Source organism: Emydura macquarii, unplaced genomic scaffold, assembly GCF_026122565.2.
Source record: "Emydura macquarii macquarii isolate MOO-44397 ecotype Brisbane River unplaced genomic scaffold, CSIRO-AGI_Emac_v2 contig_2734, whole genome shotgun sequence".
NCBI classification, from domain to species: Eukaryota; Metazoa; Chordata; order Testudines; family Chelidae; genus Emydura; species Emydura macquarii.
In genome coordinates, this window is record NW_027132871.1 from 4,139,387 (window position 1) to 4,211,475 (window position 72,089).

Below are 72,089 nucleotides of genomic sequence, written 5' to 3' on the forward strand. Positions count from 1 at the left end.
TGAGTAGGATCCCCGCTGACCCACTGGCAGAACCCTCTGCCACTATCAGAATCCTGGGCTGGGACCTGGTGGAGTACGTGGGCCCGGGACCCCCTACCGCCAACCCTACCCTAGGGGTGGCAGCCTATCCACCTTAGGCCAAATGGCCTATGTTTGCCTGCTTCTTAGACTGCTTGTTGCTCTGCACTGCCCAAAGCAACAAAGCCCTTTGATTGCTAATTCCCATATTGAGCATCACACCTATAGGCATAATGTAGTGAGGGGGCATTGCCTCCCTCTGAGACTTACAGGGATGGCCATGGACCACCATGGACCCTTGTTTGAATCCCCCTCTCTGCCTCATTCAGATGAGGGATTTGAATCCAGGTCTTCCACCTTCTAGGAGCAAGCCTCTCTCTTGTTGAATGTTTCACTTTTTAAAAAATACTTAAATATTAATGTGACTAGAGAGACAGTGAGAATAACTCTATAGCACGGTGGTTAGTGCATGCACCTGGGAGACCTAGTTTCTAGTTCCTGCTCCAATGAATATTTAGATATTTCACACAAAGTGGAACAGCTTTTACAGACAGATATTGGGTGTCTCTCCCACATCTGGGGTGAAGGCTCTAACTATGTGGCTACAGGTAATAAAAGTTGGATGGGGGCATCACCATCACCTCTTTTTTTTTTTTTTTTTGGTGCAAGAAACGGCTGACATGATGTAAGCATCTGACTTCAGGAGAGGATTCATGGTTGTGAATCCTGAGTGGAGGTAGTCACTTACGTCCGGCCCAGACTTAGGTGCCTATCGCACTCTGAGGGTCGGGGCTTAGGCCTCACCCTTCTCAACATTTCCTATTGGCTAGTTTAGGCAGCTCCACACTCAGATTGCTGGCTTCTGTGGATCCCATTCTTAGGTGCCTACGTCTCGACATGCACTGCATAGGGAGCCTGGGCACTTCACTCATGGCTGAAGATCCACTGGGTGGCATGGCACTTAAAGTTAGGCATAGCAACTCTGAATCTAAAGGCTGATCTATTCTACAAAGATTGGTGGGCTTAACTACATCACTCAGGGCCGCAAAAAATTTAATTCCCTATGAGATGTAAGTAAGCCAAGCTAAACTGTGATGTAGACATTGCTAGGTCAAAAGAAGAAGTCTCCGATCAACCTCTTGGCCTGGTGGATTTACAACAGCGATGGAAGAATCTCTTCTTTCAGTGTAATAAGTGTCTACACTACAGCACTACAATGCTGTAATTTCTAGTGTAGACATGCTCTAAGTCCGCTTTGTGGATCTAGCTCCATGGCTACTCCACTACTTTTTAGAAGTGCTGGTTATCTCCCTAGCTCTTCATCTAAAACCCATTTTTTCAAAATTGGTAAAATAAATTAAGTTTATAAAGCCTCTTTCTAAGGCATGATTGCACTTCCCAAACTTCATGAAGACTGGAGAAGAGTCTGAGCCCCAAATTCAGGGGTATTTGGATGCAGTTTCCCAAATACTGGGGGGAGGAGGGGAGGTGAAGGAAGTGGGATTTAGTTTTAATATGATCCATTATGGAGATAGGGCCTTATCATGAAATTTGAATCAGGACCAGCTGTAGATGTTTTGCCACTCAAGACAGAAAGTGTTGTAGCTTCTTCCACTAGAGCAGCTGAGTAAAAATAAAAAACAGCCAAGAGATGTGCCTCTTGGAAGTTGGTGGCCAGGGCAACTGCCCATATCATCCACCCTTAAGGCCAGCCATGATTTGGATCCAGATCCAAACTTCCAAACCATCTCAAATCTCTGAGGTGTTTAGATCTGAGTTTTTTGGTGCACCCCATTACAACAAAGGTCTCGCATCCCCCAGCTGCCTTAGCCACCTCTATTTTTCGGGCTGCTAAGCAGAATGGATGTTTACAGGTTTAAACTAGCATAGCTCCACTGTCTTCAGTGCCAGTTTAAGTTAGCTAAGGATGTGGTCCAACATGTGAATTTGACCCTAAGCATTTATAAAATGGTGAGGAAGGAACACCCCGTCAGTAAACAAGGCATCAGATTATTTTGGGAGAAAGATATGAGCTAATGGTTAACACCTACTCATCATGTGGCTTAATATTTTAGAGCAACCAAATCTTCCTTTCTTGTACAGTGCTTTTTATTTTTTCATATCCTGTGGATTATGGGCTAAGAATGTAAAAAGCAACGATAGTTTCTTCTCATTTATATTAATCATGTCAGGATTCCTGAGATACCTTTTCACAAAAGCTACTTGAACATTGAACCACCATTTATTTCTGCAATGAGTGTAGACGACTAGAGTAGCTATCATCCCATCTTCCACTCAAACCATCGCTGCTGCTAATAATATTAATATTACCTCACATTTGGACAGAGCCTTTCATCTGTGTGCCTTGCTCTGGCTCCTGGAATTCTCTTCTCCCCTACACGGTGGAACGTGCACTTCCAATGTGAGTGGGGACCTTCACATCTGTGGAGGGATGGGAGGGATTTTCCACCTGAGGGGTGTAATAACATTTGCCACATGGACGCACATAAGGCTTAATGTTTGTAATGCACTTCGAGATCCTTGGGTAAGAGGAGCTAGAGAAATGCAAAATAAAATTACTTATTATAACATATTTCTAGAAATGGAGGATGGTTGTGTGGTTGAGGACTGGACTGCCGGCATGATCTTGGGAAACCCGCTGAGTTTCTCTTGGGCCCCAGTTCCTCATTTGTCAAATGGGATAATACTTCCTTTCTCCTGCCTTTGTGTGTCTTATCAGTTTGGACTGTAAACTCTTTGGGGGCAGCCTCACATACATACATACATACATACATACTGTGTACATACAACTGTATGAAAGTATGCTTTACTCTGTGTACATACAACTGTTCTTGGTTGGCCTTCTAGTGTTACTGCAATATAAATAATAATCATTCTCTCTTAGTGTATTATGGCACAGATTCTACCATTCTTACTCATGCTGAGTAGTCCTGTACTCTCTAAGTGGACCCATTGTAGGCAAGGACAAGAGAATCTAACCATTGATAAGTATATCAATGCCCATATGTTTATATTCCCTATCATACCATGAGCCAAATTCTGACAGTCTCATTCTTATTGAATACTATCTTACTCCACTAGTAGTCCCATTGAGTTTGGTGGAACTACTCATAGAGTAAGGCACTACTCAGTGTGAGAAGGAGGTCAGAATGTGGCCTTTTGGGGATATACCAGTACCAGCACCACAATTACTAATGCTAGTTATTTCATTGCATGCATTCCTCTTTGCCTTCTGTTCATCATGTATTTTATTAATTGTAAAATTCTGCCAAATAGCAAAACAAGTATGCTTGGTCTTCCTCTCTTTCCTCCGCTGTGACACTCTGTGTGAATGAAAACAATCAAAATGTTGATTTTCCCCCCAAACTCTCCTTTTGCCTGTGGGAAACCACCAAAAGAAGAGAAAATGTACTGGGGTTTGCTGGATGAGCAAAACCGCTTTTCTTCTTCCTGTTCTTTTGTCAGTTTCTCTCCATTGCAAGGACTTAATGACTCCAGCCCCCTGTGAGTGGTGGTAGCTATGTCAGCGGGAGATCTTCTGCCTGTCCACACAGCACTTAGATCGGTGTAACTTACGTCACCCACAGGAGTGGCTTATTCAAACCTCTGAGCAACGTAAGTTATACCGACATAAGTGGTAGTGTGCACAGAGCCTCTGCATCTGGCCCTTCTCACATCTGAAGAGGCTGCATCTCAGTCAGAGCTGCCCTGTGCTTAAATGTATTTAAAACAGAAGCAAAATGTAAAAGCAGATGATCGAAGTGACTGTGGGTGTTGTCCATTCCAGTCTGCCATCGCTTCTGAACTCAGGTCGGGCCGGCAATCACAGGAGACGAGGCACCAGCTTCTCAGTTTGAATGCGGTAACACATCCTTTTAATGCCGGAGTGATTCTATGCAGAAGCCTCTGATGCATGCAAGGCAAATCAAGCATCAAGCAAGTAGCAGCCCAGGAATGCACTACAGGTCGGGGGAGGGGAGACAAAAGGAAGTTCATCTGTGGGAAACGGTGGTTTCTTTTTCTTTGTCTCTTTTTAAAACAGACTCCTGTGAATTTTTACACAGAATTATTTTAGGGCTCAGGCCAGGCAATTTCATGATTCATCAGAAGATGTGTTTTCCCTTCAGCTACCTGTATCCAAGTGACATTATTTGCAATTGCCTCAAGAAACCAGAAACTTAATAGGAGTGCTCTAGGTGAATCAGTGTTATTTCTGTGCAGTGGCTGCCCAAAAAGCTATTACAGCTTTGCTATCTCCTGGTGGCTGGCTGCCAGGATGAAGGATTCCTTTCAGAATTAACTGCATTTCCTCCACTCCCCGCCTTTTAGCAGTCTTGCAGTGGGCTTTAAAAGCTAGCATGTAAGTAACCACATGTCATTTTACATGCACTGCAAAAGGGCATCGTAAGCAGAAAGGCTTTGTGTCTCAGATTTCTCAAGTAGCTGTCAATGTGCGGAAAGGATGAGGGAGAAAATGAGTTCAATGCTTTTAGCCAAATTCTTGCTGCTTGTGCTGATGAAACGAGGGCTCCTTTGACAGGAGCGTGTTGCTGGTAATGTACAGAAGCTTCTGCCTACATGTTTTTCAGTGCTCTAGTAGGTAAAGGGAGGCCATATATCAGGAAAACAGAAGAATAATTCTTTTGATTTGATTTTTTAAAAATATTATTTATTATAGGGTAGACTGTGACTTTGTCACAAGTCCTGAGGTGGGATAGTGAATAGTCACGCTGCCCCAGGAAGAGACAGAGGACCATATTATCACAAGAGCACCACTGTATGGCCCCTGGTTTTCCTCTTGCTTGGGTGAGGAAGAAGGAATCTGCACCAGCCCTGCACCTAGCATAGATTGTGTCCTACTCTGCATACTCCTCTGCTGTTCTGGGAGAACCTTTGAGGTGACTTACACACTCATTTCTATGGGATGAGAAGTAGTGGCCCTATGGAGACAACCCTTTGTCTCTGATAGTGATCTGCCATATGGGTAGCCCATTTGTAAAGGAATGCCTTAATCCCCTCTGCAGGAATGGCCAGTGGGTCACAATCTGGCCCTTCTACATATATTTCTACTTTATCATTTCAGACATTTTATTGAGGTAATATTGAAACACACAGATATTAGCAACATTCTACAGTCTTATGGAAAATAATACAAATAACTTTTACATTACACACATTTTAGAGCATATAAGTAACAGGAATAAGACAAAGGGAAGGAAATAACTAAGAAGGGTGAAGGAAAAGAGAACAAATGAATGAAAAATATTTTCCTTCCTTTCTTTTTGCTGTGCAGCACCTTTTTACTCACCAGAGTGCCACAGGGCACAAAAACGGAAAGCTCTTGGACTCAGGCACAAAATTTTTCATGTTAAGAAAGTAGCTCAAGAATTTGGCAAAACACTGGAGTCATTTTCTCTCACATCCTTCGTTCTCCTCCCAGGACCATGAGAATAAAAATTGGGAAACAACGCTGGCTAATGTAGTACAAATGGAAATAAGAGATGCTTGCTCCACAGTGCTATACATCAGTGGTTCTCAACCAGGGGTACGCATACTCCTGAGAGTACACATAGGTCTTATAGGGGTACATCAACTCATCTAGATATTTGCCTAGTTTTACAACAGGCTATATAAAAAGCACTAACAAAATCAGTACAAACTAAAATTTGATACAGGCAATGACTTGTTTATACTGCTGTATGTATCATATGCTGAAATGTAAATACAATATTTATATTCCAATTGATTTATTTTATATTATATGGTAAAAATGAGAAAGTAAGCAACTTTTCAGTAATAGTATGCTGTGACACTTTTGTATTTTTATGTCTGATTTTGTAAGCAAGTAGTTTTTAGGTGAGGTGAAACTTGGGGGTACGCAAGACAAATCAGCCTCCTGAAAGGGGGGGTGCAGTAATCTGGAAAGGTTGAGAGCCACTGCTATACATTAACTGGGCTAAATTTTCCTTGATGTAACTTTATTGTAGTGTTATACCAAGGACGATTTTATTAATTATTAATTGTCATTTTAATATATCTAATACTTTATTAGATATTATTATATTTAACATTTGCATATTGTATCTTTGATGCACGGTGCTTTACACAGGGGCCTCCCTTGCTCACTTTGAGGAATGCCTTGTTCAAAATGTAGGCCCACTTTCATTTTACTATTTGTGGAGTAAGGTCCTGATCCTGCAAATACCCACAGGATTCATTTTAAGCATGTGAGCAGTCAATGGCACGACTCATATGCTTAAAGTCAAAGATGCGCATAAATGTTTGTAGGATCAAGGTCTAAGGGACTACTCAATGTAAGGAGGTGGCAGAATTTGGCCTAGAACATATAAAGAGTAAGACCTGGGGTAAAATTTCCAAAAGTGCCCAAGTGACTTAGAAACTTAAGTCCTAGTAAGTTCCAATGGGACTTAGGCACCTATGTTTCTTCAGTGCTTTTGAAAATTTTACCCACGATGTCTGCCAGAAAAAGCTTAGTAGAAAAACTAAGTATGCCAAAGTGGGAATATAGGGGGAGACAAATGTTAGTCAAGAAGTAATAGAGTGAGGCTGCCTGGCATACATGCTCAGGTAAGACATATTTGATGTAGCATAAGGGATAACTTCAGTCCTAAAGCCCCAATCCTACAGACACTTAAGAATGTGCTTAACTGTAAGCATGTCAACAGTTCTATAGAATGTCAAGGGGACTACTCCCATGTGTAAAATTAAGCACATGTACAAGTGTTTGCAGAACCAGGGTCTGTGCTTGCTATGTTGCTGTTGAAAACTAAGATAATATCATATAGTTTTTTTGCTTATAGTATCAAAGCCTGTAGCACAATGAACATTGTTATAATATGGCTTCAGTATTATCCAAATAAAAAATCTGACTGGCTGCAGATGGTCTTTTGCAGATGGTATTTGTTGTATTTTTTAAAATGATATTAAAGTAATTGAACTGTTAGCAAAAAGGGAAAGTTAAAATGAACATGGCCTCGTGGAAACTTGTGAGAGTGCAAGTGGCAGCTGTACTGACATTGAGAGATGGCTCAAATATGGCAGTCAAAAAATCACAAATTAAAACAATTAGTCAAAATTAAATATTTTCCATCTGTATTATATCCTTTTGACAGGAACTGTAATGAAACAGAAAATATTGACCTGTAATTTGGAAGTAATTTCCTTTACCCAGAGTCAGAGATACGGCCTTGCAGTAAGTATATTAGTGAAAAATTTGACAAAGCTGATGATTGCTGCAATTGGAAACAGTTGTTATTGGCTGGTTTACACCTAAAGAGACGGTGGATGTGATAACTGATTTGGCTGAATGTGTCACAGTCATATTAATTCACACTAGCCAAGTGTGGTGAAAAGCATCCGGCTCCTGTTAGCCAGGAGCATTGCTAAAGAGACCTTTATCCTCTCATGGGCTGGGAACAGCTGATACAGATGGTTGGGTAGCTTGAACTGAACAGAAGTTATAAGGTATGCATCAGTAATTACTTGAAATACCTCTTGGGTAGTTTATCTCACTTGCACTGATGCTTTGTAACATACATGCTCAGTGTATTACTGCAAATCCTGGTTTGTCCTCTGACTGTTTTTAAAAACCGCACGCATATTTTCATTGAGGGGACGAGATAGCTAAGGGGAATTGTAGGGCCAGGTAGTCCCAAGACTAGAAGCCTGGGGGTGGAATAGGGCCCTTTGCCCTTCCTCTCCTCAGTTACCCACAGTGTTGCTTGATCACAGCTGAGAGTGTCTAGTCCCAAGTATCTGAAGAGCTAAAGGGACTCCACAGTGGAGGAACATAAGGTTTGAGGCTACTTCTAAAAATTCAGGCCTTCCTCTATCTGGACCTCAATTTCTCCATCAGTAAGATGTAGATAATGATAGTTGCCCATGGTTTTTGTAGTCTAGACGTGTGACTAGGTTTTCAGCGAAAGGCACTAGATAATGGCAAAGTATTACTACTGTTTATTTTATGAACTCTGAGGAAGAGTTTCCAGAATACAGAGGAAAAGTGCTGGGGGCAAAATACAAATGTTGTGCTGTTGCAGTAAGAGTAGACTGTTCATACCAAATGTTCAAGTTCCCAGACACCCTGAAAGCCTCTATACATCATAGACATTCACTGTGCTCATAGCAATTTATTTTCATGGGAACCTTTGTCTGATTTCACTCATTCAGTACTGTTAGCACTTCTCATCAAATATTAGAGCAGCAGTTGGAGAGCTTTTATTTGGTTTTTATTGCTAAGAAAACATTTCTCAGGTATCCACCACATTTGTCTTTCCTTATCCATGTTTTTCAGTCAGTGCAATGTCAGGAATATACCACAGGGCAATGTTAATGTTCCCAGCAGCCAATTAAACCACTAGCCACATCAGTATGTAAATCTGCCAAAACAGCCTGACACATTTTATTCTCACCTTAGAAAGAAATAAACAACCCATGAGTTGAGGAGAAAATGGAGAAACTAGGGGTGAGATGCTCACCTCAGCTCTAGCCCCTTTCTGCCATTAAAAGGACCCTAAAAACCCTGGTTCTAACTGGGGGCGGAGGAGGGGCGGACCAGTGGTAGAACTGAGGGTACATGCAGGTAAGTGGAGTGTACCCACTTCTCATTTTGAGAAGATAGAGTTTACCCATTTCTCATTTGTGGAAGGCAGAGTCTAGTTTAGATTAGTTTACCCACTTCTTTTTTTAATACTGCCTCACTGGAGAGGACCTACTTTGCACAGGAACTCGGTAAAAGAGCTGTAAGTCTGCCTTCTGAGGCCCACCATGATTGGGAAGGTGCAAAGGTGACTTAAAGCCACTCTAGCCACCCGCTCCTCATGGGCCTCGAGTTTCTACTCGGCTAGAGCTCCTTAGACCAATTTATACCCTCTTGCAGTATGTAAAGGAATTAAATGTGCATGCCAGGGAGCTGAAGAAAGGTGTAGATTAAAGCAGAAGGCAATCTATTTTAACTTACAGCTGTACACTTTCCTGTTAGCTGCATTTCTTGCCATAATCCTGTCTTCCAGCCCCTTAGCAGGAGAGTTACCTAGGGTTCTGTTCGATTTCTGACAGTTTGAAAAGAAGGATTGAGGTTTTTATTGTGAACTGAGAGTTGCTGTGATGATCAGAAATCAGAGGACAATTGTAAAAAGTGATGTGAGGTTTATGTGTGCGTGCGAGACTAGATTGTGATCTGGAAGGGAGACTGTAAGTGTTGGCCTGACTAGAAGGCGGTGAAAAGCAGTGTCTGAATGTGCATGTCTAGAATGAAAGGCCATCTGTAGAAAAATGGTTCTGTCAATTCATGTGCCTGTGAAAGTGAGGCTCTGCTGATGCTGGTTTGAAAGACACTAGCGCTTAAGAGGATGCATTTGACCTTGAGTCCAGGTCAGGTAATGGTTTGAAAGGTGTATGGCTTTCAAGATTGGCATTGACTTTTGAATATGAAAGAGGGTTTTTAAACCATACAGTGATATTTTAGGAGCATTGAACATGATATTTTCAGCAACCACTTAAAATCCCCACAGATTCTGTTCACAGTGAGCCCTTCCTTTCCTATTAAGATTTTTTTTTAAAAAGGTACTCTGCGTATAATAAAGAGCTGAAATTGGAGAATTCAAGAAGCTTAAGCATGTGAACTTGTTCTGTGTTTGTACAACATCTAGCACACTGGGATTTGGGTCCATGTTTGGAGCTTCTGGGTGCCATGGAATACAAATAACTAATAACAACTGGGGCTCAGGGCTGACGTATACGTGATAAACCAGAAAGTTTGCGCCCCTAAATCATATCTAGCGTTACTTAATCTGTCTGTAGAGGAGTTGCCAGCAACACACAGCAAATGATGTAACTAAATACCTAATGTGTGCCCCCAAACTCTGCAAAAACAGTCTGCTGACAGCAGCAGTCTGCATTAGCAAAACGCCGCCTGGGTGGGCCTAAGGATAAGAGGTTAAGATATGAAATTATTATGCACTGGTGTTTAATTTCTTTCTTTAAAAAAATAATCTATAAACAAGTTGAAAATCAGCATTTTAACAAGTTATTTGCTACCCAAAAGCCTGGATTCTTTACTCATGAAAATACTTTGGATACCCAGGCAAAATAGTCACAAATCATTATTCTCACTGCAATTGTGCTGACATTTTTTGTCAACATCTTTCATTTCCAATTTGCATCAGTCCAGAACTTACACTCACTGCAGTATACATAGTGACATATTGAAAAACGGGGCTATGTTGAAGCATGGAGGCTCTACTCTCCTTCCGAGGGAAGTACAGTGGTCGGGGCTTTATGGAGTAGGTACTTTTCAAGAACTTCCAATATTTATTGAAAAGAAAGTTGTCTCCCATAGATGAAGTTGTATAAGTGGTGGTTTTAGACACATACAAGAATCATAAATAATATAGCTGGAAGATCCTGGTGTACTGCAGTCTTAAAGCCACATGATATGGGGTGATCGTAAAGGAGCAGTTTCATTGTTCAAGTGATTTATTAGTGTCTATTTTTAATTTAAAGAATAATTATTTCTGAAGATGGAGAGGAGGGTCTTTTAAATAAGAGTCTTCTATCAAGTGGAGATTTCAGGGGCCCTTTAAGAGTGTTTGATTTATGAGGAATAAGGAAGCAGAAGGGCAAAGACAAATTTTCCAAAAGTTGTATAAGCTTGAAAAGGCAACTGTTCTATCTCTCGCCCAAATCTCAGAAACCAGGGTCGAGCATAAGGGGGAAAGTAAAGGAATTTATGTAAATGCATGAACATTAGCTGGAGGTTTAGCTAAAATATTTTACTCCCCAACCCCTTAAAATCTGAAAAATAACCTTCTGCAAAGTTGGCTGCACTAGACCCACTTCTGCGTTTTGGTAAACTGATGAATTTGGTTGTGTTTTCGTTCTCCTCGCCTTAATGGAAACTGACCAGCTTTTTGAAAAATAAAATTCTTTGTCAACCTGGTGAGAGGCACTGAAATAAATATGTTATTGTAGGTTTACTTGTAGGACATTGTATATTAACTAGAACTCCCTTAATGTACTCTAGCTCATTTTAACATGAGGAATGGAAAAACTAATATAATGCAATTGGCCCTGAAAAAAGAGTGGATATAAGAAAAACTCCTTTGAACAGCTTACGTTTTCTTTCTTAGAAATGAAGCAAGAACAAATCTTAGGACTCAGTTATCCTTCTGAAGGGTAGACCATCATGGGGACGGAGGGGGGGAGATGGATGTCACCCAGACAAAGGCCAGTACCTGGAAACATTAAGCCTAGGTAAGACATCATGCCTCCATGGGTAGGGGGGAAAGCAGAACTCAGTATAACCAGACATAGTCAACACTTTTCCTAGTGCTCTCTGGATGCGAAGAGGGCAGGACCATGGGCCTGCCTTGCCACCTTCTCTCTGGGGTCATTAGTATTGTTGACAGTGCTGGCTGGCCTCCTGCACCTTGCACTTCACCACCTAACTGTTCAAGAGACGGCATCCTCTTGTATGGACAGAAGGACATCCTTGTACCCTCTCAACACAATTTATTTATTTGTTTGCATTACCATAGTTTCTAGGGACTCTAGTCGTGGACCAGGACCCCACACAACCCTGGACCAAATAGCCAGACTTCCTATCATCTCTCATTCGCTATCGAGCCATCAATGCTCACCTCCAATTGGCCCATGATACCCACCTACACTGCCCACTTGTTAATTTTTCAAATAAGCACCTTAGTGCTTTCTCTCAAGCTTTCCCCAAACACTTGGCTTTGATTGCAATAATAAAACTATAACAGTCATATAACAGTCCCATTACAGGTCACAATGAACCAATACGCTCAGACACTGTTGGGTCTGGGGAATAACTGAGGAGATTATAGCTTTCCCTCTGTTAGATTCTCACATTAACTTGAGCAGATAGTTTTTCCTTCATCAATAAATCCAAGCACAGATTCAGATGAGCTCAGCAAGCATTTCTGCTACATACTGCTAAACCACATGTAACACAGCACCACGTGGCTATCCGCGGATGATGACGGACAATATTTGCCTTAGCTACATAGGTAGATGTTAGTCCCATGGTTCTGCTAAAGCAACAAGGGACCGTGCAGCATTTAAGTAAACAGCTTTGTCTCTTGTTATCGTTAGTACCGCTTGAGCTAGTGCTAAGTGCAGTCTCACAGTCACTGTGGATCTCAACAGCATGCACAACATCTTACCAAGACGGTCTGACTGCAGGAAAAAAAAATTTAGGACAGACATGTCTCCCCCACCCACCACCTCCACAAATCAAATCCACACAGAACTGTCAAGAACAGTATGTCTATTTAGAGAGCACAGCAGCAAGCCAGGCCAATCTCTCCCTGGAAAAAAGACGCGCTGAATGTATATTTCATGCCTAAACTATTGCAGCTCCCTCTGCTACGGTCTCCCCAACTCCCAGCTCTCCAGACTCCGGCAGGTGCAGCAAGTCGCTGCCTGTTTTTATCACAAGTGCAGGGAAGCGTTAACCATGTCACCCATGCTCTCAGAAAATCAGAGAACCATAGAAGATTAGGAGGTGAAAGGGACGTCAGGAGGTCTAGTCCAACCCCCCTGCTCATAGCAGGACCCACCCCAACTAATGTCACTGACTCCTCATTTTTTGTGGGTCCTGCTCAATAAAGCCTTCTGGGTATTTTTTATTTTTTAAATAACAAAATGTATAACTTCTCAGGGTGGAATTCCTACCAACCCTCCCAGTGCTTACAGCTGGGTTTGGTGAGGGAGCGGGTAGTATGTGGAGTTAGTGGGGGATAAAATCCAGCCAGCCTGTCCCACCTCCCACCTTAGGCTTGGTTATATTTCTGCAGCGTTGGAGTCTCACTGGATTAGGAGGGGGTGAACCACCCAAGAAGCCTTGGCTGGAAACATAATGCCTCTGTAAGAATCCCAGAAGAGGGGGTTAAACATGAAAAATATTACTGGGAACCCTGGTGGTTAATAGCAGGGCCTCAAGGTATCTGACCAATGAATAGGTAAGTACTATTTATATGTAGCTAGATTTTGTATTAAGAAGGGGATCATTAAATCCAAACAGGCTCTCTTTGCAGTTGAAAATGGATTCCTTTCTGTAAGGCTGAAGGGCACTGAGTTGAGGCTGACCCTTTGCTCTCACTGGAGATTTACTTCAGTTACAGTAATTGGTGTAAGTCCGATGGTGCAAATCTCTACTTTATACAGACAAGTTATTAGGAACCGCCATTTGCACCAGTCCAGTTTATGCCATATTATAGCAGGGATGAAATGCACTGCTGTAAATTGCCGTTTATAGGAGCTTTGCCTGTCTTAACTTGGGGTTTGCATCACTGCATTTAGAAGAGTGGCTGAGGTCCCCAGTGTAGACAAAGACAGAGTGAAGTGCTGAGTGACAAATCAAGGACTGAGGGGCTCAGTGTGCTTGGGGCAGGATTAACACACACACCCTGGGCGAGGAGATGAAATCCTGGCTTCACTGAAGTGGGAGTGTTGTCATTGCTTTCACTGGAGCCAGGCTTCCACCCAGACTCTTCTGAGGCAGTGAAAATAACAGTTTTGCTGCTTGAGCTCAGAGCTTGGTGCCCGTTAGTGGGCGCTCTACGGCAGAGCTGGACCTGTGAATTATAAATATGCCTCCTGCACCACTTCAAGAGCGCAAACAATAAAACAGACTAGGAAATATTCCCTTGGGCCTGTGCCCACTCACTTCTCTGCCAGTGAGGAACTGACTCACTCAAGAATGCAAGCTCTTCTTCCACACGTCAGCAGCTGGGATAGTAAATAAACAATGTGGTGGGGCCTACATGACTCTCAGCCTCCAGTAGTTCGTTTGTACCCAGGATTATTTTCTAACGCAAGTAGAATAATGAAAAGAGAACAAGGGAAGGCCTTAAAATAAAGCCCCAACCCTTCACTGAGCTTGACCCAGGCAGACCCCTGTGCCCATGTGGAACTCAGGGCAGGACCAGGGCCTACTTGCCAAATGTAACTTCTCATTGTCAAGATAAGTGCAAATCCTAACCTGATGGTGTCTGGAGCTCCGAAACCTACACCCCTTAAAGCTGCTGCTTCTAGAGGGGAAAGACTAAAACTGGCCTCCCCCATCACTGTTGGGGGAAGAAGAGATGGATGGGGCAAGGTGAGAAGCACCAAGGTCACTAAAAGAGAGAACAGAGGAGGAGAGGGATGGGGGACACATGTGAATTACAATGGCAGCTGTAGAAAGCTGCAGCTGGGAATCAGGTGCCATGCAGCGCTTTAGAAGCAGCTCATCCATCTGTCTGCCTACTGACCTCTGTGTTCCCCCTTAATGCCAGTTTTAGTCTTTGGAGCAGTGTGTGTAGGAAGGCAGTAAAGTGGGAGTAGCACTTGGTGGCCTCTTGCTGACCACTTTGGGGTGGGTGAGCGTATTGAAGACAGGGGGATAGCCACTATGGATTGGATGTGGGAGTGAGAAGAGGCTCGTATGGGAAAGGCCACTCCACAAATGTGTAGGGAGGTCCCATGCTTTGGATATGCCCAACCCAATACCACTGTGCTCTGTGTTTCAGCAGTAACAAACAAGAGCAACATATCCAATCATATGCTTTAAAAAGCACAAAATCACTAGGCCTGACCTATATTCCAGCCATTTGTTAGTTTTCATTTTCTGTCCTTAAATCTAAGTTCATTCCATTCTGTTTAGCGGGTTGCAGTTCTTAATTCAGGAGTTTATCTGCTGGTTCTGCTTCCTAAAGCAATATGGATTTTAGGTGTGCCATACTGAAAATTGAGCAGGATTCAGCAGATAGATGTTTCACCTTCTCCCTGTACACAAAATGTGCGAAGTGGGAGGAGATTGTCCCTTGATTACTTGAAGCCAGATTTTGCCAACTTTACTCATGTTGTGTTATATCTTACTCCACAAGAAGGCCTGTTTATTACAGTGGAATTACTTGTGGACAAAGCTTTGACTCAATGGGAATAAGTGAGGCAGAATCTAATCCTCCAGTAGCTATAGAGATAGAGGGGATGAAAAGAAATGGACACCGTGATAATTAAGGGGATGAGGTAATATCTCTTACTGGACCAACTGCTGTTGGTGTGAGAGACAAGTTTTTGAGTAATGCAGAGCTCATCTTCAGGTAATTAAAATCAGATTAGTCTCTTACTGGATTAATTACCCATTCCAATTTCACAAGGGTGTCATAAAGTTTAATCAATTAGAGCCAAACTGTGCTCTCACTTACACCAGTGTAATCTAGGGTAATTCCACTGGAGTTACAATCATAGGCTCCATCGCAGAGAAAATTTAGCATTTCCCACTTGTCTTCTGGTAGCCAACCGTCTAGGAATCTGATAGTTATCTTTTCCTGCTGCTCCTTCCAGTAAGCCAACCAAACGAATAATTAAATATAGTATAATATAATATAATTAAATATATTGAGTTTTCCACACATTCTAGTCTAACTGTATGTGACTTATTTTCTTTGGTCTTTAGGGATTTTGATTTTTCCCCCCCAATCTATATAAAACTAGTTTGTAAATGGTGTCTGTCACCTTCTGGTCTAGTTTGTTGTCCAACGAAGCTATCCCAGGCTGTGTAGGGTCCATATAATTTTCAAATAGCCTCAGAAGAGCCTGTAAAAAACTCCAGAGCCTCTCCTGTGAGGCCTGTATACAAAATGGTGCAAGCAGCTAATTTCTGCAAAACTTTTGGTACATTTTACTGATAAAAAACCCAGTGTGAAGAAAAAGACCAGCCTGCAGTGATTTTTTTTGTTTATTTTCTTTTTCCCCAGTTTTTTGAAGGAAAAGGAAACTCCTGAGCAGGAAAAATTAAAGTAAACCTACTGCAACCTCACTGAAAATGGTATCAGCCAGTATTGTATGAGAATGTTTTTCTGCAGTATGAGTAAATAATTTGCATAATTTATGTGTAAATTTAGTTCGTAAGACGTTATTGGCATAGAAAATAGACCAATTCTTATATAAGAAAAATATTACAGGGCACTGCTGCCCTATGATATATGCTAAAGATCTTCCAACGTTTCCATTACTAAATAATAAATTGAAGGTAATCTTGTATTGGGCTAATTAAAAGGTAGAATATTACAGGAAAGCTTCTAAGAGTCCTTGAAAATTCTCAAAAGCTTGAGACTTGGAAATCAGTTGAATTGCAAAAATCCTTCATAGATAGGTGTCAGCTCGAGCTTTGATTATCTCCAAATTGATGATGATTCCATACTCTCTTAAATCCAGATCTAGGAAAACTTTCAGATATGGGCTTAATTTTGAGCAGATGAGCAGTTCTATTGATTTCTATGGGATTACTCCCATGTTTAATGTTAAACACATGCTTAAGTGCTTTGCTGGATTAAAGTTTTAGCAAATTCACTAGAATTAACTCCAAATCAATATAAAAGGAAATTCAACAAAACAAAATATTCCAATTTGAATCACACTGAGTCACAATGGTTTTCCCAACAGAAAATAAAAAATGGTCATGGCCAGCTCTAGTTACAGCCCACTCTGTGCCGGTGTAAACAACTAGGCAAGGTGTAGCACAACAGTGAGTTGGGGCCTAGGTGATTTAAGTAACTTTTCCAAGGTTGCACAGAAAGTTTGCAGCAGTACTTAGAACAGAAGCTTTATAATCTGCTTTCCAATCTTTTAAATGTTGCCCACACTCTTCAGGTACATTACCAAACAGTTTCAAGCTACATATTTATCAAAATTTAAAATATGTTTGACATCAGTGCCTAAATATGTTTCTTCTAAAATATTCCCAAAATATACTAGTAAAAATTAGTCAGGCAAATTTGGGATCACTTTTTTTCAAACCTTATTTTAGGTGCTTCCTTTGACATTGTTTTCATTGATTGTCTGACCAAGTGAGGCACTTCAAAAATCTAATGTGTCTGAGGCATCTTAAATTCCAGATAATGCAAACATTAGACGAGAATATGAGTCCATGGAAATGATATCTGTTGCCCAGCTTCAGTGAAACCTAGCTTGCTTCCACAGTGTGCTTCTTCAGCAACTAGTGTCCAATCCCACCCTCCCCCAAGCCTAAGCAGCTACATCCTAGTTATTGTCACACTCATCTTTACATTGTTGATTGTCATTTATAGCTATTTCCTAAAAGCATGACATAATTGCATAATCATATTGCAGGTAATTTTGTTTATTGGATATCCTCTCCACAGCATAATAACTCCTCTCGAGGATTTGTCTCCTTGGATACAACTTATAAACGAACCCCTGAAATATGCTGCATAAATATCAGAGCTTCTGGTTTTCCAGTTCCAGATATTAACACGTCTTCTGGTTTCTCCACGGTCTCTCCTGAAGACTCTATTTGGTGGGAAAGATGTTTATGAAGGAAGGCAGGCTTCCTGGAAGACTTTTTGAGATTAGCTATTATATAAAAAAGCTCAGCATATAACAAACAATTAGAAATTTTACACTAGATTCAGGCACTTATAATACACCAAGGAAAACATTGTAAATTACAAATATTATTTAAAAAATCAGTATGACAACACTGAGGTGAACTAATATAATCAAACAATGTCAGGCCTTGTCTGCCCCAGACAGTTTTATAGCTTTAACGATACTGGTATAGTTACAGAGGTACAATGCCCCAAGCGTGGACACAGATATACTAGTAAAAAAGTGCTTATACTGGTATAGTTTCTTCATCATTTTCTCCCCAGCCCAGCCACCAGCTTCATTAACTTTACAGCAGAAATCCATACTGGTGGTAGATATAGGCAAAGTCTCTGGCAACATGGCTCCAGTAGAACCATACTGCTACGGAGAGAAAGAGGGACACTACAAAGACACAGCGTTTCTGTGCACATGGCCTTTTGCCTCTGCTGGATGGATCTTTGGGAATTCATGATATTTGGGGCAGAACTCCCCCTTTGTTTCATAAGGGGCAAATTATTCTCCCTCTAATGGCATAACTTGGGGAAAACTTCATGAGGAGTACTTCATACACATTCCTCCTTCCCCAAGTGCTCTCCCGAAGGTTTTCCAAGAAAAGGTAATCCTGTCTAGTCTAATGAATGATAGATAATTGGGGTTCTCTTGTTAAATTATATCTGTTGAATATGAGGTGTTATCTAACAGGGCATTTTTTGCATACAGAGGGATTCAGGCTTACCATGAGAGGTAATGTGTTTTGAGATAACCTATGGCAGCATCATGTATTACATGTGTTATGAAAATACGCAGAAAAACAATAAATGGTTTGTACAAGTACAAAAATATCCTGCTGTACCAGGACCTGAAAATCCTGCTGAAGATGACAAAATAGTAACTGCAGTTAGCACTGGATGAGATCATCCCCTTCCACAGGTAAACCATGGGAGGAGGGAAAAATCATGAGAAGTCCCTGGCAGAGTTTTCCCCAAGTCATTTTATTTTATTTTATTCCTCTTGCCTCATAGAGCAGACAGCGGTTATTGTTACAATATGGCCCAGTCCCCCTTCCGAACAGTCTACAGTCTGGTGCAAGTGCACTCAACTGATGGATCCCATGTACTTTTATAATCTAACTGGGTCTGGGCTGAGTCTATTCACTCTGGCCCATATCCACATAGGGACCACATCAGGCAAAATTGAATTGGGATCTTCCACATTCTGGGAGAAACCTCTAACCACTGAGCTGAAGCTTATGAGAGGCCTCTTTCTCTCCACCACCCATTTTGAGTGGAGTTAGGCATGCTCTGAGCATGACTACCGGATCAGGCTCCACAAGCAAGGTAGGTTTGCCACATGTATTTTCACCTGATATGAGGTTTGTGCTGGGGCTTAGGCAGGAAATAGGTGTCTGGGCACCTACGTGAAGCAGCAATTTGCATGCCCAGCGAGAGAAATGCAAGTACCTAGGGGACTTTTACAGTGAAAATTTAGGTGCCAGTGAGTTGAGACATCGATAGGGTTAGGTGGCAAGTGAATAAGAGTCTTGTGGATCGCCATGCCACCTAAATCTGGCTTTAGGCACCTAACTCCCTTTGCAGATATTGGCCTCTATTCACTAGGTATAGCGTAGTTCACACTTTGGCCCAGACATACTCCACCCTATCAGAGTTGTACCTTCAGCAGATTCCCTGGGATCCACAGGTCCAGGGATATCCATAAAGAGACATCTAACACAGGCCTAGGCCACCCACAGCTCCATTAGAGGGGTTTTCCATAGCCATGGATGTCAGGTGCAGGGAGGGGTCCCACAAGTTAATGAAGCCTCAAGGTGCATTACATTTTTGCTACCTTTTTCCATGGGATTTCAGAGGGCTGATACACATCTCCCAGTCTGATCATACATCACTGGAAGTCAAGGATTTGGGACAGAGCTGGGGGATGTGTATTAACCCTCCTAAACCTCATGGGGGAAACAGCATGAACAACAAAACAACACTTTCCTGGTGCCTTCTAGCCTTCCATAATGCAGGGTTGCCTTCTTATAAAAACTCTCTCTCTCCATCCACCCCTCCCCCACAACACAGCCTTTCTGAGACTAGCCCTTTACATTTGGCTGAGTAAAACAGCTGCAACCCTGTAGTGGCCATTTTGCAGCTGATTGCTTCTGGCTATACCTCTTGAAGTGAGTAAGTTCCTGTCCTATTTTACCCCATTTTCCCCTTTCTTATTGCTGGGGAGATGGTATGTTTTCACCAATCAATTAAGTATTAACTCAGTATGTGAGTGCATGGCTGCATCTTTAATTTCTCTTTTCTTTTTGCCACTGTAAGAGTAACATAAAATACACAAGAACCAGTGCCTTGCTATCCAGATTTTTAGCGGTTGGACTACATCAAAGGTATGTGCCCTTAATTATCCCACAAATGTTCTCCTTAGCAGGGAGGCTAGCATGTTTTTACACCATTTCCAGAAATACCACTTTTAAAAACCATTCTTTTGCATTCTGCAGTATCTATCACAACATTGCCTGCCTCAGTGGTGTCCTTTGAAATACTGATTTTTGGAGGGGAGCAGGCAATAGTTGTGTCCAAGTATCCATTCTACTTCTTCATCAATGACCTGATATAGAGTGGCCTTAGAAAAGACTATAGCAAAGCAATTAATGCTTCATAAAATTAAAGGTTCATAGATTCCAAGGCCAGAAGGGACCATTGTGATCATCTAGTCTGACCTCCTCTATAGCACAGGCCATAGAACTTCCCCAAAATAATTCCTACAGCATAGTTTATAGAAAAACATCCAATCTTGATTTAAAAATTGCCAGCGATGGAGAATCCACCACGCCCCTTGGTAAATTGCTCCAATGGTTCATTACTCTTACTGTTAAAAATTTACACATTATTTCTAGCTTCAACTTCCAGCCATTTCACTTGGGTAGAGCAGAAAGCTGTGTCTGAAAATAAATTCCCTGCATTCAGATTCTAAAAAGATCAGGCTTGTGTGCTGATATGGTTAGTTTCCTAGGAATCCTCTATTAGTTTTTCATAAGGAGTGCATTCTTGCCATTCCACTTATTTCATCAATGGCTTGCGACAGCATTCTATGGAAGTTACAAGGCTTTTTAGTTGTTTTAAAGTCTGTGTTTGCGGAAGGCTTTAGAGGAAGGGCTGCACCGATTTGAGTGTATCTAACATAGGTACCCAGCATGTTACCCAAATATTAAAAGCCTTGTTTTGGAGCACAAAAGCTATGTCTGCACATGGGGCTGGAGGGGAAGGGGGGTGATCCCCAGATCAAGCAGACATACTTGCTAGCACTCTAAAAATAGTAGCTGCAATAAGCAGTTAGTGGCAGTATAGGCTAGCCACTCGGAGTACAAACCTGCCTGGACCTTATGGGTACGTATTCAAGGCAGCTAGCCCATGCTGCCACTCTCCACTAGCTACACAATGGTTTTCAGGGTGCTAGCTCAATGAGCGCTAATGTGAGTATGTCTACTCCAGCTGGAAATCATCCCCGCCCCAGCTCCAAGTGTAGACGCAGCCTAAGATGCACTAGACAGGGACAGAGAGCTGTGCTAAACTGGAGCTGACTAAGGCTTCTACGCTGCAAGCCGCTTAGTGCCTTCAGTGCAGCTCCGTGGGGCACTGGGCAGCCACCCCTGTTCAATAGCTTGGAGGATCAAGGTCTCTCTGACCAAATCTGGTAACTACAGTGACTAAACTGTAAAAGAAACCCAAGATGGGAATGTTTACCAGGGTTTTTTTCTGGAAGGAGTGGGGCTTTTTTTCTGGTGGAAGGAGTGGGGCTTTGTGTGCATGGGGGGGGGGGGTGTTATTCTCAGAACTGGTTCCACTGATGGGCTATTTGTGTGACTAACTGCTCTCCTGTGTAGGTAATAGGGTCACTATTCAGTCCTCAGTGAGTTAGAAATGTATTTGGAGCTTCTCATCTTCAACTGAAGTGCAAAGAGCTATGGGCAGGTTTCAACAACACTGGTATATGCTGAGTCCAAAAATGCAGTCAGTGCCTGAGAGAGGCAAGGTGGTCTGGTGGTAGGGTTGTGATGACCCTGACAGAGAGTGGGGTTCAATCCCCTGCTCCTCTTCCAGTGTGAATTAGTCTCTCGGTTAGATTAAATAGACAATTGATATACCTATAACAAGCACTGTAAAGAAGTTACAGATGAGAAATTCATAGATTTTTTTTTAAGGCTAGAAGGGATCATTAGCTCATCTAGTCTGACCTGCTGTATATCACAGGCCATAGAATTTCACCCAGTTACCCTTGTACAATAACTTGTGTTTGACTAAAAGAGTGAGAGCAGCAGAATAAGAACAATGGACTTCAAACATGCAGACTTTCTCAAACTGAGAGAACTGGTAGATAAGGCTCATGGGAAGAACATCTAAGGAGTAAAGAGTTCTGGAGAGCCCGCAGTTTCTCAAGGTATTGAAGGCACAACTGCAAACTATCCCAATGCAAAAGGAAAGGCAGGTAGAATAGGGTACTTAATTGCTAATGGTTCCAAGATTCCTTGTCTTTGAGAACTCATGGGGGACAGGTGAGGTCCTAAAGGACTGGAGAAAGGCAAACAGAGTACCTATTTTTAAAAGGGGGAACAAAAGAGGACCCAGGGAATAATAGACCAGTTAGTTAAACTCCAATACCTGGAAAGATACTGGAAAAAAATTCTCAAACCATCAATTTGTAAACCTCTAGAGGATAATAAGGTTATAAGAAATAGCCAGCATGGGTTTGTCAAGAATAAACATGCCAAATCAACTTAATTTCCTTCTTTGACAGGGTTACTGGCCTAGTGGATAGGGAAGAAACAGTAGAGGTGATACATCTTGATTTTAATAAGGCTTTTGACACAGTCAAACTGATTGAAAGACCATACTCAGAGTACATATCAAGGGTTCGCTGTCAAACTGGGAAGATGTATCTAGTGGGGCCCTGCAGGCATCTGTCCTGTGTCCAGTACTACTCAATATTTTCAATAATGAGTTGGATAATGAAGTGGAGACTATGCTTATAAAATTTGCAGATGATACCAACAGGGATTGCAAGGGGTTGCACTTTACATGACAGAATTAGAATTCAAAACACTCTTGACAAATTGGAGAAAGGGTCTGAAATCAACAAGATGAAATTCAGTAAAGGCAAGTGCAAAGTACTACACTTAAGAAGGCAAAATCAAATGCACAATTACAAAATAAGGGAATGCTGGCTAGTTGTTAGTACAGCTGAAAAGGATCTGGGGTTTATAATGGATCACAAATAGAATGTAAGTTAACAATGTGATGCTGTTGCAAAAAAGAAATATCCTTCTAAGGTATATTAACAGGAGTGTCATGTGTAAGACACAGGAGGTAATTCTGCCCTGGTGCCTTACTGTGTCCACTTCTGGGAACCATACTTCAGGGAAGATGTGGACAAATTGGAGAGAGTCCAGAGGAGAGCAACTAAAATGACAAAAGGTTTAGAGAATCTGACCTATGAGAAAAGATTAAAAAAAAAACTGGGTATGTTTAGTCCTGGGAGGTCGGGGGGCGGGGGGGAACTGAGGGAGGAGGACCTTATAAGTCTTCAAATATGTTCAGGACTGTCATAAAGGGGATGGTGATCAATTGTTCTCCATGTTTGCTGGAGGTAGGACAAGAAGTAATGGGCTTAATCTGCAGCAAGGGAGATTTAGATTAGATATTATGAACAACTTTCTAACTATAAGGGCAGTTAAGCTTGGCTTTAAGGGAGGTTGTGGAATCCCCATCATTGGAGATTTTGAAGAACAAGTTGGACAAACACCTATTGGAGCTAGTCTTGATGACTCCTCAAGGGCCCTTCCAGTCCTATATTTTTATGATTCTTTGAAAGTATATCTTCCAAAAAGGCACCCAGAGTTGAATTGCACACCAGAGATGGAGAGTCTGTTACTTCCCTTGTTAATTTGTTCCAATGGTTGCTCATCCCAGCATAGAATAATCTTACTTTTTTTTTAAAGCAATACCTTAAATTTGACCTAACCTAGATTTAAAAATAAATGAACTGTCTCCATATTAATATCATTTTATTGTCCAGGACACAAACATTATTGCTACTGATACTATCTGTTCTTGGAATGAATGGTTTAAAGAACTTCAATTTTAAGAACCATTTATTTGCTAATATAAACAGTAATGAGATTTTACAACCTATACAAGAACAGAAAGTTCATGCTGTCCAATAAAAATAAAGTACTTTATATCCACATGTTACTGTCTTAGCTTCCTGATGTCAAATACTGACTCATTTGTAGCTAGAGAGAAGTGATAGATTCAAAAGATCAGGAGATCTGTTTGTCTATCACAATGGTTGCTGGATACAGTTGGTCATGATATAGGTCACGTCTAACAAAACTTACAAAGGACCTCAGATCACTATATTGCACTATTGATTTCCTGGCTGAACACAAAAGATCCACAAGCCAAAATTCATTATATTGTATTAGAGAGAAGCAGCATGGTCCTGTGGATGGGGCACCGAACTGTGATTCAGGAGACGTTGGTGCTATTCCTGGCTCAGCCTGGGGCAAGTCACTTTTGCCTGTGCCTCCCACCTTTTGTCTCCCTTGAATATTTAGATTGTAAACTCTTTGGGGGCCTCCCTGTTTTGACTGGGGCCTCTGGGTGGTGTTGTAATACAAATAATTATTCATTGGCATATACTATCTCCAGAGTCATAGTATTGCAGAGTGAGAAGGGGTGGCTTTTTTTTTTTTTTTAACTGTGACAGTAGGAAAAAAATAAAATACATGGTTAAATTCCTGTGGAATCTTTACTCCCCATTCAAACACTTCCCCTTCCTTTTGTTTTTAACCTTGTTTTCCTGTCATACGCTATCCTGTCCCCCACCCCATCCCTTGCTGCCTGCTGTGTTTTTGTGGAATTGCAGCTACATGGCTCTAGTGACAATGTTGCTCTGTAAACGGAGCTTGAAGGGGTTGATGCCAGTATTTTCCTCCTGGAAGACTGAGCTGCTCAGAGGCTCAATATCCCTGGCCTGAATTCTGAAAACATTCATTCCCACCTCCCTGACCTTGATAGCTGCTTTCCTGCTTTTGATGGTTACAGGAAAAATCCAGCTAAAATCCTACTCTGTGCTGCCAGTGTGCGTGTGCGTGTGTGTTTATTATCCACGTGCCTATGTACAAAATGCTAGAAGAAACACCAGGATTATTTTGAACCATTTGAACACCATGCTTATTGAGCTCAGCTGACTATTAACAAGAGGAAAGGCACATAAATAATAACATGCTGGCTCAGTAACCACGCATTGTGAAATCAGAAATAATAATGGGGTCTACAAAGAAAAGTTTGGGCGGGGAGGTGTGGAAATACTGCAAGAAATGTTAGAGGAGGCAGTAATGAAACCAAAGACTGTGTTGGCAGTAAATACCTTACAGAAGCAAAGAAAGGGAGAAAGAACTAGTGCAAAATCATTCTAGTGAAAGGAAGCATGAAAGAGTAATTACTATTAATATAGCATTGAAAGTGGGCCCCTTTCACAGATGCATCCAGGAGGGGAAAAGGAAGTGAAAACCAAAAAAAAAAAAAAAAAAAAAGGTTTGCTGATAAGGGAAGCTGAGTAATGACTGAGGTGCCTGAAATAATAAATGATTGCTACTGTTTAGCTTCCTGCTCCTTACTTTGGTAGCTGCCCTTCCCCCCTCCAATCCCAAATGCAGGTAGCTGCCCTTCCTCCCCCCTCCAATCCCAAATGCAAGTTGTGGGGAACTGAATGCGTACAATTCTCATAAACTTTCTATGGATCAAGAAAGCACACTGGGAGGGGGACGGTTCAGGGATACAGCCACTCCTCCATTTAAAACTTCAGATGAATTAACGACCTAAATCTTCACTGAGTGACACCAGTTTTATGCTGGTGTGATGCCATGGACTTCAGCAGAGTATTACTGGTATAGCGGCGAATCAGACCCTGCACACTTGGATGTTTTGCTGGATGTGCATGAGCAGAGAGCAGGCATTGGCTGGGGGAACAGCTACTTTGTTTCTATAGGTTCCTGCTCAATTTTATTAACTCCTCTTGGAGGGTGGAAGGGGCCAGATGATGGACAGCCTGATACTTTCACAAATAGCTTTTGAAATAAATATTGGTTGGGAGAGCCATTATATACTTTAGAGCATGATAATAAGCAGCAGTGTATTATGAGCAAAACCTTGCTCGCTGTACTCCTGTGACAAGACCATTGGGCCTTTAATTTCAAAGTCTTCCTTGAAGCACCAAGTATACATTTAATACAACCCTTCCAGCCAATTAAAATGCAGATTTTTTTTGAAGAGTTTCTGCCCAAATTTGGCATCAGAGTTACTTCATTCCACAAACCTTATAGCACACTGACTAGTCTGTTCGCTTTCTTCTTTGAAAAGAAGTCTTATCTCTGCAGATAGGATGATGCTTTTCAAACCGTTTTTTCAAGAAAGAAAGAAAGACACGAGGGAAGGAAGGAATTTACTTTTTTTTTAATATGATCTGTAGAAAAACTCACCTTTTTTCTTTAGGCAGCTCCTTGCTTTCAGATAATTTGCATTAAAATGAGAGGGATCTACATAAATATGCAGAAGTAGCTTGCAAGGGATTGGTTACATGTGGGATTGCTAAAGACAGCTGATGCAACTAGGGCAAAGGCATTGGTCTGTGACAGTTGTAGCCTTTTTCTTTAACATTCTTGCATTTAACCAATAACTTGCAAACCACTGTCTGTCTGTGTAGAACCCTCTCATTTTAATGCAAATTAGTTTACTCTGGGGAAAGAAGCAAAGTACCATAAAAAATGCAATGTTTCCCACATTTACATTAAATGTAAATACATTTACACCAAGCCAACAAAACAGACAAAACTCCCTCTTTGCCTGGCCTCTCTCTTTCTGAACAGGAGACTTCAAAAACATTAGCTAATCTGCAAAGTTGATGAAGCTTCCTTTTATTAAAAAAGGAAGAAAAAAAAAAAGCGAGAGGTAATATTCAGTTCAAAAGTATGCCCTGTGATTAGTCAGTATGATAGATATGTGGAATGAAGCAAGTCTGAGGCCAAATATGGAAAGGATTGCTTCCAAAACCTGCATTTTAATTGGCTGGAAGAATTATATTAAACTAATACTTGGTGCTCTAACGTTTGTTGCAGGAAGCTTTGACATTAACAAGATTTCGATCCATCGTGTTTGGGCAATGAGGCTGGGTCTCTCTGCTCATCTCCACTATAATCGGGGTCTGTGTGTGATTTTAGTGTCTTTGGAGGCAGACTCTCATGCTGTTCTAGGGTATGTCAAGCAGTGTGAGTGACACATGCTCTCTCATGATGATTCACCACATCAGAGTTTTCCTTTTTTCACTTTGGATGCTAGTTGCATGTTAAACTTACAAATGGAAAAAATGCCATCTGAGAAAATGAATGCACGAGCTCAGCAATAATGATTAAAAAAGAATCACTTACATTTAATGCAGAAAATGTCGATAGGGCTTGAATGTGCAGATCCAACATAAATGAATGTGCTTAAGACAAAAATATCAGCTGCTTTCAGGGTCTTGCATACACCTTAACATTTTCTTGTGACAATGTCTCATATGTGCTTGCTCCTTTGCTTGTGCAATCTCTTTCTTGTTATCTGAGATACACTCACCCTCCACGGGATTAAATCAAAGCCTCTTGCATAACTGGGAAATGAGTTCCAAAAAGAAAGAAGATAATAAATCTAAGCCTTATTTAGTGGAACATGCCAAGATAGACATAACTATCTCTGCACTCAGTAAAATAATATCAAGTTTTTCCTACCAAACATGGGATTTTTTAAACCAATTTAAAACTTGTTTCATCTTTGAAAGTGAGCACTGAAATATTTCACATGGCATGGAGGGGGGGAAGGGGGACAGAGTAGGGAGAAACTACTCACACTCTTTTCTTATCCTTTTGTTCCTCTCTTCCTATAGTTTTCCTTAGATATGGGATAACTTTATGGCACTTGGGGTCTTTTTAATTAGTTTCGTTTCTATAACATTGTAAGCATATATGATACTGTGCCAATCAAATAACAGGTCTCTGGTCCTAGAGAGGTTACAGAGTAAAGGCAGGAGCAGATACAATGTAAATACAAAGTGGTACTTGGAATCTTCCTTTAAATAAAAAAGCAGTGGCTGGGGTCATTTGGCAGTTTTTCAGTTCAGCAATTCAAATCTTTCTACAAATATCTGCATTTAATATCATGGCACTGGGGCCCTTTGTGCCAAATAATCTCTCTTTATTTAGCCATGTTATCAGTTCTTTGAAAGAGGGGATTTCTAGTAGAAATGCTGATAGACCCTCAACTCTAGCCACTCTCGAAAAGCACTGTTACAATGAACTGAACACATGCTGTGTGCAACCTTTATCTTGAGCCATAAGAAACAGGAAACCTATGTGGGTTTTCTTGCAACAATCTGACATTTATAGTTGCTTTAAAAAAAAAAACCAACAAAAAAAAAAAAAAGCTATTGAGATTATACAGCAATGAAACCCTGTGTACCATATCTCAGAGGGGGAGAATTTATCAGCGAGGCTCCTGTGTGGCTACAGAATGCACTAGAAAGAGAGCCACTTGAGCTTTCAAATGTTCCTTTGATTTTCCTCCCATGGGTTTGTCTGTTTTTGTCATCCAATGGGGTGCTAAACAAACAGCTGTAAACGAGGTGATCCTTAAATTTGACCTGGGTTCAAGGAAGCAGCAGGCAAGCTCATTAGGTGTGCTAGAGTCTGTGAGGTTTCCTAGGCCAGAGGTTCTCAACCAAGGGTATGTTTATCCAGGGGGGTACGCAGACATTTTCCAAGGGGTACAACAATTCATCTAGATATTTGCCTTGTTTTACGACAGGCTACCTGAAAAGCACTAGCAAAGTCCGTACAAATTAAAATTTCATACAGACAATGACTTGTTTATACTGCTCTATATACTAGTGTTCTATATCATATATATAAAGTCTTTGTTTCTCAATTTGGGGGGTGTGTGTCGCAATTTATTTTATAATTCTATGGTAAAAATGAGAAAGTGAGCAATTTTTCAGTAGTAGTGTGCTGTGATGCTTTTGTATTTTTATGTCTGATTTTGTAAGCAAGTTGTTTTTAAGTGATGTGAAACTTGGGGTACACAAGACAAATCAGCCTCCTGAAAGGGTATAGTAGTCTGGAAAGGTTGTAGAACCACTGTCCTAGGCTGCTCAGTAGGACTAACAAGAAAAAAAAAATCTTTCTCCAGTATTATCCAATAGGACCTCCAATCTTCTTTAACACAAGAAGACAAAATCCATCTTCCATCTCAGTAAATTTCTTCTCCAACAAAGAGCTAAAAAAAAAAAAAAAATCTGTCTAATTAATCTTGCTATCTGCTCTCTTGGTCAATCAATGTTCTGTATCAAAATTGCAGTAATCTCTTTAATATAACAAAGCACCACTGGGGTGGGGGATGGGTGGGTTAATCCAGTGAGACTTGTCTGAGATAGCAGGGTACTGGCCTTGATGACCAAGGAAGTCCGTTTCAGTCCTATGTTCCAGTGAATGGTTTTCTTATGTATTAGAGATTTATGTTACTTTTACTTTTACAACATATTTTAATAAATATATATTGGTATTGGAGACTGTACAATAAACATTAATAACTACAGTTGTAAGAAGAGGTAATTTTTTGGTGTATAATGATTTCTTTAGATGTGGAAAGCATTACTCTTTTTTGGAGTGGTGGAAGAAGAAAGAAATGAGGTATGATATGAAACAGAGCTAGTCAGGGATATGGGTTTTGTTCCCATGCACATTTTTTTATGGAAACTAAAAACACTTCATTTTCATCTAATTTTTTTCTTCAAAAGTTTATAGGTTGCATGGGGGGGGGGGGGAAGAACCAAAACAAATTATTTTTCGTGGGTATTTCCACAAGAACCTGAACTGGTTTGTCAAAATCTGACATTTCCCATGGAAATTTCCATTTTGATAGAAAAGACTTTTTTTTTGCTTTTGCTGAATAAATGTTTTGCATTTAAAAAATGTTGACCAGCTCTAGTGTGAAACTCTTAGATTCAAAGAGTATCTGTTTCTTAGGGCCAGGTTTCCAAAAATGCTCAGTTCCCATGATTGGGGCTGGATTGCTAGCTGAGCTCAGCTTCCATTTATGCACCAAAATACGTAGCCATGTTTTCAGAAGAACACTGGACACTGAGCTCGTCTAAAAATCTCGCTGCAGCTGTGAGCATTGAGCCCTTGACTAATCTACCCTTGCACTCTTTTTAAAATCTGACCCCCCATGTCAAAGATTCTGTGCATTCAGTAATATTATATAAGTATATTCCAGCCTCTCTGACTTTCAAAACTATAAAACTAAGAGCAAAGTAACTGATGAGCTAACGGTGCATAGCCCTCACTGTCACTTGACTGTGTTTTTCACCATCAAATTCTTCTCAGCTAAACTGAGTGATTCATGGGTTTTAAGTATTTCAAAAATATCCTTCCATACACCATGACAGAGACTGAAACTGAAGTTAAAAAATTGTATCCAAAACAGAGGATACCAAGAGAGAAGTTACCAATAGTAAAAGGTTCTATAGCCATATGAAGAGGAAGAAAACCAAGAAAGAAGCAGTGGGATCGCTAAGCACTGAGGATGGGGTGGAGGTTAAGTATAATCTAGGCATGGCCAAATATCTAAACAAATACATTGCCTCTGTTTTTAATGAGGCCAATGATGATCTTGAGGATGGTGGTAGGGTGGCTAATGGGAATGAGGATATGGAGATAGAAATACCGCATCCGAGGTAGAAGCCAAACTAGAACATCTTAAGGGACATAATTGGGTGGGCTGAATAATCTCCATCCAAGAATATTAAAGGAACTAGCACATGAAATTGCAAGTCCATGAGCAAGGCTTTTTAATGAATCTGTAAACTCAGGGACCCTATGACTGGAGAATTGCTAACATAGTTCCCATTTTTAAGAAAGGGGAAAAAAGGTGATCCAGGTAACTACAGGTCTGTTAGTTTGACCTCAGTAGTATGCAAGGTGTTGGGAAAAAATTAAAAGAGAAAGTAACTAAGGACATTGAGGTTAACGGTCATTGAGAGAAAATACAACATGGCTTTACAAAAGGTAGATCATGCCAGATCAACTTGATTTCCTTTTTTGGGAAGATAACAGATTTTTTAGACAAAGGGAATGCAGTGAATCTAATTTACCTAGATTTCAGTAAGGCATTTGATACGGTTCCACATGGGGAATTATTAGTTAAATTGTAAAAGATGGGGATTAATATGAAAATTGGAAGCTGGATAAGGAATTGGTTGAAGGGGAGACTACAGTAGGTCCTACTGAAAGGTGAACTGTCAGGCTAGAAGGCGGTTACTAGTGGAGTTCCTCAGGGATCAGTCTTGGGACCAATCTTATTTAACCTTTTTATAACTGACGTTGGTACAAAAAGTGGGAATGTGTTAATAAAGTTTGCGTATGACACAAAGTTGGAAGCTATTGCCAATACAGAGAAGGATCGGGATATCATACAGGAAGATCTGGGTGACCTTGTAAACTGTAGTAATAGAAATAGGATGAAATTTAATAGTGGAAAGTGCAAGGTCATGCATTTAGGGACTAATAACAAGAATTTCTGCTATAAGCTGGGGATGCATCAGTTTGGAAGTAACAGAGGAGGAGAAGGACCTGGGCGTATTGGTTGATCACAGGATAACTATGAGCCGCCAATGTGATGTGGCTGTGGAAAAAAAGCTGATATAGTCCTTTGATGCATCAGACGAAGTATTTTCAGTAGAGATAGGGAAATGTTAGTACCGTTATACAAGGCACTGGTGAGACTGGAATACTGTGTGCAGTTGTGGTCTCCCATGTTTAAGAAAGATGAATTCAGACTGGAACAGGTGCAGAGAAAAGCTACTAGGATGATCCATGGAATGGAAAACCTGCCTTATGAGAGGAGACTCAAAGAGCTTGGTTCGTTTAGCCTAATCAAAAGAAGGTTGAGGCAAGATATGATTGCTCTCCATAAATATATCAGAGGGATAGATACCAGGGAGGGAGAGGAATTATTTAAGTTCAGTGCCAATGTGGACACAAGAACTAATGGATATAAACTGGCCATCAGGAAGTTTAGACTTGAAATTAGAAACTGGTTTCTAACCATCAGAGGAATGAAGTCCTGGAATAGCCTTCCAAGGGGAGCAGTGAGGGCAAGAAACCTAGCTAGCTTCAAGACTGAGCTTGATAAATTTATGGAAGGGATGGTATGATGGGACAGCGAGTTTGGCAATTGACTGATGTTTGACTACGGGTGGCAGATATGCCAATGACCTATGAAGGGATGTTAAATGGGGTGGGTTCTGAATTACTACAGATAATTCTTTCTTGCATGTCTGGCTGGTGAGTCTTGCCCACATGTTCTGGATTTAAGTGATTGCCATATTTGGGGTCAGGAAGGAATTTTCCCCTGGGGCAGATTGGCAAAGGCTCTGGGTTTTTTTTTACCTTCCTGTGTAGCATGGGGCATGGCTTACTTGCTGGTGGATTCTCTGTATCTTAAAGTCTTTAAACCATGATTTGAGGATTTCAGTAACTCAGTCTTAGGTTAGGGGTTTATTACAGGAGTGGGTGGGTGAGGTTCTGTGGCCTGCATTGTGCAGGAGGTCAGACTAGATGATCATATTGGTCCCTTCTGACCTTAGAGTCTATGAATCTAATAGTATTACTTTGTATTTTGTTCCAGAAGTGCTGAAAACAAGCCTGGTAAAATGAGACCTTAAATTACATAAACTAAAACTAACAGCCAACAAATAGGCACAGGTTTGAGAAGGGATGTCCTGTAAGCCCCAATTTTGCACATACAGAGGATGGGGTGCACAAAATTCTTAATTACGCACTGAAGAGCCAGTGTGAGTAACAATGGGATTTATTCCCCTAGAACTCAATCCTGCTAGAAGTGGTGTACCTCCAACTAGATGTTCTGTGCCCTTCACTCCCCCTGAAGTGAAAGGGAATTGAGGGTGTTCAGTGTTTCTCAGGAAGTATTCAGAACATTGCAGGATCAGGCCCAGAGTCTAGGCAGATACTTCTGAAAATTCAGTTCCCCCTAGTTGATGATGACCCTTATGCCTCTGTTACCCTGAAGGGTTATAATTTATTGTAATATTTGCGGAGAGGGAATGTATATCAGAATCAGTATTGCAGCCTTTGATAACACAGGGGCAGCCCTCCGGACTTTCATATGGGCCTTTTAGAATTAGACAACATCCCTTTTTTCCTAAGGAGCACTGCAGTGAGGTAACGTGGATGCAGAATTTGTACTCTTGGTGTGGGTTTTTTTATCTCCAATAAGCACCTGATGATGATTTTTAATTTCTAAACTTCTTTTGCAAGCTCTATTTGCAACATTTTGTGGCATGGCTTCTGAAGGGAACTTCCTGTCCACTTACAAAGAGAAGTCAGACACTGAATTTACTCTACATCTTGTCTTTTCTTCCCTCGCTTCTCTAGTTTTTGCCCTTGTAAAATAATAAATTCAACTTACAAAGCACCGAAGCACTTACAAAGCAGAGAAGCACCAAGGCTGCTGTTTGTCAATATAAAACCATTTAAAATGCTTTTTAAAAATTAAAGGTTATCCTCTGAAAGTTTAACAAATGAAAGCAGCTGGGGGCAGAATGGACTGAGAAAAGAAGAAAAAAAGAGCTGAAAAGGTCATAAATATTGGGCTGCAAGCGTGGTCAAACTGCAGGAAATCTTTGGAATAAACAGGTTTTAAGATGTTCTTTGAAAGTGGGAAGAGGTGGTCAGATGAGAGGCTCAGAGTGAACGGCTCCACTCATCTCCTCCAGTGTGCCTGTCCATGTTGTCCCCAGCAGGCTTCTAACCTGTCACATTTTATGTGAGCTAGGCTAAAAGTCTGGGGTTGCTTAAAAGTGTTTATCCAGTTTTGTGTCATATCCAAAATTAGACTTGAAGCACGGTATAAACAACAGAGTTTTCAAGTTTTAGGTGCAGTAATTCAACTAAGTGAGCGCATGCGTTAAGTGCTTTGTGTAGTACATCACAATTTAGTTAAGAACAGAGTCAAATACTTGGAATATTTAAAATTAGCTAATTTTGCTGACCTAATCCATTTTAATGTTTGCATGTGTGTGTGTGTTCTTTTTCTTTACCTCCTCCCCCCTCAGGAATGATAAAAAGTAGTAAATGCTTTAGTAACTCCGAAAGAAGAAATGAGAACCAGTCTTGTGACTGATCTCAGTTCCCTGTGTGGTCTGTGCTTTGTGCACTGTACGTGTTCTATGCATATCAAAACAGAAAATACAACTATGGGCTGGAGAGGGGGTGCATTCAAGTGATTAGAATAGGAATCAGGAGTTGAGGGTTCTATTCCCAGCTCTTACCTTAAATCCTTGTGTGACCAAGGACAAGTCATTTCATCACTTGGTTTAAAGTTTTCAAAAGTGTTTCCTAAGTGTTTTAGGAGCTTACATTTTTATTTTTAAAGTGATTTAGGCACTTAAGTCTGTCTCATTGAAAGTCAGATGTGACTTAGGCTCCTAAATGTCCAAGTTGCTTTTGCAAATGGGACTTAAGGTCCTAATTCACTTAAGATACTTTTGAACATTTACTCTTTATGCCTCAATTTCCCCAATAGGAACAAGGGGTTGATACTAACTACCTTACAGGAGTGTTATGTGGATTAATTCATCTATAATGTAAACTTGAGATAATCCTATAAGAAGTACAGTGTACCATTCTTCATTACACAGTCAGATGTAATGTAGTGTGTATAGACTCGTATTCCAGTTTGGATGCTGAATAGTACATAATATACAACCAATTTAATAAATAAACAATAAAATATTTCGGATCCAGTGCTGCTCCCCATTGAAGTACATGGTAAAACTCCAGTTAATTTCAGTGGAAGTAGAATAAGAGTGAGTTCTCTAGTTATCAATGTGAAGCATCAGAATCTAGCTACTTACATGATCTTATCAGCCTTTTTTAAAATAAAGCACTTACATGTAATTGCCATATTATTACCAAAGGCAAAGAAGTAACACAAATGCATTTTATTATTGCATCATCACTGTAATAGCTACATAATTTCTTCCTTCACATTGTATTTTATATATTTAAACATAGAGGAAAAAATGCCATGAAGAGCTGCTTACTGGGCATTTAGTTAGCCATTCATTCTTCAATAGACTTTTAAGGCCACTTTTAAAATACTATATTATAACCGTAGCTAGGTTAAACCAAAACTAGCATGAAGAATAATGATGAAATATGCTCAGTTTCAAATGAGGGCAATATGTCATTTCACTATAGCTGTTCTGCAGGCTAGGTTTCCCACTGGGATTGAACTGAACCAATCTACTGCGTAATCTGTGTAGTTTTCCTTATTTCCACATAGGATTATTTATTCCTTCACAGCTCCTGCATGAGCAGAGTCATGAGTGCCATTTGGTAGCACTGAAATTGCTTTCTTCAAAAACAAAGAGAAGATTCTTGTACATTTTGTTTTACAGCCTGGTCAGACAAATGGAGCAGCTTTTGTGGTGGTTTCTAACATGAACGTATTGGCAAGGAACTCTCTGCTTTGGTTCATCATTTTGCTATTGCAGGGTAACAGACGTTACAGACATCATTCTTTCTTTGACGCAAAACTCATTCATTCAACCACAAGGCCTGGGAACAGAGAAAAAGGTTTTCCTGTGAGCAGACTTTCATAGGAGCATAGGAACTGCCAGACAGGATCAGACCAATAGTCCGTCTAGCCAAGTCTCCTTTCTCCACCAGTGGCCAGTACCAGATGCTTCAGAGGAAGGTGTAAAATACTCATAATCTGCAATTTTATGTATTAATATACCTAGGGAACATCCTGCCTTTTTTTCTTCTATTTTCTCATTATTGTTCCTTTCTTTATCAGTTTCGGTTTTCATGATCAACAAAGTTTTGCTTGCATCTAAATCAGATAACAGAATAGTAATTTCCAACCAACTAAATATAGGCAGATATTACAGCAATAAAAAATGAAGGCTAGGTCACACATTTTTAAGACAATTGTTGTAAAATTTTTTTTTTTTAAATTGGGCTTTAAAATAAGATTTCTTGGCTGAGTCTTTCTTGATTTCTGCCTGCTCCCAACTCCAGGAATAAAAGAACAGGAAACAGCAATTTTCTATAGTTTTACCATGTAATCACTAAGCTGCTATTTATCTGGTTTTTTTCAAAGACGCTAACAATTTACAAGGGAAGTGCTAAGTAAAAGAAGGAGAGTAGCCTGTTATGGAAATGTTTACCATGTTACCTGTGCTGAATGTATTGCTGTGTGTACCCAGTGTTGGGGTTTAGAGGCATCTAAAGTTTTTATATAACTTACTTGAGAAACCTTAAGGAGCCTGATTTTCAGAACTGCTGAGCACTCACTTTCCACAAATCAATCCTCTTTAATGCATGTCAAGATGAGCACCCAAAAATTGATGCACCCTCAGTGGCCATTTTTTAAAATCTAGGCCTGTCTATATTATTGTAATAGCTACAGAGCTGTCTTGTAGCTAGGTACAAAATGGCATAGATGAAGATAAAAACATTCCATGGTGGGGAGAAGTGAGACGAGTGATTGATAGATTTATGATTCAAAAAAGGTTCCATAACATCAAAAAGAGAGGAAAATACAAACATGGAAAATCAGCCAAATATAGTATCAAGGACATGCAGCGATTTTTTTTCTTTTTTTAGTGCTGAATGGAAACAGTTATATCGGTTGGAAAATTAATGGCTCCCCACTTTTGTTTTTCATATAATCTGATATACTGTGTGTTTAGTGTCTAATGTTAGTGTGTGAAGACTTTCCTGCTAGCAGGAAGGGGCTCAAATATCATACCCCTGGTTTGGAGAGGTCAAGTATGGCTCATGAGCGAATTCCTTCAGAAGGAAAGCAGGCATCCCTTTCATTGAAGGGCTGAGACAGCTCCAAGTCCATGCCTGACACCTCTAACAAAGACCTCCCCATTAAACAAGGAAGACAGGAATTAGTGTTCCTAATATTTTGAAGGTGAAACACCAAACAGGGAAATAAAACCCAACATTTTAAAAAAGAAATGCTCACACTTCCATGCACCATAATGGAAGTGAAAAGGGCATAAATTTAAATTAACTAAAACCCCATAATACCACAGGATAGATTCCATTGAAGTCATAGTAAAGCTGTCATTGATTTCAATGGGGCAGGATCAGGTGGAACTAACATTACTTGACCCATCATCTAGATAACTCGTGCTTGAATATTATTACAACCACTTCAAACCCAACTTATCTCAGTCTATATAGACTGTAAGCTTCTCGAGCAGGAACTCTCTCTTATCAAATGTTTGTATGGTGCCTAGCACCTTGGGATCCCCAGGTGCTAGCAGAATACAAATAAATGTATCTCCATTAAATTATTATAAACTCTCCATGTGAAAGGGAGGGTATGATGCCCAAATATGTTGTCTTGTTTATAATCACTATTCCTGTTTGCTGTAGTGTGGAAGTCTCTGTAAGGCAAAGGCACACCATGTACAGTATAAAATACCAACCGCCTCACAGCAGGTACCCACCAATAATTATATTCCATAGCCCTCAAATCTTGGCAAAAGTATTGAAAACATCTTCCATTTGAATGGGTGAGCATTTCATATCCCCCATATGTTCAGGACCATGCTGACATGGAAAGGAGGAAGGATCCCCACTCAGATGACGCAATATCATTGCCACAGACTTTCTCCAGAAAACATCATGACTGTTTGAACACAAACTGCTTTAAAATTACCCAGCAGCTGAATTAGAAGATGAACAATGGATTTGTTACTAAAAGTGCCGTAAACCATGTTTTGCTTTGCTTGCTGCCAGTGGGTAATTAAAAAGCCATTTAAATGGAAAATAAATTATGTGGAAAGGAGAAATTGAATTTTTCATGCAACAAAACAGTTCAGCAATGTAATTGCACCATGGGCCCAGGGTGGAAAGTCCCTTTTTGTTTCTTTATGGGGCTTCCAATGTAAAATGCCCCCAAACTCTAGCGAACAATGTTGTATATGCAAAAAGCTTCTGTCAGCAGTCAGTCAAACAGGGTCACTCTTGTGTCTAGTATAGCCTCTCTATTTATGTGAATACATTTCTGGAGCTCTTCCTAGCAAACGAGCGCATGATATAAACTTGAGATGAACTCTGATATCTGAGTAAACCACAGCAGAGATTATACCCTCCTCTTTGGGTAGGAGGCCTATTTCTCTCGCTGATATCAGTGTTTTACTGCTTACTGCTCAGCTACCCCAAAACAATGGTGGTTAATCACAATGGGGCTTGCAGGCTCCCTTCCACACAGAACAGTCTGAGGGCATGTCTACAGTACAGGCACCGCAGCAGTGTAGCTGCCCCACTGTGCTGCTGTAGTATAGATGCTTCCTCGACTGGCAGGTGGGGGGTTTTCTGTTGTTGTAGGTAATCTATCTTCCTGAACAGTGGTAGTTAGGGGGGATGGAAGAATTCTTCAGTCAAACTAGCTGCATCTACAGTGGGGGTTAGTTTGGCTTAACAATGGCCCCCAAGGATGTGAATTGTTCACACCCCTGGGCGACATAGTCAAGTCAATCTAAATTTTAAGTGTAGACCAAGTAATACCACCTTGTGCAAAAAATGGAAATTGCATTGTCTCTAATAAATTGGTTTGATTTAGTCTAACAGAAAATAATCTGGTGTGGGGCAAAAGCAAACAGATGTTAAATACATAATTTTCTTTCCGGTTTTAGGTTAACCTTTAGTTGGGCCTGAAGAAAACTCCAGACCTGAGCAATCCCAAACTCTGGGGAAAGTCTGGGCATGAATCAGAATTTTGTAGCTCAAGTCCGTCTATCCTAGAAATGGTTGCAGGCATTTTATAGTGAAAGTAATTTAAATCCTAGAAAGCACATTGCAACAGAGAATCTCAAGTAAGGCTTTTCTTTTGGGATTGTCTACATCGCAGCCCATCAGTTTTAAGCACATCAAGGAGACCTGTTTTGAGCAGGATGATATGACCAAAGGAAGGATGGTCCAGTCTTTCTGGACTTCAGTTCCCCATCTGTAAAATGGGGATAATAAAGCTGGGCTACCTCACAAGGATATAAAAAAAAAAGCATGAGTTCAAGGCCTTATAAGATACATCTACACAGCAAAGAAAAACCCGCAGCTGGCCCGTGCCAGCCTACTCAGGTTTGCAGGGCACTGGCTGAGAGGCTGTTTCATCGCTGTCTAGACTTCTAGGCTCAGGCAGAAGTCTGGGCTCTAGGACCCTGTGGGATAGGAGGGTCTCAGAGCTCAGACATCAGCCCTAGCCTGGAAGTTCACACAGCCCTGCAGCCTGTGCTCCACAAGCCCAAGTTGATTGGCATGGCAGCTGCAGGTTTTTCTTTGCTGTGTAGACATACCTGCAGATAGATAGGTAATGCTTAAAAAGATGACAACCAGTGGTCTTCCTCTACCATGTCACTAACATTACTAATACCTCTGGAGTTAAATCAGCATTAGCAATAATAAGTAACTTTATTTTTTAGAGCCCTAGTGTAGACTCCCTGAATAAGAACACAGAAATCTTTCTGCTAGATAATCCAAATTAGGGTTGATTGGGCCACCCCTACATGGAACGAAGAGAAAAAGAGGACATAAGGAACTGCCCCTCACCCTTGTCCCTTGCTCAGGGGACCATCATAAAGTCAATCCCTGTGTTTCAGTCCACAAAGTCTTAAGGAATCTAGTGCTGTCAATAGTGCTAGAATCCCCATGGGAAGGTGAGGCCATGGCCTAGTCTTCTCTTCTACTCTGGCTGGCAGACATGATCCATATACTGGATCATGCACCCTGTGACATAAAGTTCTATGGACAAAGAAGGCCCAAGTGCAGGGCCCAAGAGCAGGTCCTTAAGGAATCCATTTTAAGGCACTTGGAGGAGAGGAAGGTGATGAGGAACAGTCAACACGGATTCACTAAGGGAAAGTCATGCCTGACCAACCTGATTGCTTTCTATGATGAGGTGACTGGCTCTGTGGATGTAGGGAAGGCGGTGGATGTGATATACCTTGACTTTAGCAAAGCTTTTGATACTGTGTCTCACGGTATTCTTATCAGCAAGTTAAAGAAGTGTGGGTTGGATGAATGGACTATAAAATGGATAGAGAACTGGCTAGAGCATAGGGCTCAATGAGTAGTGATCAATGGCTCCATGTCTAGCTGGCAACCGGTCACAAGCGGAGTTCCCCAGGGGTCAGTCCTGGGGCCGGTTTTGTTCAACATCTTTGTTAATGATCTGGAGGATGGGGTAGATTGCACCCTCAGCGAGTTTGCGGACGACACTAAGCTGGGGGGAGTGGTAGATACTCTGGAGGGTAGGGATAGGATACAGAGTGACCTAAAAAAACTGGAGGATTGGGCCAAAAGAAATCTAATGAGGTTCAACAAGGACAAGTGCAGAGTCCTCCACTTAGGAAGGAAGAATCCCATGCACAGCTATAGACTGGGGACTGACGAGCTGGGCAGCAGCTCTGCAGAAAAGGACCTGGGGGTAACAGTGGATAAAAAGCTGGATATGAGTCAGCAGTGTGCCCTGGTTGTCAAGAAGGCTAATGGCATATAGGGCTGCATTAGGAGGGGCATTGCCAGCAGGTCACGGGAAGTGATTATTCCCCTCTATTCAGCATTGGTGAGGCCGCATTTAGAATATTGTGTCCAGTTTTGGGCCCCCCCACTACAAAAAGGATGTGGACAAGTTAGAGAGAGTATAGCGGAGGGCAACCAAAATGATTAGGGGGCTGGAGCACAGGACATATTAGGAGAGACTGAGGGAACTGGGCTTGTTTAATCTGCAAAAGAGAAGAGTGAGGGGGGATTTGATAGCAGCCTTTAACTACCTGAAAGGGGGTTCCAGGGAGGATGGGGCTAAGCTGTTCTCGGTGGTGGCAGATGACAGAACAAGGAGCAACGGTCTCAAGTTGCAAGGGGGGAGGTCTAGGTTGGACATTAGGAAAAAGTTTTTTACTAGGAGGGTGGTGAAGCACTGGAATGGGTTACCTAGGGAGGTGGTGGAATCTCCATCCTTAGAGGTTTTTAAGCTAAGGCTTGACAAAGCCCTGGTTGGGATGATATAGCTGAGGTTAGTCCTGCTTTGAGCAGGGGGTTGGACTAGATGACCTCCTGAGGTCCCTTCCAACTCTAATATTCTATGACACTAGACACACTTAAGCATCACTATTTTGTGAGCTACCTCAGAGCTTCCAGATGCACTGTAGCCTTCTCAGTCCATATTATGATCTAAGGAGTAGTTTAACACTAGATCAAGCTGGACTGGATCCAATGGAAGGCTGGATTAGACTCACTATGAACCCTTCATAAAGCCCGGTTAGGATTCAGGGAAATTAAACTAATCATGGGGTGGAAGTAAGGGGGAGCAGAGGGAATGCAGAAAGCTGCAATGACAGCTTTAAAATGGCTTTGATAGGTTCTGGAGAAAACTGTGTCCCAATCTTCCATGGCTGTGCGGTGGGTGACATTCACTGCAGTGAGACTCCTTTGAGAACAGAAGGGAAGTAAAGGAGGGAGCTACTGTATGTGGGAAGGCCCCCAAAATAATTTCATTAATAAATGTTCTCATCTACATATTTACCTTTGTTTTGTTTGTGGGTCTCTAGCAATTTTAACATATGAAACAATTCTTTGTTTCCATCATAGCCATTATACTTTGGGTGGTTTGATTTATTTTTCCATTGGGATGAAATCATGTTGCATTCATTATATTCATGTTACACATGGAGCAGGCAAATGGCCAATACATAAAAATAGGTTGACTTGCTGAATGTACTTTTTAGGCTAGATTGGCCTAGATCTGTCATGTTTATAGTACTGGTTATTTTTATCCAATTATCAACAGTTGCTTGGCACCAAATGGGGTAGGAAGTATTTGAGAATAAGAGAAGGCCATCACAACACACGGGAGGTTCCAGTGTTCAAGAGCTCAGGAACAGGGTAAAGGAGTGTAGATTAGATTATCTGATATGGTGTAGGTTCTAGATATTGTTTACCGTACCTGCTTGTGCCTATTTTCTACTGTGTGTCTTCATCAGGGAGATCCCGAGTATTTTATCCACAATACTGAAGATGGACTTGATCCAAACAACTTAGAAATTTGGTGACCTTCCCAACTGTATCTTACAATAAAAAGACCAAAAATGGTGCTTTCAGATATTCGCAGGATGCTTGCAGCATCCCAGGAATTAGAGAAGGACTGATGTATTACTTCACTACTATTACACTTTCTTTGATCAGCAGCCAGTTTTTTCGGCATAACAGATACAAGATGCAGAAGGTGGAAGGAGGAAAAAAGAATAGGGTAAATGCTTCGCACAAGCATATTTGGGGGGAAAAAAAAAAGTACATTCTAATGTAAGGAATACATTTACAATGTGTTAAATTCAAGTCCATTTCCTAGAGATGTAACATCACCCATAGTAACGTAATACAACATATCCTGTTTATATAAAGCATTACTTTAAAAAATGCACGATGGAGTGACTACCATAGTCAAAACAAAATGGGGCAACAGTAGAGAATTTCTGGTAAATATTAGCCTGCATCAGAGATCAGTGTAGAGCCCCTTTCTGTTTGCAGGCATCATGAATGTGTTGAGTGAGATTATATGAAAGGATTTGCCTTGGAACATGCTGTTTGCAGATGATTTAGAGATATGTGTGGAAGGTTGTGAGATGCGGCAAGCCATCTTTGAACAGTGGCAGCATAGTTTTGAGCAGGCTAGACTAAGGGTGACTGTTGGTAAGACTGAGGTTATGATATCAGAGGGATGAGCACTCACCATAAAGGATATCACAGACCGAGAGCTTAGTAGAGGGAAACAATTTAAATACCTAGGGTGAATGGCTGATGAATGGCTGATGATGCAGCGTGGCATTGTACTAAAGCTGCGGGCTGTAAATGGCGGCAGCTGACTCCAGTTCTCTGTAAACAAAATATGCCAATAAAGTTAAAAGGTAGAGTATAAAACTCCAATCTGACCCATCTTAGTGTACGGAATAGAACTTGGTCACCCAAAAGAGAGGCAATCCGTATGCTCTCCACCATGGGAATGCAGATGTTGAGATGTTCCAATGGTCGGCACATCATGATAAAAAATGAAACAAGATTGAAAGGGGATTAATGCAGTTTGCTCCAATTGAAGACGGGTTGAGGGAGGTTAGGCTAGGTTGGTATGGGCATAACTGGTGGAGACTGGAGAGCTGTGTTAATAGGATGATTCTTGCAATTAAGGTGGATGGAAGATGACCAAAGCCTCGGTACATGGACTATATGTCAGTGGACCTCAGAGAGACCAATCTGCATGACAACCTAGCGTATGATCATAAGTTTTGGAAAAAGGCTGTAAAAGTCACCGATCCTGAATAGGGAAGTTGCAAGAAAGAAAAAGATGATTTAACTAGGAAGGTATTTAATTAGGGAAAATAAAATAAAATTCAGTCTTCCATGTTATTCATTCAGACCCTCCACAACAAAGTAAAACCAACAGATATTTGTCCTTGCTTTTTTGTATACCCTTGGTGCAGTCATAGAGGTTTAAATCTGTTGCTAGAGGAAAAAAGATAGGGTTTCAGGTTCCTAAATCATTCATCCTGTGTCTGCTTTTGCCACATTTCTCACCCCCCAAAAGCAGAAGAGTAGGCACGTTCTCAGCAAATGATCTCAGACATCGATATGAAATTGTACTTATTCCCCTTCCTTACATAAGAATTGCATTTTAGACGTTCTAACATGAGGCTTGTTCTATTTTAAGAATTTTATTTTGTATTTTAAGAATTAGACCTGAGTAATTTAGGTGACTATACTGTATTTTACATCTTGTTACGTAGATTTTTATCATCCTTCTTAGCCGTTAACCCTGTTACTACTTCCTCTTTTGTCTTCCTACCATGCTTTATGGCATCACTGTGCAGTGTTTCATCATAAATTAAAGACTAAATATTTTCTTCTGTTTTTCAGTTCTTTAGCCATCACCGCAAACTAAAGTATTTGGAATATCCAGATCACATTACATTCATGGTAAATATTTTACTGCTAGGTCCCTGTCAAATATGTAGTGAGTGTCCTGAGACTGCAGCTTATTACACCACCCACAGTCATGTCACTATTACTTTAGTCTTCTATCATTTTGTTTTTCTCCACCTGTTCTCATCATAGACTGTAAGCTTTGTGACAATGACTGTCTTTTTACAAAGTGTGTACAGCACCTAGTTCACTGGGGAATTGGAGTAATACAATCACAGAGTAAATATGTTTTTAGATCACGCAATAAATTGAATGTTTAATAGCATATCTTTTAATTACTCTGTCACAATGCAAATACATAAACAATACCATAATAAATATATTTTTCAGCTATTGTATTCAGCTTTGAACAGGGCCATGCAGAAGTTCTTGGGGGACCAGGTTAAAATCTGTCATGACAAACGGGCAGGTGGGCCAAACTTGAGTGGCATGCAACCCCATGTGCCAGGCTGCAACACTACTCAGTGTGGGAGCTCTCTCAATGGTGGCCTGGGGCAAACAGACCCTTTTGCCCTCTCTCCCCGCAGAGGGCCCTGGGTTTGAGCATCTCATAATGGAGAGAATTCTGCAAAGAGTAATAAATGTGACAAAGCGACTGAAGTGACTGACATGGGAGGAAAGGTTAAAAAGCAAAAAATGTGTACAGTTGGCTAAACAGTGATTAAGGGAAGCCCTGGCAATAGTCTACAAGTGTTTGAAGAGTGTAAAAACAGCAGAGAGAGAGAGAGAAACTATTCAGAGCGTCAGTCGTTGATGATTTTGGGTGGCTGTACCACAATACGGGAAGACTGCCAAAGCTACTGCTCCAGTGTGTACCAACTCAGTCACCCAGAAACCTCCTCTCTGCTCTAAAGTGTGATCTCGTGCTGTGCAGCTAGCCCTGCTGTGCCAGCTCAGAGAGATGTGGTATTAATATTTATTTACCTATCAGAAAGCAAGTCTTCGCCCTGCACTCTTTTCCTCCAATCAAGAGTCTGAAAGCACCATGTGTTGTCCTCCTCCTGCCTTTAGCCATTTCCCTACTATGTCACCTCATTTACATAACAGTCTCCTGCTCCTGAGCAACTCAGATTGTTTTGCTGAATGCTTTTCTATGTGGCTTTGGATTAATTATTTCCCCTATTTCTGAACTAGGTATTCTCAGCCCCTGTGTGCAAAGGCAGCCGAGAGCCCTGCTGGAGCCTTCGTTAAAAGCAATGGGCACAAAATAAAAGGATTTTCTTCCATCTCATCTGTGCCAGCCTCAGATTGCTGCCTGGTGCATGGAAGGCTTTCATTTGAAAAAGAACAGGGAAGAAATCATCATGATTTGCAACTCTGGGATAGGTAATGGCATAACTTACTACTTAGAGGGATCTTTTGTGCCTTTGGAAACCTGGTCGTGCCAAAACACACACAATTTTGAGCACAGGGTGCAGGGCAGTGGGGCAATGAGCTCTTTCTGCTAAAACCTACCAATCATGTTGACATTCCTCTGCATTATAATTTCAGCTGAAGTGATTGAAGCTGAAAGGTTGTTATGCTTTTCTTTTGGCAGCTCCGTGGTGCATTTGCTGGGAGGGGACCTAAATGTTTTTCAAAGGTTTAGCTCAGCCCTCACTCTACAGGCTCTTGACAGTTCAGGGAACTGTGGAGAAAAGAAACGAGTCACAAAGAAATGTATGGTCTTTAAGAATTTTTGTATTGAGTTGGAGCTTGAGCAGCTTGATATGTCTATCTGGGGTAACCTTGATTCTTAAAATCATAGCAGTTTGCATTTGAAAAGACCCATTAGGTAACTGATGGATTCTCTGTAACTTGAAGTCCTTTAATCAAGATTTGAGGACTTTGGTAACTGAGCCACAGATTATGGGCCTCTTGCAGGAGTAGGTGGCTAAGGCTCTGTGTCCTGCGATGTGCTGGTCAGACTAGATTATCATAATGGTCCCTTCTGTCCTTATATATGAGTCTGATATAGACCCTCTCCCCCCAGCATAGAACTGTTCCTTGCAATGTGTTTCCTATTGGTTTTTCTCTAGTTTAAATGCCAAAGATGGGGAGACTTCCATCACCACTATTGGGAAGTTATTCCCAGCAATATACAATGCTCTGTTAGGAAGATCTTCTTGATGTTAAACCTGAAATTTTCTTTTGTTAAATTTTATCCTGTCGTCTCCTCTGAATTGTACTACACAAAGTAATTTCTTTTTCTCCTTTCAGGGCCAAATGTTGGTCCTTTATTTCATACTTAGAAGCATCTTACTCCAGGACCAGTCCCATTGGCTTCAGTGGGGCCATTTGTGAAGTAAAACCTTACCCATTTTGAATAATATAGCAGAATCTGGTCCTTAATGTGTCCATCAGTCAGATAATTGCAGATACCCTTTTTTAGTCATTGCTTAGCTAAGAAGCACATATTTAGTTCCTCCAATCTCTTCTAAGTCACTCCCTCTCACTCATTACACACTGTTAATTACCCCTTCCACTACATGTGGTGAATGCAGCAAAAAAGCATTTTGTGAATAAAACACACTGATACACACCAGTATCCAAGACCCCTTTCGCTTGATTATTTGTTAACAGTAAGCAAGGTTTTGTTCACAAGAGTGTTCAGAGAAAGCAAAATCTTTGTGAATTCTGGTGTACATAAATATCCTTGAACAATCACATTAAAAAATGCTATAATGGCAATTTTGAGAAGGTGGTCTTATTATTTCCACAGTAGATTTGTCTAACAGATAAGAACGTTTGTGGATAACTAGTCAACCTCATCAGGTGATCAATCATGCAGCATGAACTGCGACTATTTCTATTTGTAGTCCCTTGGTTATAAGAATCAATTTGTTCAGAGATCACCTGTATACAGAAAAAGAACATATTAATCAGATGTTGAATTAGCCATTATAATTAATTCAGATATAGTTTTTAATCCTTTTCTGCAAAACCATAATCACCTGAACACTGGGAAGATGTAGAAAAGTCAATCTCGTGATGCTTCAATAAATGCAACCTGAAACTGCACGGTACAACGCCCCCTCCCCCCCCATTTTAAACAGCAAACTCGTATCCAATTTTCAGTCCACTGTCACCCTGGGCCTCGCATTACTGTTTCCATGGTTTTGTCTTCCTCTATCTATATACCATGGCCCAGCCCGGGGAAGGGGCACAGCCGTGTAAATGTTATTGTGAGACACCCGCCCATAATGTTTTCATTGCCTATTGAAGCTGTACAAATTGACCATGGCACTTGGAATGGTTACTGAGAAGAGCAAAATAATATGACAGAGATACCTCCCTAAATGCTGGTGGTGCGCATAGTTCTAGGCTCGATACAGCACTAGACGCTACTGTGGGTGTCTTGGGCCATAAAGGTATTTTGCTTATTGGCATTAAAGGTCATGGGGGTAAGGGGGGAAATATTCCAAAAGCCATGCATCCTTTTAAGGTACGTGGCAGCTGGGAGCATGTGTTCCAGGGCAGGCAGACAGGAACCAGCTAGCTGGGCTTGAGCTAATGCACTAAGGATAGGAGCAAGATGGGCAGCAGGCCGGGTTAGCTACTTGAGTACATACCAGGCACCCCAGTGGGTTTGTACTCAGGCACTTGGCTTGAGTGGCTGCCTGTGCTACCCCCGCTACACTGCAATTTTTAGCATGCTAGCTGAAGCTGAGCTAGTGTGGGTCTGCCTACCCATGCTGGGAAGCCCACTCCCAGCTAGAGTGTAGAATATACCCTGAAAGTGCAGCCACAAGGTTACATTTCTCCTCTGTGCACCATGGGCCGAGTGTCTGGGAAGGGAATGTGAAAACCAGCAGAGGCTGATGGTCTATGTAATTAAGGAAGGGTTTTTTCACAGATAACCCAAAGGAAAGCATGGTGGTTTATCCCCTCCCCCTGCCTACTGGGCCATCTCTCTTCCTCCCTGAGCAGTGCAAAAGAGAGACAAGGTGATGAGGTAAGATCTTTTATTGGACCAAATTGGCCCAATAAAAGATCTTACCTCACCACCGTGTCTCTCTACTATCGTGGGACTGACAGGGCTATAACAACACTGCATGCTGCAAAAGAGGCAGCTCCTGGCCAGGCAGTTTGCTGTGAGGTTGCACTGTGACCCTGCCGATGGAGGAAATAAATCCTGGAGGAGTGGCTGAGGCTGCTCTGAGCAGCATTAACTAATCCCAGTTTATTACCTGGGCTTCAATATGCAAAGGAAGGGGAACAGCCCATGTAGAGCTGCTGTTCCCTGGCTCCTTGCCAGCTCCTCCCCTCCGGTGCCGAATATCAGCTGCACAGACATTCTGCAGAGCCAGGGAATATCCGCTTAGTTGTCCCTCCCAGCCACATGGCCCCTCCATGACATTTTGTGTGTCCAGTTTTGCTCCCCTCTACATGCTCATTACTGGGCAGCATAGGAGCCCTTTTAGTCACGTTAATGTAGGAGACTACATTTGGAATCATGGCACTTTCTTTGTTGAGAAAGAACAAAGGATGTCTTTCAAACAATGGAACAGACATTCCAAGGGATGGAACAGTTGCTATATCTGTGCAAGACTTTTTTTTTCAGTAGTATTTGTTAAAATGCTCATTTAAAAACTCATGCGAGATCTTTCCACTGGCTTCAAAAACTCATCTCTACAATTCATTGGTATGCCATAGAAGCTGTAAAAAATAGTTTACATGTGCCAGTTGTTGCCACGGAGTTACCTCAGATCTCTCTATGGGAAAATGTTGTGTCAGACTGCTGTGATCATTATTAGCAATTGTTGACTGTTTAGTGGCTATCACTAAGCTCTGCAAAAATTCCCCCAGCAAGAGCTTAGATTGGAGAAGGTAGATGGTAAAATAGCAAGTTTTCACGAGTTCACAAAACAAACAGCAATTAATCTAGATGAAATAATAATCTAATAAAATGAGTCAACAATGATGCTGAGAAATATTTGTATGGAATTGTAACCTACTTCACTTATATAGTTCTGTGTAATAAAGTTTCTGATTTCTAACAGTTTTCCACTGCCTATGTTAACAAAAAGCAGAGGATAGCAAAGAAAACAGGCAGAAATATGCAAAGCTCATTCTGCTGTTTCCATACAATTGTAATTGTAACACATTGAGAGACATCGGGGCTGGTATGTACTACTGAGGGGAGGAGTTTAAAATGTTGTCATAAAACTGACAGCTCTCTTTAAAAGGCCATGCCTACATTAACACTTCATGGCTGAAAGGTTGAATTTTTGATGCAACTGTATTCACTGAGTCCAATTATCCACCACCAGCAGTAAAGAAGGAACCCCTGTTCCCTCAAAACCAAAGCATGCAATAGTTGTTGGGGGGCGGGGTGAAGCCCACATTTGTACACACTCAGATTGATATGAAGAAACACACATTTGATACTGAAACTTGCAGTTACCTTGTAAGTATATAGCAAAAATCCTCAGACTGAACTCCCCTCCTCCATCCTGCACATTGTTTGAATGCTCAGTTTCTGTTCATAAGAGTGCTCTTGGGCAAGAATGTCAATTTATAGCAAATGGATTGCAACCAGCCCATTCCACGTGCTTAACTCTGCGTGCCAAATTAAAGAAGTAGAGTGCCTTTTTTTAGCTATGCAAAATGAGTGCAAGTGTGAAGTCTTTTTCTTTTTACTCTCCCCAATTCCTTCTGCAATTCCTGTCTGTTATTGCCTCTCCACCAAGCGGGAAATCATTCCTGAAGCTCATTCACTCCATTCCCTCTTGGGATAACAGCAAGGATCAGACAGAATTGCCTTTTGCTTTATAAAACAGAGGCACTAGCTCTGCTATGGGACAGCTGGGAAGTGCTTGTCAGGTCCTTTTCATTATCAAATGGCACCCAGCTGGAAGTCTGGAATTCATAGACACAGGGGAGAACCACGTGTGCATGAATTTTAAAAACAGTCGTCTCACTGGGCGGAAAAAAAAAACCCTTCAACAATTGCTTAGCTTTGCCTCTCTGTGAAAGAAAAAATAATCCCAACGGCTATTAAAAGCAGAAGAGAAACCAAACTCCTTCTCGCTTAGTCTGTTCAGAATCTGATCGTGGCTGCTGCTGCCTTCTTGAGGTTTTTGCTTTTGCTGCTAAATAATGTGCATGTGCAATATTTTTAAAAAGATAAATATCCATAATAAACTTAGAGATGCGCAGAAATCTGAAATTCTCATTGGCTAGAAGAAATTGATCTTAAATTGTTACTAGTTCCTTGAGGAGTAAATAATTACACAACTCTAGAAGCCTTGGGATTAACACACATACACTGTGAATGAAAACATACTGCTGATCCATTTTAAAGTAATAGTTTTACATGATGTGCAGTTGGCCACATGTCAAGACAAGCACCTTTTGTTTAATCTAAAATATTGAATCTGTTAACTCTGAGGTGAAGGCCAATGCGTAGGATCCATTCAGAAAGATTTTCAGAGGGGATGCCTCTCCATGGAAGAATATATCTGTGTTACTGGATTCTTATTGGTAGGGGTTCACAGCCAGAAATCATGACAACAGTTCAGACTATTACCCTCTTTAATCCAAACTAATGAATGAATTGGACGAGTCTTCCACTTATCTGACTCCCATGCAAACATTCTTAGCTATCCTTGTCATCTGTGACAGCCGCACACACATCCCATATTGGATTTCAGTCTTCACCTGATATGGAGCCCCAATGCTCACCTATCACTAGAAACATTTTGCCTAGTTATGTTACCTGGTTCCTTCTTGCAAACTAAGAAAGGGAGTGCATTGATGATATCTGTGGAGCCCTCCTTTTAGGCATAGTCTACACTTAAAATTTAAATTGACCTAGCTGTGTTGCTCAGGGGGTTGAAAAGTTTACACTTCTGAGTGCAGCAGTTTAGTCAGCCTAAGTGTTTGGTGTAGACAGCAGAATTCTTCTGTCAGCCTAGGGCTACCACTGCTTAAGGAAGCTGATTATCAGTGGAGAAAAACCCCTTCTGTCAGAATAGGAAACATCTACGCTATGGTGTTACAGCAGCATAGGTGAAGCACTGCAGCTGTGACACTGTAGCGCCTGTAGCCTAGACATACCCTGAAGCTCTTTCTCTTTCTTTACTTCTCACCTTGACTTACCACAAATAGCAAGTCCTTTTGTTTAGCTTAGATTAACAAACATAGCTAAGGCTGAGAGGGCCCGTGTTCATCTGACTCCCATTTTGCGCACAATGCAATGAGGTTTGAACTATTGCCCTTGACAGTGTGTAGCTGAAATTACCGGTATTTTAAGGAACAATGCCAGTCCTTGCCCTTTTTTAAAAAAAATTTTGAGCAATTAGTTTTGTTTTGTTTTCCTGCAAGGAAAATTGTGGTGTGTTAAACATGGACTATATCCTGTACCTTGTATGTTATACATTGCTTCTAATGGCTGTACTTCCATCTAAATCTCCTCTACTCCAGCCATAATATATTTCACTAAAGTAACATGCTGGTAATCAGCCAAAATATTAACTGAATTAAGTCTGCCTAAACGGAGAGATCTAATGGCTAAAGTAGTCAAACCAGGCTATTTTATAAAAGATAAATGTTGGTTTTTTACAATTAAGTAAAGCTAAGAAAAAAGTTTCAAAATGTTATATATAAAGAAGGATTTCATGTTAAAATGGCCCATAACAGGGCTGTATGGCTCAGGTGGTTAGTAATGGGCTATGAAGTTTTCTCATACCTCAGGCCTTTTCTGCACTGGGATTTTTAGCCACCCATGAGCTCAGCCAAGCAAACCCCTAATGCAGAATTGATTTACACCAGCGCAGTTCAATTTGCCTCAGTGCATCTGCTCTAGGGGCTTAAAATCCTAGTGTAGACAGGACCTCAGTCACAAGTTTATATTCAGCATAGGCCAAAGTTATTACTCTCTAGTGGCTGGTCTATCATATGAATGGATTTGATCCAGTCCAGTTCATGGTGAAAGTGTCTATTTTAAAATGGCACCTACTGGCATCTTTGTTGACAGTTTCAGCAGATAAACTGCCTGGAAGTGAAACTGACCTCGTTCCTTGTGCTGCAGCACATCAGGATGGCACAGAGAAGCTTGCACTGCCACTGCTTCGTTCTATACCCAGGCTGTGAGCTAACAGAGGACAGCAGACTACGTCACATGGGTGTCTTTCGTGAACCCGTATTCATTCTGAGAAATCAAAAATACTAAATAAGGAAATGCAGTTAATGATTTTGCAGCTCCTTGAATTGCTTAATGAGCAATTCCATCGGTTACACTGTTATGTGTTTATATAATGGTGTTTCCTGAAGCATCTTGAAAAAATATCAAATTGATATTGTACAAAATCTCGTGTGTGTATTTTCTTGCTTTCCAATATCTTCTCTAGGTGCCATGTCACCTTTCCACATCCATTCCCTGAAGTCATTACCTACGTTAATCGAAGGAGAGGAGCAGTCGTAATCTTTAATACGTTATTACAGATCACAAACTGAAGACACAATTGCACCACCACCCTACCTAACTAGAGTTGCCATGCCACAAAGCTCATATCCTTGTTGTCTTCATGGATCTTACAAGATCATGCTACTCTTTACAGTGGAAACCCTGTGCCTGCTCCTATATGGTCAGGATTTGCAGCTGAATCAAGGTAGGGTAGGAGAGAATAAAAACCCTGTGGTAAAAAAGCACATACAACTCCAAGTCATCCTGACTAATCTAGCATTTGGGTTTGGTTTTTGTGGGGGTTGCTTTTGGCTTTTTGTTTTTAAAAAAAAAAAAAAAAAAAAAAAAAAAAATCTCCCTAAAGCCGACCATATTAAAAATATACTCTCACTCCATCTTCCTCCATCCGCCTTCTTGAAAGAAAAATGCCTAGCTTACTAGCAAAACATTCAGACTCCAGGAACACAACGCATTCAGACATGTGCTTAGCTTCAAGCAGGGTTTTAAAGTCAGGGTCTCTGTCTATAAGAAGCTCAGACACACTGGTAATTATGCATTATGAATCAGATCCTCAGTGGTGCTATTTCTGTGTTCCCCATTAAGACTCAGCCTCGTGGTCTCTTTACTGACTGCCTATTTTCATGGCCATGAATCAGAAGAATTTTTTTCTAAAACATTTATACAGGAGTATTTTGAGGGCACTAGGACCTAGGTGGTGCCCTCCCTCGCACTGTGCTTTGAGGGAAAACTGCAGAGAGACTCCAGCTACTAGGAGCAGAAGCAGCTAAAGCAGGGACTTCTGGATGTGCAGGGCATGTCTACATTGCAGTCGGGGTGTAATTGCCAGGTCAGGTAGACGTACCCACACTAGCTTTGATCAAGCTAGCATGCTAAAAATAGCAGCGTAGCAGCAGCAACATGGGAAGCAGCTTGGACTAGCCACCAGTGTGTAAACCCAGCCAGTCACCTGGGCACATTCAGGCAGCTAAGCCAAGCTGCCACCACTGCTGCTCCAGCCGTACTGCCAGCGCTAGCACGCCAGCTCAAGCATTGCTAGTGCATGTACGGCTACCTGGGCTGGGAATTACACCCTCCAGCAGCAGTGTAGACATGCCCTCAGAGCACTTTCAACAGTTTTAACTGGACTTTCTCTGCGCTGTCCAGACTGGCTGTTTGTGCCAAACCTCCTGTTCACCAGTCTCTTCACCTTAGCTTCATTCTATACCTGCTGTCTCTTATCTTCCTCTCCACTGCCCTCTCTCCCTCATACTCCTTCCCTTTCATGGCCCTTTGCCCTTTCCTTTTCTACCCACTCGTCTGAACCTTCCCCCCTCACACTAAGGTCATTTGTTTCAACTATTTTACTGAGTCCAGTAAAGCAAGAGAACCATATAAGACAGTCCCTTTAAACATTCTAGACTGGATTCGCTGGGCCAACTGGGCAGGGCTCGATCCAGGAACAGACAAAGCTAGCTCTATGATACTTATGCAGAGTCTGTCCCGCGCTTGCCGACTGCTCCCAATTCGTGGGAGGTCTGATCACAACGCATGCCTAATCCCCAACATGAATCTGCCTATGGCCCCAAGGGACTGTTCCAGCTGTTGGAGGTGACTGAGTTTTAGATATGTTCTGGCCCATTCCTCTTCCCCCAAACACACCCCAGTGCTAGCTGCTGAGGGGGACCCTACACTGTCAACATATTCCCCTTGTAGGTAGGGAATCCTCTACTGGCCAGTTCTGCTGGTTTTTATGTGGCACAAATCAGCGTTAACAGTTCAGAACTTCAGACCTGATGCTGATTCATTAATCCAGTTGAGTTACTCCTGATTTATATTAAAGTCAATAAAGCTGCACTGGTATAAAGCTGGCAGACATGAGAAGAGAATCAGGCCCTACAACTGGTTTTACACAATAGTTATCTTAGGGTTATGCAATTGCCCAACAAAGATTTTCATTGTGTGTGTAGCAAGGGTGATCCACACAGATTCGGACTCACTTGTTACAAACAGGTTACCCAGAATCTTTGACAAAAATGAGAACACTTTAAGAAGGGCAATTACATGGGAGACCTGAACCAGTCAGCTGTTTGAAGACTCTTGACCTTCAGTCGCATGTCTCATAATGTAACAGCGGTGTGTGGTGCATCTAGTAGCAACAGGTGATCCTCCAAAGGTTTGGATTGGTTAAGCATCTAAAAATCTCAACCCTTCTCAAAAGCTCATCTAAATGACAGAGGCCTCTGGATGTTTTTAAACAATCAAACACATCTGAAACAAAGTTCTTATCTTAACTAAACTGGCTTGCACATCCCTACCATCCAAGGTACTTGAACAGTTCGTCATCTATTGGGCCTGACCTGAAATCCTAGACCTGAACCACACCAGTTAGAGGTTGTAATCCGATCCCAGATCTGGGTCTGAATGTCACAGCTAATCTCTCTTTATTAGCAAACCATTTCCAGATTTTGGGAGGTTTGAAATATGGATCAGGGTTTGAATTTCATGGCTCAGGTCTATTTCTAGCCATCACTTTCAAATTAGAATCCATACGCCTACCATTTAAAATGAAAAAGCTACACAAATTAATCCCTTTCAGTTTTAGCCTGGATAGTATGTACCATGAAAAATGGCATTCCCAGGTTCTATAGATTTAGCCCCAACCCCGCTGTGGACAGGCCTGGGCAGAACCCAGGGAAGCTGTATGTACTATATCTTAGCAACTAGACCTGAGCAGGAATTTTTCAACAAAACATTTTTTGTTAAAAATGGTGAGTCATCAAAACAGAAATGACTCATAGGAAAAGGTCATCTTTGGCAAATTTCCAGAAAAAGAGTTAATGAAAAAGATTTTTGAAATGATCAAAACATCTCCTTCAATATTTTTCTAAATTCAAAGTTTTGTTTTTTTTATGTTGGTTCAAAATGACTTCTTGTTTTGAAATGTAACTTCATTTTTACTAAAAAATCAAAGAACCATAGAATCTTAGAAATGTGGGGCTGGAATGGACCTTCAGAAGTCAACAAGTCCATCCTCCATCCCACACTGAGGAGGGACCAAGTAAACCTAGACCATCTTTGACAAGTGTTTGTCCAACCTATTCTTAAAATCCTCCAATGATGGGGATTCCACAATCTCCTTTGGAAGCCTATTCCAGAGCTTAACTACCCTTATAGTTGGAAAGTATTCCATAATATCGAACCTAAAATTCCATTACTGCAGATTAAGCCCATTATTTATTGTCCTACCTTCAATGGACATGGAGAACAATTAATCAGCATCCTCTTTATGACAGTCCCTAATATACATGAAGACTGTTATCAGGTCCCCTCTCAATCATCTTTTTTCAAGATTAAACATGCCCACTTTTTCATAACCTTTCTTCAGATCTCAGGTTTTCTGACATATTTTTGTTGCTCTCCTTTGGACGCTATCCAATTTGTTCACATCTTTCCTAAAGTGTGGCACCCAGAATTGGACATAGTGCTCTATGAGCCCTTGTCAGTGCCAAGCAAAGGAGGAAAATTATCTCCCATGTCTTATATAGGACGTTCCTGTTAATACACCCCAGAATAATATTAGCCTTTTTAGCGACTGCATCATATTGTTAACTCACATTCAATATAGCCCCCAGATCCTTTTTTCAGCAGTATGACTAGCTAGCCAGCTCTTCCCCATTTTGTAGTTGTGCATTTGATTTTTTCCTTCCTAAGTGAACTATTTGGCACTTGTCTTTACTGAATTTTCAACTTGTTAATTAAAACCCAATTTTCTAATTTGACAAGGTCATGTTGAATTCTAAGCCTATCTTCCAGAGTGCTTGCAACCCTTCCCAGAGTCATCTACACATTTTATAACCATACTCTGCACTCCATTATCCAAGTCATTATTGAAAATATTGACTAGCACTGACCTCTATGGAATCCCATTTGATACACACACCCAGTTAGACAGCAAACCATTAATAACTGCTCTTTTGAGTGTGGTCTTTCAACAAGTAATTGCATTTAGACCACATTTCCCTAGTTTGCTTACAAGTATGTCATGTGGGACTATATGAAAAGCCTTAGTAAAATCAAGATTAAATCAAGTCTACTGCTTCCCCCATCTACTAGGCCAGTAACTCTGTCAAAGAAGGAAATTAAGTTGGTTTGACATGGTTTGTTCTTGACAAATTCATGCTGGCTATTTATTATAACCCGATTATCCTCTATTATCATGCTTACAAATTGATTGTTTAATAACAAAGTTATTTAAAAAATGTAAAAGATTAAAAATGAAAACTTTTGATCTGAATTGGAATTTTTTTCATGTCAGAATTTTGTGAAAATTTCTGAGATTTTGACTTTTTGTCATAATTCAGAATGGGAACATTTTTTAAAATCTCAGATTCTTGTGGGACAGGAAAGCCAGGTCTTGCCCAGCCCTACTCCCAACCCTATTGTTCCAATGAAACCAAGGAAAGTCACCCTCAAAGATCATAGCCTTGGACCTACCTGGGCAACTGAAATGCTAACTCCATTGAATTCAATGGCAGTTTCAAGATTTCACCCACACTATAGATAAACCAGAGATAACTCTATCATGTAGAAAGGTGTGCTGGCTCTCATTTGTATATTACATCTGTGCTAATCCATTCATATCCACAGCGATGGATGAAAGAGAAATCAAAGCTAGTATTTATCAGATGTATATGTCAGGCAGCTGTACATTGCTGAAGGAGAACAGGCCTGCTTTGCCCATGTTGCCACAATGCCCTGTCACCTTTAGTGGTATGGTATTTCTGAGCAGATTACAAGAGGTTGTTAGGAATTTCTGTATGCTAGCTTAATAACTTGCATTCATAAGTAGATGCATATGGTTCAGAATCAGCATGCTGTATGCACAATGGATCAGATTCTGCTGGGTGCCAAATGGCTCCTGCAAGCTGCTTAGCCTGCTCCACTTAATGGGAGCTGAGGGTGCTGAATGTGTTTTTTAATCAGGCCCTTTGTGATACCGAATAACTACTGTAGAATAAGATATTCCATACTAGCTCTATGTGTGGACATTTTATTCCAGAATTCATTACTTCTTATTGGAAGTGAATTAAGATAAACTGAATTAAAGCCACTTTTTTGTTCCAAATCAGAGTATCACTATTTGGTTTTACTAATCCGGTTTAATTTAATATCTTTAGTTAATCTGGATTAGTGTCCATCTGGATTAGTTAATCTGGATTAATGTGTAGACAAGCCCCAGGTTTATATTCCAATCCTGTTTTTAAAGCGATCTCCCTCAGAATGATACAAACTGGGAAAATCTAGGTAGCATCTGCCAGCAAATGTGGAAGGGGAGTTGACAAACTTTAGGCTTCTATTCAGTCCCCTGTGATCTAAATTAATAAAATTGTTCCGGATTAAACTACAAATGTATGTACACTGATTAAACTGGAAATCATACAGTGTTTCCCCTCCCCGTGCCGCTCTCTTCCCAGCATTGGAAAAGGTGACACATGCCAGCAAGAGGTGATCGAGAAAGTTGTGGTTGACTAACTCAAGACAATTCAATGCCAAACCCCAGTGCAAGTGAAGCCAGTCAACTATATCACAGGCCCATCATGACATTGTTTGAAGCTGGTCAACATATGCTGTGTAAGTGTGTAAAAAAGCAAAAGCATTTCTCTGCCTCTTAAAAGTGTATTTTAAGAAAAGAAACGTACGAGATTAGCAAATTTGTACCTTTTAATATAAGTATCTGAGCTGCAACATGCAACTTGTTTTCCATTTATTTCAGAAATAATTTTTTTTTTAGGAAGTAGTACGAAGGACAGACAATTTAGAGTATAAGTTGTTCTCTTTGGGGGAGGGGTGGGAAAAGGGAGGGGTATTTTGGTACTATGTAAAAGATATAGATCTTTGCTGAGTGTTTTTCTCTAAAAATAACGGGTGTGTCTTGTGTTTTAATCATTTTGAATATAAAGGGCCCAATCCTGTGGGGGCGCTGAACACTTAAACTCTTGAGCACACTCAGCATTGCCAAGGAGAAGGCCTAAGGTTTGTACAACAGCAAAAAGCAGAAAGAGTCCAATTTTGCAAACGTTTATGACCCCACTGTAAACCTCATTTCATTTCCAGCATGAGCCACTTTTTGCAAAGTAGCATGCCATGCAACTTGCAGGATCTGAGCAATATTCTGAGGAGACCTCACTCTGTGCTTTCCTAACGATAGCAGGCATCTATTTTCTTTTTCTTTTTCTTTTTTTTTTTTTTTGAGGCAGCTGCAATCCTTGTTTAAATACATCTTTAAAAACAGGAAGTTGTATAATTACGCTTTTCTAGCAACCGCACCCTTTCTTGTGAACTAGGCCCTGGCTACAAACCATTTGCTTTGATTCAAACCCAACTATTATCAGACTGAAACGTAGGTATTTCCTATTTTCCTTTAAACATATACAGTGAGCACTTAGAAACAACTTGTCTCAGAATGATTAACTCATCCTTGGGTAGGGCCATAACATATTAGAGCCTTAGAATTATGACACTCAAGAGACCTTAGTATTTATAACTTGAGTTTGTTTATGTTTTGTTTTTATGGAGGGGATCTTTTGCACTGTGAAAATATTATCCTGGCTGAAAATACCAGAAAGCTGCTGAGAATGGATTTACAGCAGAGACAACATTTGTAACTCTGTAAAGAATAAGTAGACTCCTAGTACATTAGTACTTAGAAGAAAGGGTGCAATAGACTTGCAGATGAAGGAATTGGTTTTAAGACATATTTGATTCCCTATCTAAGGAAGCCTTAAGAGTAAGATGAACTGAACTGCAACTGCTCAGTGTTGTTACCTGCTACTTTTTTATAATATGAGTCAGGTAAGTAATTGCATACTCCACACAGTCATCACACTGACTAGCCTCAGAATCCTTAAGCCAGCCCTACACACGGTGATGTGAACCATGGCAAATGGGAGATGGGCACATTTGTGCGGGCAAGGAGAGTCCTGAAAAGCTGTATGGCAGGCCCACCCAGAAATGCCCAGAGACATGCCTTCTCCAAGCTCCCATCTGCAACTGTGTCACTGCATTGAGAGCAGATGCCATCTCTCCAGTGCCAACAGAGGAATTTTCCATAGAGGGTGAGACACAAGGGAATGTCCAGAATAGGATCACAATGTCATCACTTTGTTCCAAGCATTTTCTTTTTAGTATTTGTGAGGTGATCCTGGAGCAGCGATGGGAGAATGAGAAGAAATGGGGATTAGACCCAAAATAGCGCTCCTTTTGTTTTATTTCCAAGATAAGGGACAGATTTTGCCAATATTATTCATGTTGGATGCTATCCAGTCAAAGTGAAAAAGGATTGGATATTTATATGGATTACAAGACCAAAGTGGCTGAACTGGAGGAGCAAAGGGAGACACAGATGTATATAGAGGAGATTTTCTGGGACACAGTACAGCTGTCCCCTCTCCAGCCTGACAGCTATTGTGCTGTTGAAGAGGATGAAAGTCTCAGTGAAGGAGAGCATTAAACTGGAGCAGAAGGAAACAATCCCATAGTTGGGACCCTCCTTACAGATGATGTCATGGTATCCTCTCCAGTTATTAGGAAAAGACAGGTAATAGTAAGGGGGTGTGACCTGTCTGTGCCTAGGGTAGACCACCTGAAAATGCCAAGGTCAGGGCAGGCTGCAAACAGAGAGCAGATTTTCCCAGCACTGGTGGGTGGCACTGAAGTCAGACTTCCCAACCAGCCACAAACTGTGCTTCTGATTCCCCACACTGGGTATCAAGAAGCTAACACAAAAATATACACAGCCCCTTTTACTGCATTTCAGTCTCTGGCTCCCAATCAGCCACTAGGTCCAGTAAAGAGATAAGTTATTTAAAACTCTATGCTCTTTATCAAAAAGATTCTCCTGACCCAAAAGGGTCAGCTACAGTACCAGATCAATATAAGTTTGGATCTAACCCAAAATACCGTGCTGCCAACCAATCCTTTAGTAACTAAAACTAAAGGGTTTATTATAAAAGGAAAGAAACAACCTATAAGAGAAATGTTAAATGATTAAAGCAATCACATACATACAAATGATTGGAAAGTCCATATGTATCAGGTTTCCACTAGAATTGTGGCATTTGCAAACTTGTATAGTCCCTCTGGTGTACATCCAGTACCTGGATGGGTCTCAGTCCTTTGATTCACAGCATCAGTTGTAGATGAATTGATTCAGAGGAATGAAGACTAAATAGTCCGTGTGCAGAGTTTGTTCAAATTCTCCCATGAGAATGAGCAGGGTGATTCCAGGCTGGTGCTGGGATCTCAGTGTTGTGATCCAAACATTCCCTGACAAATTTGGACAGATTTGAGATAAAAAGGATCAGTCCACTAGTGTCTTTTGTAGATCCATGCAGGCTGACCGATATTTTCTTGACAGCAGATATCTCCTTGAACAATTAATAGATGATTACTTGGGAATCTGAAGTACCATCTCCTATGTCTTGAGCACACCAGTAACTAGTTACATTAGCACAAAGTAATTGGCCATTTACACCCATTCACAGATAGTTACTACTTAAACTTCAAAGAGAAATACAAACAATAGTATTGTTACATTCAAAGTGCCATCTAAATGTTCATATGTTCCTTTTGAACTCTTAATCAATAGAACAGTGACAGACGGGAAAGCAGTTTGACTACATTGCTAACCTCTAACAAGAGATACCTAAATAACATCAAATAACTATCAACAATACACTTACATATCAAAGCTCTAGTCTACTTATAAAGAATGACCCTCACTACCATTGTATTTTTCTATAATATATCTCGAAAGGTCAGAGTTGGGCCATGCAACTTGCACAGTTGCTTGATTTTCGAGCCTCACGTCACAGGGGGACTCGATCATTAGAAACATAGGTAGCTGGGTTTGTGATGATGAGACCCGCATGGTGACTTTCCTGCCCGGTGCGAAGTTTGTCAGTCTCTTGAGACATCTAGACAGACTTAGGTGCACTTCTGGGGAGGACCAGTGACACAGGGAAAGGCAGCGCGAGGTCCTGGAGGCCAGATTTAGGTTGCTAGGTAAGAGATTAAAGTAGCATCTCTGAAATACTTTCACTTCCTTCCATGCACAGAACCAGTTAGACAGGCAGAACTGCAGTGTCTCAATTGTGGATGAAATGATGGTGTAGGGAGGAGGGTTTTAGGAACTGGGGAACCTTTTGGAAAAGGATGAGCCTACACAGGAAGGATGAGCTGCACCTAAACCAAAAGAGAACCAGATTGCTGGCATGTACAATTAAAAAGGTCATGGAGGAGTTTTTAAACTAAGGACTGGGAAAAGCGAACAGGTACAGAGGAGCACATGGTTCAGATGGAGACATCCCCCAGGGGAGGATCTATTAATGGGGATTCTCTATATTATAATAAAGAGGAGAGGGTAGAAGATGCTAAATTATAGGTAGGACCTGAAGAGAAACTGTTAAATGAAAAAGAGTCCTATTCAGTAACATCAGATGAAGGCAGACAACCAAAAAGTGACAAATTTTATAAGTGCTTGTATACGAATACTGGAAAGTCTAAATACTAAAATGGGTGAACTTGAGTGTCTGGTATTTAAACGAGTGTATTGATATAATAGGTGTCATAGAAACTTGGTGGAATGATGACAATCAATGGGCCATCATACCAGGACACAAAATATATTGGAATGTCAGAATAGGTCATGCTGGTGGGGGAGCAGGACTATATGTGAAAGAAAGCATACAGTCAAATATAGTACAAATCTTAAATGACTCAAACTGTACCAAAGAATCTCTATGGCTAGACCTTCCATGCTTGAATAATAAGAGTATTGAAGTAGGGATATACTACCGCTCACCTGACCAATATGGTGATGGTGATTGAGAAATGCTCAGGGAGATTTGAGAGGCTATAAAAATAGAAAACTCAGTAATAATGGGGGATTTCAACTATCCCCATATTGACAGGGTACATGTCACCCCAGTATGGGATGCAGAAATAAAATTTCTAGACACCTTTAGTGACTTGGAACCTCCAGTCCTGGAACCCACAAAGGGGGAGAGGCAATCCTTGATTTAGTCTTAAGTGGATCACAAGGTCTGGTCCAAGAAGTAAATATAGCTGAACCACTCTGTAATAGCGACCACAATGTAATTAAGTTTTACAGACTTGTAGGGGGGAATACCAAAAAAGCCCACTACAGTAGTAGTTCACTTCAGAAAGGGAACTACACAAAAACGAGGAAGCTAATTACACAAAAATTAAAAGGAACTCACAAGAGTGCAATACCTCCAAGCTGCATGAAGACTATTTAAAAACACCATAATACAAGCTCAAATTAAAGGCATAGCCTAAATTTTAAAAAAATAGTAAGAAGATTTAAAAAAAATACCACCAAGGCTAAACAAGAGAGTAGAAAAGGCTGTTAGAGGCAAAAAGGCATCCTTAAATTGGAAGTCAAATCCTACTGAGGAAAATAGAAAGGAACATACACTCTGGCAAGCCAAATGTAAAAGTATTAGGCTTACCAAAATAGAATTTGAAGAGCAACTAGCAAAAGACTCAAACTAATAGCAAAAAAAAAAAAAAAAAAAAATTGGAGCAGGAAGCCTGCCAAACAATCAGTGCAGCCCCTGGATGATTGAGGTGCTAAAGGAGCACTTAAGGAAGACAAAGCCATTTCAGAGAATTCTTTTCATTAGTCTTGACTACAGAGGATGTGAGGAATATTCCCACACCTGACCTATTCTTTTTTGGTGACAAATCAGATAAACTGTCCCAGATTGAGGTGTGAATAGAGGAGGTTTGGGAACAAACTGATAAAATAAATAGTAAGAAACCACCAGGATCAGATGATACTTACCCAAGAGTTCTGAAGGAACTCAGATATGAAATTGCAGAACTAACTGTGGTATGTGACCTATCACTTAAATCAACGTCTGTACCAGATGACTGGAGGATAGCTAATGTGATGCCAATTTTTTAAAAAAGGCTGCAGAGGCAATTCTGGCAATTACAGGCTAGGAAGCCTAACTTCATTAGTAGGCAAATTGACTGAAGCTAAAATAAAGAACAGAATTACCAGACGCATAGATTACCTCAATTTGTTGGGGAAGAGTCAACACAACTTTTGTAATGGGAAATCATGCTTTGCCAGCCTACTAGCATTCTTTGAGGAGGATCAACAACAAACATGGACAAGGGTGATCCAGTGCATATAGTGTACTTGGATGTTCAAAAAGCCTTTGATAAGGTCCCACACCAAAGGTTCTTAAGCAAAGAAAGCAGTCATGGGATAAAAGGGAAGGTCTCATTAATCAGAAAGTGGTTAAAAGATAAGAAACAAAGAGTAGGTCAGTTTTCAGAATGAGAGAGGTAAATAGTGGTATCCCCCAAGGATCTGTACTGGGACCAATGCTGTTCAACATATTCATAAATGATCTGGAAAAAGGGGGAAACAGTAAGGTGGCAAAGTTTGCAGATGATACAAAATTACTCAAGATCGCTAAGTCCAAAGCAATCTGCAAAGAGTTACAAATGGATTTAAACTGGGTGACTGGGTAACAATATGGCAGATGAAATTCATTGCTGATGAGTACAAAGTAATGCACATTGGAAAAATAATCCCAGCTATAAATACAAAACGATGGAGTCTAAATTAGCTGTTCCCACTCAAGAAAGAGATCTTGGAGTCATTGCAGATAGTTCTCTGAAGATATCTGATCAATGTGTAGTGGCAGTCAAAAAAAACCTAACAGAATGTTAGGAACCAGTAGGAAAGGGACAGGTAAGACAGTAAATATCATAATGTCACTGTATAACTCCATGGTATGTCCACACCTTGAATAGTGCATGCAGTTCTGGGTGCCCCATCTCAAAAAAGATATACTAGAAAAGAAAAAGGCACATAGATGGGCAACAAAAATGATAAAGGATATGGAACGTCTTCCATCTGAGGAGAGATTAAAAAGATTGGGACTTTTAAGGTTGGAAAAGAGACTAAGGGGGGATATGATAGATGTCTATAAAATCATAAATGGTGTGGAGAAAGTGAGTGAGGAAGTGTTATTTATCCCTTCACATAACACAAGAATCAGGGGTCACCTGATGAAATGAATAGGCAGCAGGTTTAAAACAAACGTAAGGAAATACTTCTTCACACAACACACAGTCACCCTGTGGAACTTGTTGCCACAGGATGTTTGAAGGCCAAAAGTATAACAGGGATCCAAAAAAAAAAATTAGATAAATTCGTGGATGATAGAGCCATCAATGTCTACTAGCCAAAATGGTCAGGGATGCAACCTCATGTTCTAGGTGTCACTAGCCTCTGACTACCAAATGCTGGGACTAGAGGACAGGATGGATCCCTGTTCTGTTCATTCCCTTGGAAGCACCTGGCATTGGCCATTGTTGGATAACAGGATACTGGGCTAGATGGACCATTGGTCTGACCCAGTGTGGCCATTCTTATGTTCTTAAGAATATTCAGATTTTATTGCTAACAACATTTTTGGAAGCGCTATTAAACCACACATTTCAAGGTTTAAACCAATCTTTAACTATTAGCGATCAGAATGAGATTTAATGTGGAGACAGATTAGCCCCCATCTGCCTACTGCAGAGTTCTTATAACGTCCTTTGAGGCACCTAGTGCTGGGCCCTGTCAGAGATAGAATACTGGACTAGCTGAACCTCAAATCTGATCCAATCTGGCAATTCCTTTGTTCCTATCTTACTCCTCAAATGCTTCTATTGACTTACTTAAGGAGTTACAGCCTTGTTATTTTTGCATCACTGTGTCTGCAACAATGCAACCTCACAGCATAGATGTGCTGCCCAGGTGTGGCCTACCCTAGTAAGCTGCCAGGGTAAATCACACCAGTGTGAGCCTGGTGCAGATTTACTGCATTGAGGTAGTTACACTGATGCATATGTACCTAGTTTAGATAAACTGTAAGGTGTTACTCAGGCACAAGCTGGCTGTCAAAAAGGAAATTGAAGCCATCAGCCCCTCTTTCAATTGCTTTGTTTCCTAAGTGTCTGGGAAGCTGTTAGAGGAAGTGAAGAGGCCTGAATGTGTAGGGCACATGTGCTGGCTGTGAACTTTAAAGTCAGGAACTGTAAAAGACTTTTGTGATACAAAGCTACAGTTTCAGTGCTTCTTATTCTCAGATTTATTTTGCTTTGGATAGATCAGAGTCCAGCGATATAGCTGGGAAACCAGAAGAGGAGGGGGCGCACTGATTTAAAATGTGTTGCAAACACAGCTCTTTGACTTCAAACTGAAGAGTGTTTTGTAAACTGTTTGATCAGGAAAGCAGAAGTTGGCAGTGCCAAATGTGATATGCCTTACTCCCAAAGTCTCTCCAGATTCTACAGTATAAGCCCAACCTGAGTTAGAGGGAAAGGCTGTGATGAGCTATAATTCTGCTAGTGTCATTGGGGAAGGGCCTGATCATGGGAAGTTCTGAGCATCCACCGGTCTCTGAACAGCAGGGAAGGTAGGAAATCTCAAGGTGGGGGGGGGGGGGGGAACTGAAGATGGAAAGGGCATCTTAGAATAGGAGACAAACTGCAATGGGCAGCAACAAGAAAGCAAGCAGACTCAAAGAGCCATAAGAGACAATCAGGCTGGAGATGTGACTATCTTTCTCTGCCATGCTGGCCATTTTCCTTCTTGAAATGCTGATACTACCCACCTGTTACCCTTTGCCATATCCTGTTCTCAATTTTTTGTTCGCAGATACACAGAGATTCCAAAATGGGGATTAGTCAAATCCTTAGTACCAACCAGATGAAAACCTGCACTCTTGGCCACATTTTCCAAGTTGCCTTTAACATTGCACATACACCTTTCTGGGCTTATGTCCACTACAATACTTCCCCATGCTTGAAAACAGTTGTGAAGAATCGAGTGTGCTGAAACAATTCTGACCACAAGTGACTGGTCAGTACAGACCAGGCCAAATGATGGCCAGCATTGTTTATTTTTATTAATAATAATTTGAATTGTGGTAGCCCCTAGAAACCCCAGTTATGGGCCAGGACCTCATTGTGATAGGCTCTGTAAACATAGAACAAAAAGAGGTTCCCTGTCCCCTAAAGAGTTTTCAATCTAAGTATTAGAGAAAACAAGTGGATTCAGAAAGCTGGGGGAGTATAAGGAAACAAAGAGACAATATTAGTCAGCATGATAGGCAGAGGTATCGGCTACCTTGCCATTGTCAAGATTTTTGGAGGTTTCATGGCAAAAGAAAGTTTTAAGGAGGGATTTGAAGGAGGACAATGAGGTAGCTTTACAAACGTTTACAGGGAGCTCCTCCCAAATGTGGGGAGCAGCCTGGGAGAAAGCATAATGGTATTTATTTTTAAAATTCACAAGTGGATGATGAAGGCTGGCATCATGGGAATCAGAGACAGGAGGCAATGCCTCAATAGTGAATGAGAGATGATCGATAGGGCAGGGACAGGCCATGAAGGATCTTGAAGATGAAGATAATTAATTTATACTTGATGCCATGGAGAAAGTGGAGTCAGAGGTAGGATACAAAGAGATGGTGATGCGACCAAAGAGATGCGTTAGGAAAAAGGCATGCCGGATTTAGTCACTATTAGATGGCACTGTGAAGTCAGAATTGTTTTGATCTATACTGACTGTGGCCACCCCCCTTTCACCTACTCTGCTTATTTACAGCCTACAAGCATGGTAAAACTTTGCAGTGAAGAACAGCTCTTTGTGATCATATCCTTTTCATCACCCAGGTCTTAATGAAGACGGTGTTATATAACAATAAGATGAAGGAATGGTGACTTGTTTTGTTTTGAGGTTTTGTTTTTTTTCCTTTCCTCCTTCACCTTCTTATTCGATATTGACTTTTCAACTTGGAAAAGAGATGACGAAGGGGGATATAATAGAGATCTATAAAATTGTAATGGTGTGGAGAAAGTGAATAGGGAAGTGTTATTTACTGCTTCATGTAACACACGAACCAGGGGTCACTCAATGACATGAATAGGCAGCAGGTTTAAAACAAACATCAGAAAGCACTTCTTCACACAACCCACAGTCAACCTGTGGAACTTGTTGCCAGGGGATGTTGTGAAGGCCAGAAGTATAATGGGGTTCAAAAAAGAATTAGATGAGTTTGTGGAGAATAGATTCATCAATGACTCTGAGCCAAGTTGGTCAAGGATGCAAGCCATGCGCTGTGTGTCCCTAGCCTTTGATTGCCAGAAGCTGAGAATGGACAATAGGGATGAGCTACTTGATGCTTGCTTGGTCTGTTCATGCAGTCTGAAACATCTGGCATTGGCCAATGTCGGAAGATAGGATACTGGATTAGATGGATCATTGGTCTGAACCAGTATGGCCCATCTTATGTTCTTATTGCAGCAGTTTGTTCTGGGGTGTTTTGCATGCAGTAGCACTATTGAAGTCACTGAGCACTGAATTTCCTGTTGTGAAATTCTCAGATCTGCCAGAGGCAAAGTTATTTTATCCTGCCAGTTCCCCAAGCCCCAAGCAAATTAACAGTAACAGTAAATGATTTCTTGTGGAATAACTATTACAGTGATTCCATTGCTACATTGGGCATGAATCTAACATTATGACTAAGGTGTTCAGTGGTCAGATGCTTTAGGGATCCTGGCTTTGCAAGTTGGGTGTTGTGCACATACAATTCAGGAACCTGCTAACTGCAGTAATATCTGAAAATCTGGGCCCAACAGCACAGTACTAAAGACGGATATTCCTCTGCTTACATTCCCTACCCCATCTTTCCTCATACTTACCCTTTGCCTTTCATTCTAGCCCCTTGGAATTATCCAGCTACTCACACATTACATTATTAATTATGATAGTTAGCACTTACATACCACTTTTCATTCTTCCAAGTTCCAGACTAACATTTAAGGCCTGGCCTACACACAGATTTTTGTACCAGTATAACTATTTCTGTGAGGGTGGGATGATTTTATTACTGATCTATTTATATCGGTACAACCTCCAGTGCAGATGCAGTTATTCCAGTATAAAAGTGTTTTATGCCATTGTAGATATTCTCATATGGGAAGGGGAATAATTGATAAGGGGTGGTAACACTTTAACTCTACCAGTACTTATGTGTGTAGACAAGGCCTAAGAACCAGATTTTGCCACCCTTATCCATACCGAGTAATATCTTATTTCATGAGTAGTCCTAGAAGTGAGGTATAGGTGGCAAAATCTGGCCCTAATTACTGAGGCATCACAGCCCCCATGAATCCAAGGAATATTACTATCACCATCATGCAGATGGGGAAACTGAGGTCTTGTCGATGTACTAACTTAAAATGTGGAGAGTTGCTCCAGTTTTAATTAATCTGGTTTAGTGCAGATTCCTGTGTGGTGCAGATTTCGGTGTGGACACTTTTATTGGTTAAAGAGGATCTTATTTTGGTTTAGCTCTAACTTGCTTCTGATTAACTTAAACTAAACTGAAACAAGCCTAGCATAAACTGCCATGGAGTGTCCACACAGCCTTTTGTACTGGTTTAACTAAAGTTAAAATCAAACTTAGAGTTAAACCGGTGCAACCCTACATGTAGATGACCTGTGAGACACAAGATGAGTAATCTAGCCACGTCCCTCCAGTGAATCAATGGCAGAAGAGTGATTAGAATTTAGGATTTCCTTGCTCAGTGCTCAATCCCATAGACTTTGGTTTTCCTCCTCACTTAGCATTCTGATCTGTGGTTCTTAAGGGATGTGATATCCCTTTGGAATAAAGACGATGGTAACAGTAACACACTTTTGGCTGCTGGACTTTATTTTTGTTTCTTTGAGTGCCAAAATGTTAAAAGGTACAGTTAACATTTGAAATTGGCAGGGAGGCATTTGGTTTTTAAGATGCACCAAGGACAATATTGTTTGCCATATTTTTTGTATTGGTAATTTTAACCCCTTCTAAAAAATTTAATATTTATTTGATTCAACTGACATGGAGAAGGGTTGTTTGCTCAGAACCCTCCCCGTTAGAGCCTTCTTCAGCTGTCTGGCTGATTCACAATCTTTAGAGCATCCTCCTGGGAATCTTTGCTGTGTTACATTGGAAAATTTCCTGGTTTCTTAGAAGCTTATCTGCTAGAAGAAAAAGAAGGATAATGCAGCAGTGCATGTGATGTTTACACTAACACATGCTCAGTCAGTTTATAAAAATAGGTGAGAAATGTACTTCCAGTTCCCCTGCTTCAGAAGATGAGGCATTTCCTGCCTTGAATAATGGTAAAGGACATATGCAGTCCATTATTCCTTGCAGTAACACTCCTCATTCCCACATTACCAAGGGGAGAAATGGAGCCTAATGAAATCCTTTTAAAAACTAACTATTGAGAAGAGGAAATAGTTAAAGTTTCAGGACAGTGCTATTTTATTTTCTCACTAAACATGAGCCTTTATTTCCCCACATGCCTTTTTTTATGGTCAACAATTGGCTTAGGTGTTGTTCCAATGCAGTTACACAGACAGCAGCTCTGTGCTGTTCATTTGTCTTTATCTTGCTTCACATTGGGCTTTGTGGTGGAGTATTGTTCATCCGTATGACATTCTTTCCCACAAAAAATGAGAGAGCATTAAATTCTTTGCTGGATAATGCATTTCTACATGTGTGTTTATTTTTACAGACTAAAAACCTGGTTTAGCCCAGCATTTGCTATTGAAGTCGTTGCCTGCTGCAGTTATCCAGATATGACAGGGATGGCAAATCTTGGATGCTCATACCCCAAATGGCCTCTTCTGGTAACTCTTGGTAACCACCAAGGTTATCAGGAAGTAGGGTCAGTGACGGAGGTTACTGCTGTGGCCCAGAAGATGCTCATCCTTCAGGACAACTGACATTCCAGTGGTGAAGACAATGGAGAGTACAGTCATGTGTGTCTATAGAGAAGGTGAGAGGAAAAGTACACAAATGTATGTGTAAGGGGGAAAACGACAAGAGGGAATGGAGGAGGCATGAATAGAGCAGAGGAGAAGGGATAGGACTAGGTGATGGAGCCAGGGAGGGAAAAAGAGAGTGGAAGAAAAGAAAGAGGGGGTAAAAATGATGGAGATGGTGTCTAAGAATGGCACTTAGCAGCCAAATGGCACTGTGATTAATGCTGTTCTGCCTTTTCCCACAGAAACCCTGGACTTGATTTTTAGGTACAGTCTCATACTCCCTGGACTTGAAGAAGAGAACAACATTTCATGCCACTGTGCAGCGATCCCTCTGTGCACTGATGGTCTCCCAAAAAATTGCATCCAGCCTTCATCAGCCACATAAGGCAACAGTCATGAAATGAGGCCCTGCAGGGAAGGAGGTTGCTGTAAAATAAGGTGGGAAATCCTCTTGGGGCTGGGGAGGTGAGGGAGAGGAAATGAATGGCATCCAAGTCTGTGCCCAATGTCAAGAGCTAAAGCTTCCCCATCACTGACATTGCTCAAATCATTCCTTAGCAGTTTTCATGCTGAAGTAGTTTCAAATATATCTGCCACAATGGGGCGAGGTAAAAAGAAAGCTAACGTTTCTCTGCAACGATAGCAGAGGATCATTATGAGGTCACGTTCATTAATTTTTGTATGCTGTCACTTCAGCGGTTGTAACACTTTCATTAAAGACAAAGTCAGTGGCCTCAAATAAGCTGTGATTGATCTAAAGACTTATCTAGCTCCACCAAAACCCTAAAGACTAGTTAGCACAGCATCCCTTCTCATTTACGATTCAGGCAAACCTCTCTTAGGCATGTCTAATTTACAGAATCTTCTTTTTTGAAATGTCAGATTTTTTTCCTGACGGTTTGACTCACTGATAAGCAAAAATGCAGCTGGATTAGCCTAGGATTTTCCCTTTTGTTTTGTTCTCTTTTTGCTATGCTCACTTATTTAGTGTGGTAGGGTGGATTGGGCAAGGAGTCTTTCCTATGTGTCATCCACACTTTGCAATATGCAAGGATAGCCTGGGAAGGTGAAACTTAAACTTTCATTCCACCTTCCAGAGCTTAAACAATCTGTTTTGCCCCATTCCTATTCCTCAAGCACTCTACATCCTCACAGTAGTTGAAATTGCTAATGAAATCTGCTCTGCCTCCTTTGACATACTGGGTCAGATTGTGCCACCAGCTACAGCAGTGTAAATCCAAAGTAACTCAGTGGAGTTGATGTGAGTGAGTCACTCTACACTGAGATAACAGAGCAGAATTTGGCCTGCTGCTTTAACCAGGGGCATGGGCTCAACCATGCCATGGCTCCCAAGATACCACTGTGCTTGGACAGCTTTGTTTAACTGAGTTCTTTTCTGAAAGAGCTGATGACTCAGATACATTTATCTTAATCATGGGCAGCATTCCAAAAGGTTACCTCTCTTGCAGAAAAAAATGACCAGAAACAGGAAGTTGAGACCAGGGTTGTTAATGCTGCAAAGATCAATTAATAATGCTCTGCGCCACCATCTGTAGTTGCTTCTCTGTTTCAATTTCACAGTAACAGAAAATGGGCCTCAGAGTCTGACCGGGTCTTTAGAAACTAAATTTTCAAGCCTCTCAGACTGTTTCAAGGGTGCGCAATTTAATCTTAAGGTGGATCAGGATAAAGCTGCAATCGTGAACATTAAATTTTGAATAATATCATTCACGTACTCCCAAGAGTTTGCCCGATTCTAAAATAGCCTTGATTCTTACAAGCACAGGCTTCTCAGTCTGTTGATCACTTTATTACATATACAGTGGTGTTAATTATACTACGTATTTCACCAAACTCTGTCAAATCAGTGGTTAAATGTGCTGTAGTAAACAGTTCCCACCCCTTCTTTCTGTAGTGACCTTCTCGTCCAGACTCTCCACATCCAACCTGCTACCCAGTGGGGACAAGCCAGGAAATGAAATTTCTCAGAATCTCAAGCTCTGACTTGGAAGGCAGCCAGAGTGCACTCCAGAGTATCAGCTCTGACAGCAGGCACCAAGGCTTCTGCCTTAAATGTAGGTCATCATTATTCAGTTATAGAAATTCACAGCCTCACTTGCCTCACTGTATGTGGAATGCCATGAAGC

General features: G+C 41.0%; 1 long non-coding RNA gene across 1 annotated transcript; it reads left to right on the plus strand.

Annotated features, from left to right (window-relative positions):
- The first annotated feature begins 19,787 nt into the window (after positions 1-19,787).
- Positions 19,788-57,759, plus strand: LOC137165061 (uncharacterized). Its single transcript, XR_010923281.1, has 4 exons — positions 19,788-19,855; positions 43,568-43,627; positions 44,768-44,959; positions 57,497-57,759. It is a non-coding gene; the product is annotated as an uncharacterized lncRNA (long non-coding RNA).
- Positions 57,760-72,089: the final 14,330 nt, after the last annotated feature.